Below are 72,089 nucleotides of genomic sequence, written 5' to 3' on the forward strand. Positions count from 1 at the left end.
AATGCACAAGTGTCCTCAATTTGAAACCTGCACACTGCCAGAAGTATCAATGTCCACTGTGTGGGAAGCTGAGGTGACTGTAATTGAATTGATGAGTGTTGTGTACATACTGTATGTGGAGCGGTGTATACGGTGGGGGCTCTGTGCACGATGTGGGGGATGTATGTGGGACTGATGACTTGAAGACTAATCTTTCAGAGTCAAATGGATGGCAATATACTGTTTTATTTATTCTTGGCTTTTTTGATGGTGGCAGATGGTATTATTTATCTATTTATTTATTTATTTTTTGCTGTTACATGCACATGTTGAAAATCAATAAAATTTGCTTAAAAAAAACATTTCATAGGAGTGAAAATTTTTGTTTCTCATATTCATGAGAAAATTACAAAATGCAATACACATACAAAAATCACTATCCAAGCAAAATTGGAGCAAAAATCTAATTGAAATGCATTACCCATAATTCCCTAATATTTTAAGGTTACGCCTGCATTATTTGACTCATAACTGTGGTCAAAAAAATGACCAGTTTGGCTTCGGCTTTCTTGTTTCTTTCCAATTCTACTCATAACAATGATGACTTAATAACTGTCACTGAAACCTTGAAATATAGGCCGTACAATGCTGTTTTACTTTTGTCAAAATCTGTTTGATAAAAGAACATGACACTTCTGTTTTAAACTTTTCATATATTCACAGAGACGCCGATGTGAAATTTCTTGCAAGAATCATAGTATGGCATCACATATAAAATACAAGTTGTGTGAAAATGACAGGTTGATTCATTCCAGAAAACATCACTGGTGTCTTCTTATGTCTCGTTAGATATTCTCGACAAAGGAGAACGGTGGCTTTGCTGCTTACTTTCTCTGATAGATGAAGTAACCTCCACCCACAAGAGCAGCAACAAGGACGATACAAGCGATGACTATTCCAGCAATGCAACCAGCACCACAGCCTGATGATCCTCCTGAAACTGCAAATATTAAAGCATTTAGCACATTTATCTTCACATTATATCATCAAAAGGAGAATTCAGAGGAAAGACTGAAGAATAAACAAACACCAGGAGGTCAACCACCATATATATGCATGTTACTGTAATATATTGCCACAGTACACATTTAGTCCATAAAGAGAACAACTTTTTCTCCCAAAATTATCCCTTTATTTTGCTTGTCAGCAGAAACTGCATTTCACAGAAAACATTAACAAACAACATTATCACTGGTGTCTGTATAATATCATGTGCTTCTCTCATGATAACAGATACTGAACATGGTCATTTTTAATAATAAATTGCCTCTCATTGCCTGACTGCTTGTATACATTATACAGCAGTATAAACTGAAGTTTACCCACAGCGGAGATTTAAACGAAACTGGTGCCTCCTCAAAGTTCTGTCTCTCGACTCTTCCTCTCATGCTTGACATGCCTTCTGTAAGTATGAGGCACACTCAGGTGTTGCTAGATTTGTTCAGTAAAATACGCAATACAGTTGAGCCACCGGGATGATAGGGGCATGCTTCAAGTCTCAGCTGGGTTTGGGAGCAGAAAAGCCCAAAACGGAACGGAAAAAAAAATAAAATAAAAAATCCCTCAACTTACGACTGCCAACATTGACAAGTGACTTTTCAAAATAAGAAGCTGATAACAAGCAGACCTGGCAACTATTGCTGCACTTTGACCTGGCTACAGTTACAACTGCGTATGAGCGTGAGCAGCAACACAGTAGCTGCAGTAGTTTGACATTAGCTCACGGAGGGGAGAGAGTTTTTCATCCGCCCAGACAGGCGCATACACCCTAATTCAAGAGAGCACGAGAGCCTCTCCCAGGAGCAGCCCTCCCCCTCCGGACGGCGCGGCGCTTCCAGTGTGCTTCTTTGACTTTAGGAGCAAGACACCAGTACTCCATTCCGCGGCACGGCGCTTTTGCGTCCAGTGGAATTTGGGGGTTAAACGATGGGCTGTAAAGTAGCTGTGTAAAATTAATAATAAAACTGAAAAACTACAGTGCATTAGGTCGTATTGTACTGTGCCGAGCGGACCGAATGGTTCAATATTTTGCCACATACCGTTGCATCCCTAATTAGCATTAAAGCAATTGGATGGATTTCTGAAAATGTATTTGGGAAAGAAAGAAATCTGAGAAGTGTTTTCTGTGAAGTGAAGGCTTTTGGCAAATATTAGCTTGAATGATTTCAGCTATCATACACTCAAAAAAGATGAGTCTTTGGAGGTGTCACTATGTGTGTATTATTGTGCAATTGATTTCACAGTGGCAGACTGTCCGGTGCCTCAGGAAGGGAAAGCAGGTCTCCACTAACACTGTTTACAGTGGAGGTGGGGAGCTGCTGACCTCAACTGGGGATATTATAGGACGGTGGAAGGAATACTTCAAGAACCTCCTCAATCCCGTCACCACGTCTTCCGTGGGGGAAGCAGAGGCTGAGGTCTCAGAGGTGCACTCGTCCATCACCCAAGCTGAAGTCACCGAGGTGGTTGGTAAACTCCTCGGGGGCAAGGCACCGGGGGTGGACGAGATTCGCCCTGAGTACCTTAAGTCTCTGGATGCGCAGGGACTGTCTTGGTTGACACGTCTCTGCAACATCGCGTAGTGGTCGGGGACGGTGCCTCTGGATTGGCAGATTGGGGTGGTGGTCCTCCTTTTTGAAAAATGGGTCCGGAAGATGTGCTCCAACTACAGGGGGATCACACTCCTCAGCCTCCCCGGGAAAGTCTATTCCAGGGTACTGGAGAGGAGGATTCGACTGATAGCCGAACCTCAGATCCAGGAGGAACAATGCAGTTTTCGTCCTGGCCACGGAACACTGGATCAGCTCTATACCCTCCATAGGGTGCTCGAGGGTTTGTGGGAGTTCGTCCGACCAGTCCACATGTGTTTTGTGGACTTGGAGAAGGCGTTCGACCGCGTCCCTAGTGGTGCCTTGTGGGGGTGCTCCGAGAATACGGAGTCCGGGGCCCTTTGTTAAGGGCCGTCCGGTCTTTGTCTGACCGGAGTAGGAGTCTGGTCCGTATTGCAAGTCGGACCTGTTCCCGGTGCATGTTGGACTCCAGCAGGGCTGCCTTTTGTCACCGGTTGTGTTCATAATCTTTATGGACAGAATTTCTAGGTGCAGCCAGGGGCCGGAGGGGGTCCGGTTTGGGGACCACAGGATTTCATCTTTGCTTCTTGCAGATGATGTTGTCCTGTTGGCTTCATCGAACCCGGACCTACAGCATGCACTGGGGTGGTTTGCAGCCAAGTGTGAAGCGGCAGGGATGAGGATCAGCACCTCCAAATCCGACGCCATGGTCCTCACCCGGAAGAAGGTGGCTTGCCCCCTCAAGGTTGGTGGAGAGACTCTGGCCCAAGTGGAGGAGTTTAAGTATCTTGGGGTCTTGTTCACGAGTGAGGGACGGATGGAGCGTGAGATTGACAGGCGGATCGGCACAGCAGCTGCAGTGGTGCGGTCATTGTATCAGTCCGTTGTGGTGAAGAAGGAGCTGAGCCGAAAGGCGAAGCTCTTGATTTACCGGTCAATCTACGTTCCCACCCTCATCTATGGTCATGAACTTTGGGTAATGACCGAAAGGACAAGATCCCGGATACAAGCGGCTGAAATGAGCTTCCTCCGTAGGGTGCCTGGGCGCTCCCTTAGAGATAGGGTGAGGACCTCAGTCACCAGGAAGGAGCTTGGAGTAGAACCACTACTACTCCACATCGAGAGGAGCCAGCCGAGGTGGCCCAGGCACCTTTTTAGGATGCCTCCTGGACGTCTCCCTGGGGAGGTGTTCCAGGCACGTACCACTGAGAGGAGACCCCGGGGAAGACCCAGGACACTCTGGAGAGACTATGTCTCTCGGCTGGCCTGGGAACACCTTGGGAGTCCCCCAGTAGAGCTGGAGGAAGTGTCTGGGGACAGGGAAGTCTGGGCATCCCTGCTGAGACTGGTGCCCCCGCAACCCGGTCCCGGATAAGTGGTAGAAAATGGATGGAAGGATGGATGATTTTACAGTACAGCCCAACTGAACTTGAACAAATTACCATATCTGGTAAAACCCTGAGTTATTCCCATTTTTTTAACCAACAATGATGACTTTATTAAAACCACCTATTGAAATAGATATTGCTGGTGTAATATTTAAATATTTGGAGATTGCATTTCAGTAATAAAAAATCATGTCATATAGATATTAAACCATCTATGTTTTGCTTCTGTTTTGGCAAGATATTTCTCAACTCAGTGTAACCGATTAGTGCCTTTGAAGAAGAATAAAAAATGAAATTATGAATTAATTATATCTAGAAAACCAGGTAAAATATGAAAGCTTTCTTCACAGTGCCCATAACACAAGTGACAACCACTGAGGAAATGTTCAGCAACCTGTTGCAAATATAACACATTATATTAGGGCAACAATGGTGAATAATATATTCAATATGTAGTGGTGCATCAGTTGATTTTCCTCAATAATTCAGATTAACACCTTGTTAATTATCTTCATTGTAACAGCTCACAGGTTTATATTGAAGTAACAGGTGGACATATAAACTTGAACTTCTGTCTCTGCCACATCAACTAAATACCACATTTCATCATTTAATACAGCGGTCATATTCTGTTTTTAAAATCATTTGCACTTACCCACATTGATGCTTGAAGGTTCAGATGTTTGATATCTCAAAGTTTCGGTGTTGAAGGCCTGACAGCTGTAGCTTCCGCTCTGATTCACTTGAACATTCATCAGTTTGAGCTCTGATCCAGTGTCTGGAAGCTGATGTCCATTTAGAAACCAGGTAAGCTGAGCAGGAGGTCTGGAATCAGCTGAACACATCATTGTGATGTTTGATCCTACCAAATACTCATTTTCTGGGGGTGCTATTTTGACATTTTCTGGCCCATCTGCAAGTAGAAGCAAATATTAAGAATCAGAAATAGTTAGTTCCTTGAAAAACATGATGTACAAATGGCATCACAAAGTCTCAATCAGGCTGGACAGTGAGGGAGCTGATCCAACTTTCTGGTAGATGCAGGAAAAGGCACAGTGGTTCTAAACTGGAGTGACAACCAGGATAATTTCCACACTCTTCTTAATGACACCTGCAACCATGAACTCTTGAAATGGCATCCATCTTGTGGCTATTGAAAAAGGTTCCAGAGTGCTGTTACCTATATCCAGAACAATCTGTTTGATTCCTACACACTAGGTCACCCAAAATTCACAACAATGGCGAAGAGCCTCAAACTGCTTGTCAGCAGTATCAACTCTGTTGCATCTAACATCAATAAACAAGCCACCAACATAATGACTCTCTTAGAGTTTCTTGGTGGACAAGTCCTTCCATCACATCAAAAACTCAATGGATTTTGTAAACAAGGTCCAGAGCTTGAAACTGGGTACAGCTGAAACCAAGGTGAATTTAACTAGACTGCTGCTGAAGTGTTCACAAAGAGTGACAACATGGCAAACCGATGTTTCTCCTCTGAGTTCACCTGGAGCCTGATGAACGTTATGGTATCAGGATTTTGAAATTTCAGAGGTGATTTGAATGCAGCATCCAAGCTGCCTGTAATATTTTCGACAGCAGGCTGACTTTGATGAAAAAGACACAAAGCCAGGAGAAGATGTCCTCATTGATAAATGATTTAAAAACAAATGGCGCAGGGCCTCAGGGGCGTTGACAGACTCCTTTTACTGGGGCACGCAATCTAGTATCTGGAGCAGACTGGGACTACCTGGAGTGAACCTGAGGAGGGGAAAAACTTCTTCAGCTTGGTGTTTCTGATGAGGTCATTTACTATTGACCTGTTCTGAGGTCACAGACAAGGCTACTGTGCTCCGAGCAGCAGGTGAAACACAAACAGACACACAGACACAGACACACACACACAAACACAAACACACACACACCAAGTCTGTAGATGGTCATGAGAGAACTTTTAGCCAGAAGCAGAGACAGAAGGTGTGAGGAGAAGGGAGGTGAAGTTAGATGATGATGATAGATTATCCTGAAGCAAGCGAAGTTATTTAACATATTTGACAAAGTTTAGTCAAAGACTGAACAGATAGAGCATTTGTTCACTGACTCAAATCTCGACTACCTCAGCTTGACAGAAACTTGGTTAACTCCGTCTATTCCTTCATCAGTTGTTAATGTGCCGGGATACACTTTGTACAGGCAGGACAGACAAAAGGGCAAAGGCGGTGGTGTGTTGACCTACATAAAAAATCACATCCAAAGTCAGAAACTGGACTTCAGTGACTGTAATCTGGAGTGTGTTGGTACTGCTATCACTCTGTCCCCTCAAATGACTTTTTGTATCATTGTAATATACCGACCTCCAAAAGCCACTAATGATTTTTTGGTTTTTCTTTGTAAATTACTTAAAGGTGCATTAAGGAGTTTTTCAACTTTAAAAATACTTATTTTCCACCAGAAATATGTTACACATTTTTAATGATGTGTACAATGTGCCCTGACATATTCATTGCAAGTACCGCTAACAGCGCTAAATTGTCACTTCAAAGTTGCAGTGCCGGTCCGGCACCAGAATTTTTTTTGGGAGAATTTGAGATGATGTGAGGTAATGCGTGCCCCCACTGACCTGATTTCTTTAAGTTTCGCTTTTTCCACCATTACTCTGCCAGATGCTTAGTGAGCAACAACTGAGCAGGATCTTCCAGAAAGAAAGAAAAGACTGGCTTCTAGCACTGCCACAGCTCCAGCACAGACCCCACCAGGTAAAAGAAACTTAAATTTTACTTGAGCGCTACTAAAAGAGCAAGGAAGGAGTTCCTCTCTTCTGTGCACGGAAGCCACAGGCACGAGTTTTTCACTAAGCTGCATTACGCCCAAGGCCTGCCGGGGGCGCTGTTTCGCATAAAACGTGCAAACTCCTTAATGCACCTTTAAACAGTGTGAGGGAAAGGAAGTTATTCTTTTGGGTGATTTTAATATAAATTGGTCTGAGAAATCATCCAGGAATAAACTTGAGGAAATAACAAAATCTTTTCAAATGACACAGATGTTAAAAAAACCAACACGTATAACAAAATCCTCACAAACTTTAATAGACTTAATTTTTACAAATAAACCCGAGAGAGTTACTAAAACTTATAACCTAATTACAGGTATGTCTGACCACAATTTAACCTTACTAGCTCGAAAACTGACCAAGGCAAGGAATAAATAGGAAGCTCAAATAAAAAGCAAAATATGTGTTACAATTATTCCAAAGAAACATTTAAACCAAATTGAAAATGATTTAAAACACACAAACTGGACAGATATTTTACAGAATAAACCTTGTGAAGAGGGTTGTCATGATTTAATGTTAACTGTTAATAGCGTCTTATCAAAATACACAAAAAATAGGCCAAGAAGGCCACATACAAAACAAAGTTTGCCATGGTTTAATAAAACTATCTGGGAAATGATGAAAAAGTGAGATATGGCATTAAAAGCTTTCTTGAAGTCTGGATTAACAACTGACCGCTTTAATTTTACAAGTCAGAGAAATAAAGTCACAGCAGTTCTTCGAAAAGCCAAAGCTGGGTTTTTCCTTGAAATTATCAAAAACGCACAAGGAAATAATAGAGTTATATGGATCACTGACAAATTGCTTGGAAAAGAAAAATCTAAAAATGAAGATATTCACCTTAAAATAAATGGAAATTTAATCAATGATTCTCTGGCAATAGCAACAAATTTCAATGACTATTTTTTAGATGCTGTTGAAAAACTGGCTCAAAATTTTAAATCCGCTCATGCTTATTCCATGCCTGTCATTAATGGCGATTCAAATTTGAACCTCTGTACGACAAATAAATTTAAAGTTGAAAAAATAATCACAGGACTGAATAGCAGCAAGGCAAAAGACATTCATGGCGTGGACACAACCTTTTTAAAACATTATAGGGACATTTTTTCTGATTCGTTGTCAATAATTATTAATCAGTCAATCAATGAGGGCATTTTTCCCGCCACTCTAAAACCTGCCATTATCACCCCTATTTTTAAGTCCGGTGACAAGCAAGACATGAGCTGTTACCGTCCGATAAGCATCCTTCTAGCTATGTCAAAAGTGCTTGAGAAAGTTGTTGCTGAGCAACTGACTAATCACTTTGACTCACAATCACTTGTAAATCCAATGCAATTTGGCTTTAGACAAAGATATTCCACTGACTCAGCCTGTTGCTACTTTTTGGAAGCAGTCAGGTCACACATAGATCAGGGAGGAGTGGTTGCAGCAGTCTTCCTTGATCTGCGTAAAGCCTTCGATACGGTCAACCATCAAATACTTTACAATAAACTAAATAATTTCCATCTTTCCAATCATACCCAAAAGTTGCTGCAATCTTACCTGAGTGATCGACATCAGTGTGTACAGGTGAATAACATTAAATCTAAATTTAAATCTGCCTCTATGGGAGTGCCACAGGGGTCTATTTTAGGACCCCTGCTTTTCAGCATTTACATAAATGACCTCCCTGGAGTGTGTCCTGATGTTGAGGTAATAATGTATGCCGACGACACGGTGATCTTTACTTCTGGAAAAAACGAGTTTGAAGTTGTGGAAAAACTAAGTAAAAAGAGATGCAAAAAGTAGCAACATGGCTCGAGATGTCCTGCCTCACTCTAAATCTAGATAAAACAGTTTCAATGCTTTTTTCGAATAAAAGAAAACTACTAAAAAATTGCGAAATGAAAGTAAATGGACAAAATATTAAAAATGTAGACGAAACTAAATACTTAGGTCTAACTATTGATTCAAACCTCAGTTTTAAAACTCATATTAAAAAACTTGGAAATAAACTGAAATTGAATCTAATGAACTACAAACATTAGAAACTCCTTAACAACAGAGGCCTCGTACATCTATCTGAACACAATGATCCTCCCAAATCTTTTATATTGCATGTCTAGTTGGTCTCAAGCTTGCAAAACATCACTGAAACCACTAGAATCACTGTACAGAAGAGCTCTAAAAATTCATGACAAAAAGCCTCGCCTATACCATCACTGTAACATTCTTAATAAATACATTTTTCTTAGCTTTGACAATCTGATCAAATTTAACCAAATCTCCTCGTTATTTAAAATAATTCATAACTTGGCTGCTCCCCCACTGAGAAAGTTCATTACCCTGAGTGCAGAACAAATCTCTCGGTCCACACGGTCAACAGTCAGAGGAGAGTGCGTCATTCCAAGGTGTAGAACTACTTTTGGTCAGCAGTCGTTTTCTTACAAAGCAGTGAGCCTTTAGAACACTCTTCCTAGCGAGATCATGGCGTGTACAGACTATAGCTTGTTTAGACGTCTTACTAGAACATGGTTATTGTCTCAGCAGGCTTGTACACACTGAGTGACTGAGGCAAACAGTAATTGTATGTGTGACTGTGACCATCGTGTACAAGTGAAATTGGTTTTAAAAATGATTGATTGCTGATGCTTAACTTGTGTAGATTTTAATAGTTTGTATTTGATAACATCAACCTGTCCAGGGACTACAGGTGGAAATTTGCATTTTTTGCTATAACCTGGCACATGCATATTTTCCTTTTGTGGATTAAAGTTTTATTGTGCATTGTCCCTGATCAAATAAATGAATAAACTATACTAAACTAAACTAAACCAAATTATCAATCACCTCTAATCATGACTCCCTTTGGAAGCATGATCTGAATTGATGTACCTTTTTTTTTTTTATTACCACTTGCCTTTATTGGACTGTGAAATGTTGTATGTATTAGGAAAGACAAGAGCTTCCACACTAAGGTGTATAGAAACCCACATATATGGATCAATACATGCTTTTTCACTCTCACCACTCTTTTGATGACGTGACCGAACAGATTAAATACATGAGCTGCCCAGAACTTAGTTAGACAAGTCAGCCTAGATATGGTGAGCAGCATAAACTGGATAAAGTTGGACACAATGTCGTTCTATTAGGTCCAGTTGATGTGATTCAATTTACGAAGATATAACATCCACAAGCAGGAGAGTTCAATCTCAATCTAGCAAAAAATTGCAATGCATCTCGTCTCCTCGTGCTGTCTGCTCCTGTTCTGCAGCATTTTACTCTCTGCATAGTTTTCTAATAACACAAAACATTTACTATTAAGAAGCACTTGAAAACAAGTACACATGGTGTCTCTGTGTATGAGGAGCATAAACCACTGATTAGATAAAGAAAGCAAGAGTGAGTATGCCTAAATCCTGCAGAGGCAGCTGGTGGTCAGCCAGCCGCCTCAGTTCTTTTCAGAGATCTCTAACAAATCTGTGGCTGGTTATGCGAGACGAGACGACTCAGCTTTAAACTTCAGGCTGCTTGACACACAGTAAAAAAGACTTATTAAAAGATTGATTTTAGGATATTATGAATCAATATCAAGCCATTCTAAGAAAAATCGATGCAAATCAACAAATCAGTTTTTTTTTTAATCAGTGTTCATCAATTCAGATGTTATGCGATAAAAACTGGGTGTGTTGCAAACTCACAGTAGACGGTCACAGTTGCAGGATCACTGGTGGCATTACTGACAGGATTGAACACTTCACATGTGTAGTTCCCCTGATCATCTCTGAGCACGATGTCGAAAGTGAGCAATCTGCCTGCTGAAGTGATCTCAGAGTCTTTATACCAGAGGAAAGTCAGCGAGGATCCAGAAGAGGAGCAGGACAGCCTCAGAGAATCGTTGAGCGCAACAAGGTTCACAGTTTCAGGATCGATTGTCACATTGGAGACTGGAGCTGTTGGAGGAAAACAAAGAGGTTTAATAGATGAAATGCTATAATTAAAACTAGAATGGCACTCAGAGAGCGCTTACCTCCGCCACAGCTCAAATCAGTGACCAAAAAGCATAGAACACCATATATAATGAAACCACATTGTGATTGGGGGTGTGATCAGAGCGGAGCGCTGCGGCGTACGGTGCCTCTGTCTGTCGCCCTCTCTCCCTCTCTCCCTGTGTGTGTGTGTGTGTTTATCTGAAAAGGAAAACCGAAAAGCAACATAATTTATGTTATTTTACTTCATTTTAATTTGAAAATTGACCGGATTATCTCGTATTTTCTGTTCCCGACTTCCTGTGTGGTGCGATCTGCTCTGTCCAGCTTTACAACTGGCAGTGCACGGCGCGCAGCTCGCGAGAAAATAGAGAGGGGCAGAGCGGCCACGGTCCACGGCGTGAGCTGCTACGCACGCGGCGCTGTCCCGCGCCTCCTGTAACCGTCAGATAGGTTAACAGGAGGAGCGGCGCGTCCTGTGTGAACCAGGCGTTTGTTCCCCCCTGTCGGCGGGCCTGCCCAACCATGTGAAAGACTCCCTATCTCTCAATGATAAAGAATCTAGGCCTGTCACGATAACAAATTTTGCTGGACGATTAATTGTCCCAGAATTTATTGCAATAAACAATAATATTGCAGTTTTTTTTGTTGCATTTTTTTAATTAATGCAACAATTAGGGACGCACCAAAATGAAAATTCTTGGCGAAACCGAAACCAAAAAATGAGGAAACTGTTTTTCTGAAGCAAATAAGGCCCTAACAATGACACACATATTACAAAGCATTTATACCTCCAAAGGCCAACAGCAGTCTCACAGACTGCTGATATATATATAAAAAAGACGCACTTCGCGGGGATTTTTTTCTGCGATTGATTTGTTTTATATGCGCGCATCTGAACAGGGAGCTAGCTCTGACAGCAGACAATCAGACAGACGGCCAAAAATATCAACCAAATCCCAAAAGAAAGACAATAAAAACAGGCATAATGAAGAGATACAAGGTGGAAGAAGCTTTAGCAATGAGGTCATTGAGGGGGAATCGGATGGCGGAGACGTGTCGGACATCAGCGATCTTGACTGGAGTGAAGAAGAGGAACGGTCTCTATCAGAGTCAGAACAGTCGCGGGACAAACAGCGGAAAAAATATAATTCTGCTGCCCCAAAAATACCCGACCGACCTCCAGCTGCTGTACAGTCCAGCAGAACCTGCAGTGGCGCATGAAGCGCTCACGCTCACCTCCAGGTATAAAGAATTACTGTACGCTGCTGTCAGTTTACAACTAAATAATAATAACATAAAATGGTGTAAAAAAAACCCCAAAAACGAATGTAATAAATTTCAACACAACAGTAGAACACGGTAGTTGACAGCAGGAGCACTGCAGCGTCTTGTGCCAATTACAGATTCAGGTAAAATATTATATCCTCCATCAAAGTACAGCAAACCATGTATTTTTCGTTTCCAAAAATTAATTTTAGAACGAACATATTTTCTGAATAAATACCTTTGTCCTGTCGAGCCTGCAGTCCCAGAATAAAATGAGCAGGGTGAGGATGGGACTGTGTGGGGAGGTGTCCGTCCTGGTGCGCAGCCGGGGAGACTTATTTTACTAATTTTAATATGTTCTTGATTATTATTGACTGTTAATGATACAAGTATTTTGTGTGTGTTGGTGTGTGTGTGTGTGTGTGTTTATCAAGGAAACGAGGGCGCGGAGTGTGAGAGGTGACGCTGCGCAAATGCGCGCTGTAAAAAATGAAATACATTTTAAAACCTGATTTAAGGCATTAATAAAGCAGACATGAGGCATTAAAAGGTTTGCTTTAGCATCACCGACACATCATCACCAATTATTTTCGGCCGTGTTGTTTCGGTGATTTTTTTCTTTCTGCCGAAAGTCAAAAATACACTTTTGAGACATTTTCGGCCGAAAAATTTCAGTGGCCGAATTTTCGGTGCATCACTCCTCATTACACTACAGAGCCGAAAGGAGTCAGTATGAGACGTTTCCAGTGTCTTTGGAAAATGTAAATTTATCGCGCCTGGAAAACTTACCGACCTCATTTTTTTTATCGTGCGATTAATTGATTTATTGACTATCGTGACAGGCCTAAAAGAATCCTTTAAAAAAATCCTGGATCCAGACAGTGATCCGGATCATCACCAAAATCTAATGGATTCTAAGCTAGCCCAAGGCCCACCTTTCCACAAAGTTTCATTGTAATCCGTCCATTACTTTTTCCGTGATCTTGCTAACAAACCAACCAACCAACCAACAAACCCAAGTGATTACATAACCTCCTGGGAGGTAATTATAATCCAAAGAGTGTGATATGGTCTCTAACATGTAATTGGTGCTATTTACAAATGCTATACATGGATGAATTAGAGTGTCCTGTGAAGTCTGTTTTTCTGGTCAGGGCTAGCTTTCTGCTGGAAAGAATTCCAATGTTTTTTTCTTTTTATGTTAATGGTGTTGGTGAAGTCATATGGCAATTTTAGCAGTGTTTTTGTCGCATAACATGTGCACACTTCTATTACCCCATACACACAAACACCCATGCAGAGAAGAGAAAATAAAGAGAGGGACATAAGACTGCTGGTTTTAGTCTTTGATGTGATGCTCCCAGAAGAGGGTCAGTTGAACTTGTTTGGAAAATGGAAGGAAATGAAAGGGTGGTCTCTTTTATTTCTTTGGAAAGCATTGAAACAAAAGAGTTGCCCCTTTACAACATCATGGTATGATTGGATCATGTTAGTATTTTTCAGCTTCTGATCAAAATCCCTAAAGAAGAAGAGTGACAAGACTCAAGGCAGGGACCATGACCATGAAATGATATATGTAGACACCCCGCTGAGGGTGGAGAGGCGTGCCTCAAGCGCCGCCATCTTACCGAGGTGGAGGAGCAGCATCTATGGAGGTAAGAGGCTTTCCTTCATCTTAAAGTGGAATTATTCACTGAATTTTCAACTGATTTCCAAACGGTTTGATGCTTGGATGTTTAAAAATACCAATTCCAATACAATATACCTAGAAAATATGCTAGATTTTTTTTTCTCTCCTGTGGGTGTTCTAATTAAATACTGTAGAATCACTTTTTTACTGGCAAAGTGTATATAAAGAATGAGATGGAGAGAGTTGCTTGTTAAATAGTGAAAAAAAAAGAAGAAAAAAAACCCCCAGATGGGGCAGGTTGAATTCCTTCACTCTGCCTCTGGGTTCTTCACAGAAAAAACAGCTCACTTCACATTATGAACATGTTACTGCTGCTTACAGCTGCTGACTAAATAGACTGAAATACAACCATCAGACTAAATCTGGATGAGAGACACTGATGCTGGACGCCATGGCCAGAACAAAACATCATCAATAAATGTGTATTTTATTGTGGAAGCGAGGTCCACCCCGGCAAGATGGCGGCCACACAGGCATGTTGGCTCCAATTCACAGCAGCGTGGATGGGGCGTCTACATGACGTCTTTGTTAATAAGAAATAAACCCAGGGTTTGGACACCAGAACGTATGGTTGTTCCTGGGTACAAAAAATAAATTATCAAAAATCAGTAACACTTCTGTAGAGTTGTAGTTATAAGTTACTCACTATGTACTCTCAGTGTGATGTTTCCAGACTGAGATCCAGGAAAAGCGAGGACCTCGTACTCCCCACTATCAGCAGCAGTCAGACTGCTGAGCTCCAGAGATCCAGTAGAAAGGGAGATTCTGGCCCTGCCTGTATAGTTTGCTTCAATGTTCTCTCCAGAAGAATTTGAGAGTCCTATAGTTCTCCCGTTAAAGGTCCAGGTCACTGCTGTAAACGGAGTTTCTGGTGGAGTCGTTAGGCTGAACACCACTGAGTCTCCTGTAGCTTTGTCCAGAGGACCGTCTGGTAAAATACCAGCTCCTTTACTAAAACCTGAAACAGACAGAAATAAAGCGAGCTGAGTGTGAAATACTGATGATTAAAGAAGAAATCATCCAGAAAAGCAGAGAAGAACCATTATCAAGATTTGTTTCCTTTTTTCAAAACACGAAACACAGTTTAAACATTATAGTTGGCATTGTGAAGGATGGTGTTATAGGTACAAGAAATGTCATTTGAAATCCTATAGGTGGCAGTGTTGCACTATAAATAATTTTATACAATTTGTTCATTTGTATATTGTATTTCTGAAAAAGAATGATAAATACTGTTTGTTTTGTATATTAACTTAAGTATTTTGCTTTGAATTTAAATTATATCTGTTTTTTTATTTATTGACATGTTGGAAAAAAAATCATATTTAATTGAGTGAGTTCTGGGTGAAGCCATTGCTAGTGGGAGGTTTCCACGTGTGAGCAACTTTTTTTTTTGATGATCATATTTTTCTTCATATATTAGTTGAACATATTGAGCAAATCCAACAAATACAACATAAGTAATAAAGACAATATCACAAAACTCGAAATAGTTAAAGTCACAGCATATAAATCAGCATAAAAGTGGATGTTAGCCTCAAATTAAGGTTATATGGCAAAAAGCAAAAACAGCAACAAAAAAAAGAAAAAAAAACTTGAGCATGTACATCATCATACAAAAAAGCAAACAGGGGAATCATAATAATTTGTTTTCTGATAATAGAAAACATAGCTTATTTGCTTGGGCACTGATGACCGTCTTTGAACTTTTTAATCACAAAGAGAGATAATTTTTCAAAACAGGACAAGCTGGAGACGATTTTGCCATATGGGATTTACGTATATGAGATCTAGTTACAATAATATTCATTCAATATTCAATTAATTCAAAATTCCTTTTTTTAATCTTTCAGGAAGACACCAACCTGTATGTTTTGGAATGTGAAGAAGTCTATGTTCACAGAGGTGGATGTCGACCACTGATGATCAGATCTCCAGAGGTTTTGGATTGTTGTACATTCCAAGAATACAGGCTCTGTTGTTTCCAAATGTTCTTGACATAGGTTACATTTTTCTAGATCACATTTGAATTGTTTTCAAATAAATTCATTTGAAAGATAAATTTCATTGAGAATTTTGAAGTGTACTTCTTTATATTTTGGAGGGATTGGAATTTAAATTTAGACAGAATAGTCACAATTTTATTTGGGGTACAGTCTTTGAAGTTTTGTATCTTCTTTTTTGTTCCAGGGTAAACTGAATTGACAAAATTATATCTGAGAAATGAATTATTACATCTTTTATGAGAAAAAACAAAAGAAAAAAAAAAACTATACAGTTGATATTTAAATGTGGTAGATTTGTCACTAGACTATTGTCTAAATTATTTAGAGTCAATTTAATAAACTCTTTTGGGATATTTTTTGTCACCTTCGTATATCCTCTAATAGTACAATTTGGATTATCTATCATTACATTTATCCAAATCGAGTACCGGTATGCCACCTCCTTCATCCAACAGATGCACAATTGACCAAATTCGTTGACCGTCATTTTTCCTCCATGATCGACACCTTCCTCTGAGTAAAATGACTCTATTGTTCCATAAAGGTACCTTGTGAGGGCTAAATTGTGTTTATATATCATTTTCCAGTATGACAAAACCTGTTGGTGAAAGACAGTTTAACAGGTAATTTAGATATTACAAAGTCACAATTCAATAACAAATCAATACAGGCTGAATGAAGGGTGAGAACAGTCATGAATACTCATATGTTCACATTTTTCCAGGTTTGTCTAGGATATATCAATGGTTTATAATGCCCAGGGAATTTGTTCATGTTTTTAATAAGAGTGATGTACCATCAGCAAGCTGACTTATGATCAGTTGATGTTCATTTATATTTCTACCTTCAATGATGGAATTTTTAACCAGAATTGTCAATAATTCAGTTGCTATAATGAATAATAATGGAGATACTACAACCTTGTCTTATGCCTCTTGCTATCCTAAATCTGGGGCTTGTGCCTTCAGGGAGAGAAGCACCAGTTTCAATGTCCTTATATAGCATCATAATTAAGTCCACGAATTTAAAACCAAATCCAAAATGTCTAAGTGTGTCAAAAATACATTCATGTTCAACTGAGTCAAAAGTCCTGCAGAAATCCAGAAAAAGTATAAAGCCATTAGATCAAATCATTGTAATCAATTAATATTGGATACACCGACTTTTAATCTTTGCTGCCAGTACAGATGTGAATATTTTATATTCTGTGTTGAGTGTGATCTGTCTCAAATGGCTTAATAATCATTTGTATTTTCCTTGTTTGAGTATTAATTTTATTATACCTTGTTTGAATGAATGAATGAATTTATTTCAAGCTATTGTAAGGTAACAATATTTTTCTGACAATAGTCAATTTACAGGAGTATATAATATGATTTTATGTTAGTCATGAGATATATAAGGCTCGAAAAGGAGTGGGAAGAAGAAAACTTATTTCATCCCACCCCTAGTACATCTAGTGCTTCAGTGCTATTGCTTCCAGTGCTGCCTCAATAATACAATTCCTTGTTTCATTGTTGTCATTAATTCTTTTTGATCAAGACTTGCCTGTATTGCCTCAAACAATAACACTTTAATTTCTTTCCAGAAATATTTGTAGAAATTTGGTGTTAATCCATCTGGGGAATCTGTAGATGGTCGGAGGATATTTTTTAATGATACAATCAAATTCTTCAATTCTTAAATCCTCCTCACAGACATTTCTAAAACTTTCATCAATTGTAGGAATCAGGCCTTTTAACTGATTAAAAAAAAATTCAGCATTTTGTTTGGAGTAGGAAGATGTCTGCAGGTTAGTATATAGAATTTCAAAATCTCTGTGAACATTTTGGTTCTGAGCTTAATATGAGAGAGTGAATTATATTTTTCTAAGTTCTAGAAATAGGACATGTTTCTTTCTTGATGTTCAATCCACTTGGCTCTGGATCTTACAAATGCTGCTCCAGTCTTTTCCGAAAATTTTTCCCCCTCAGTATTCCAATTTACTTTTTGATAATATAATAATAGTTCTTTAACTGGTTTGGTTTCCTGAGCTTTCCATTCTTCATTCCATTTTTTGCTGAAATTTATAGATTATTTGCTGATAAGAAATTTAAGATACTCCCATTTCTGAATAGGTGAAACTGATTTATTATCATTTGTAATGTCCAAAATAAATTTTTGATGTTATTACAGTATTCCAAATCTGATAATAAACTTGCATTAAATTTCCAGTAATCTTTGGACTTGTTACTTTCATGACTTTTGCTAATTTTAAGACTTATTCAACAGTGATCCCTTAAAGGACTGTTGGAAATAGAGCTTTCAGAGACATTTTATAATTGAATCTGAGACAAGCCAGTAATCAATTCTTGACTTGGCTGTTCCATTAGGTTTGAATCAAGTAAACTGTCTCTGATTCATGTTCATCTTCCTCCACACATCCATCATCAGGTTGTTCTTTTGGATAAATTCCCCTATTATTGGATTTGGGTGTTCTTGTGAGAATCTGGCTCGCCGCCTGTCAAAACAATCATCAGGAGTTAAATTGTAATCTCCTCCTTTCAGGTTATGATCAACTGTAAAGTGTGAGCGCAGTTCTTCAAGGAGTAATGTTTTACATATCTTCATTATAACCATAGATATAATAAACACATGCCACCCAATGGTTGTTCTTATCAGTTTTATCTTTGAGGATTTTTCCTAGACATCTGTTGAAACAAATAGCTAGTCCTGTCAATGTTCTTGGACTTTGACAGTGAAGTACTTTTTATGTTCATAATACCATCAATATGTGTAATATGTTTGTAATGCTGTTTTTATCATGCAATTTGTTCAGCATGTGAAGTTTTAACATGTCAAGTTTACATTAAAATAAGTGAAAGGTGCAGTTTAACATGTATTCATTTAACATGCAATTATGTGTGTTCACCAACTTTCAGCATTAATAATCATTGAAATCGAAAAATATTTTTCCATGTATGAAGTCAGCTCACCTGAGATTGCTCCAAAGATAAGGATGAATCCCAAAACTGTTTCCATTTTTAAATTTTGTCAAGTCTTCTGCAAAAAAGAAAAACACCTCTGCTGATTTCACCAACACGATTACACTGTGAAGAAAAACCGGAATGATATTATGAGATGCTAAAGTTAGGACAAGAAAGTGACCTTTAATCCTATAGGTTTAACTTCCTCCACAAGTTGATAATTAACATGCTTTTTTATAGTTTTATAGGTTTATGTAAACTAACACGGTAAAGAAAAACAAGGAAGCAAATCCAGTTTGGCTACTAAAAACACTGACGTGAACAAAAGGATAGATGTCATAGAAATTATGTTGAAGTGTCAGAATTGTTAAATACGCAAAACAAAGGGTTTGTTTATAACATTAGTACAGTATTTACTATGCAGTTTTCACAGGACAGAAATAAAGGGTATGCATACATAAAAATATACTGATGTCATGCCCGCTCCTCGGCCACTCTGGTCTGCTTTGCTGCTCTCTCTTTCTCCCCTCTGTCTGCAGGTGAGCTGGCTGTGTGGGCGGTTCAGTCAGCTCATTGAGTCACCTGTTTGGAGAGTGGCCTTATCTGCACCTGCTCCTCTGTCCAGCAAGTGGTTTACTTAAAGGGGCTGTATCATGCTTTTATATCGAGTCCAAACCCTAGAAATGGCATTAACATGGTAATAGTTTATTTTTGGCGCTAAGGAAAAGGCATTTTGTGTGAAATAAAAGATTTTCTGGGGCTAATTCTGAAACCCTGAAGAGAAAACGCTCTGTTTCACTGAAAATCCCGCCTCTCCCCCTGTGGACTTTGGACTTTCAAAACAAATACGCTGGTTAGCTTTAGCTCTTTAGCTCTAGCTTCTCTACATGCAAAGACACGCGAAAACGTCTTTTCCTGTTAGAAACTCACCAAGCGCAGACCCTTCAGACCCTTCAGACTCTTGTTCTTGCTTGACTGTTGCTTTCAGACGATGGTTAAAGTTTATCTCCGTAATCGGAGTTACAAAAAGCGGCCATGCTGATTGCCGAGGGCCGGCAGGAGTGGGGCTCAGGGGAGCCATCTTCACCGTGTGATGTCAAAGTGGGAAGCAGAGAGTTTTCACGTGTGTGGGAGGGGCTGCCTCTCTGAGCAGCACAACAAGAGGCAGGCACGAAGGAATAAAACGCTTTGGGGGTGTTTTTGGTGAGTACATAACTATATAACAAGGTTAAAACATACAAAAGTGCATTTTGCATGATACAGCCCCTTTAAAGGAATACTCTGAAGATTTTGGACCCACGCCCTTTCCCTATCATTGACAAAGTGGGACAAGCTCATAAATATCTGTTACGTGTCTCTGCGTCCAGTGGCTGGCTCCCAGCTGTTGGCATCAGAGTTAGCTTAGCTCAATTGCTGGAGGTCAATAGTCAATACTGCTGTGCTCCGGTATATCCCTCCGCGGAGCACTGCACATGCGTAGGTTTGTGTGTATCAAAATGTTATTTTAACGGGTTGAAAAGAAAATGCGTCTTTTAAAATGTTTTATAAACATTTGGATTTACTTCATGTGCTGCCACCCCATCCCCTGGACCACTGTAAGGAGTATTTTGTTCACATTCATCAGTCCGGCTCTGACTCCTATTGACCTCCAGAAATTCAGTTTTTACCACATATCGTGATGCCCCTTGCTGGTGATAATATCAAGTCAAACCTGACAGGATAGTGGAGTTCAAGAGCTTCATATAACAGCTGGTTCCATGATTATAAAATTTTTCATTGTCAAAATAGAAGCTTTGAAAAAAGCACCAAAGTCAAAGTTCAAAACTAAATTTCACCTATGTATATCAGTTTCATTTGAAAAAATAATCCTAAGGAGCATGTTCCTCATCACTCTAAACCCCTAAATGTACTTATTTTGTATAAGTCACTCTTGCATTTAGGGAAAAGGGGTATTTTGAAGATAGAACTTCAAGCTCCCAATAGTGGCATGATGCAAATCCATTGACCACGTCATGGATTTTGTAGTTCTTTCTGGGGTTTGAACATAGGTTTACGTTTATGAGTGCCAATAAACCATATGAACAGCTGAACATGTACTGGTCAAGTATAATGCGTGTCTTGTGATTTGAGTGTGAAGAAATACATCGTTCTGGATTTATTTCTGTTATTTGCCAGCGACCGTGTGACTGCTAGATGTTGAAATTCCCACAAGATCTTGTGTTCTCGCGATACCGACAATCCCGCTCTCCGAATCCATGGGTTTTTGTCCACTGACAGTCTATAAGATGATTTTGGCACAGGGTCCCAGGCAGATGTGGAAGCACAAATGATCTGGTACATACACCCGCCGAACGGATGTGTGCATATGAGACGCACACGGCGGGTTATTGTGCATATCGAAGCACCCGTGTTGTTTACACTACGATTCCCATAATGCCTTTGGGACCGGTCACATGAGCAAACAGCCCCTACTTGCTCGTAGCTAAGCTAGTCGGCTCAAACAGAACGGCAAGCATGAAGCTTCAGGCGCATTGTCCAACTCTAACCTGCCAGTCAGCATAATCACACAATTTGTCCTCCAGTCTCCCAACCGGGGAGCACGGCGCGCGGCTACACGGCGCGCAGCTGCCCGCCCGCCTGCTACATGGGGAGCAGCAGCGCAGCCAGCACGAAAAAACTGTGCAAATCGTGATAAAAGAGGCTTTGGGCCGAGTTGGTAAGCAGCTTACAGTCAAGCCGGCCCCGACCAACTCGGCTCCTTGAGAGCCCCTGTTGAGACTAAATTTAAAATGAAATAAAGTTGCTTGAAACTTCTAAGTGTCAGCACATTCTTTAATTCAATTAAGATGATCACACAGCGAAGAAGGTCTATGTTAATAAAACAAAAATACAGGACGCCCCGGACCATCAGCCCTGCGAGATCAGATCTCAGTCAGAACCCCAGGCTGAATGGCCCCGATTGATGGGAGAGGGACAAACTTATACTCGGTTTTTGCATAATTAGGGGTGACATCATGGCACTTTTCTTCTTCAGAAGTTAGGAATCAAGATTTGCGGTCCTGCAGACAGTTACAACACTCTTCCTGTTGGCTTGGGGCCTTTAACAACGGTCCAGCTCATCTGAGCAGGCCACATATGACCGTTACAACAGACTGACACATGGTTACACCATAGAAGGCAGCCTGAACTGGAGATGAACTCCCTCCTGGGCTTCTGACCAGCTGTCAGCTCCTCATTCTGGCTGGTTCAGACCCGATGTCCCTCAGGGCTGTGGTTTTACGTTATCACAAAGAGATCAAAGGTTTAACTACAGTAACCTTTCACCTACGCAGTCACAAGGCAATCACAAGACAAAGTAATAAAATCAAAGTTTAGCCATTTAAATGGAATATAAATATACAACACCCCTCGTGAGTTTGCATGGGGCCAACTTGGCTATGGGCCATCTTGGCTGTATCCCGGGGGCGGGACCGAGTTGGTCAGTGCCGACTTGGATTTGGGCCGACTTGGCTGTAGTCCCGCACAGAGACACAACAGATCAGTAGTTTCTTCAAACAATTTTATTCATTCATCCAATCCAGACCAATCCAAAAACACAGCAGAGCTTCCCAATAACAGAAATAGGACTCCAAGCCTAACAGACAAGCTGTTAACATAAACAAGGACTGAGTAGAAACCTAACCAGCCAAAATCAAACCAGGGCAGAAGGGAACCAAGGATCCAACAACTAAACTGGAAACCAACCATGACAACCCAGCGAGGGACAGAGCTCACTGAGGAGGAAGCATAAAGGAAGTGGGAGAGCGGATGCTCAGCCAGTGGAGAGATTGGATGGAAATGCTGGCGCAGCAGCCCAGAGGGGTGAGCTCTGAGGGACTTTTCCAGCAGAGCCGGAATGAAGCAGAGGAGGCGCGGGGCATCATCCAGGACTGGGTGCAACAGGGTGATTCCTGAGGGTCACAGAGGACGAGCTGGTTCGAGCAGATCGGAGCAGAGCAGAGCAGAGTGCATCAGAAAGAAGCAGCGCAACACCAGTTCAAATGACTGTCCAACAGTCCAACGCTGCACTGTGGTCTGAGACAGCTTTATGGGCTCTATGCGCAACTCAGCCACTTCCTGAACTTCAGGAGGCTCCTTGTTTCCTGTCTTTCATGATAGGACGAGCTGATTAATACAGGTGTGTCTGACCTCTGTAACACCTTCAGACACACCTGTATTAATCAGCTCATCCTATCATGAAAAACAGGAAACAAAGAGCCTCCTGAAGTTCAGGAAGTGGTTGAGTTGTGCATAGAGCCTATAGAGTGACAAATTGTTTGGTGAAGACTACGCCCCACTGCAGGTGAACGCACTTGGGTAATCAGCTGCTTCCCTGCTCCAGTCCACACCTCACTCACCAGAAGCACACACCCACCTGAAGAAAAGGAAAGGAGGGAAGAAAACAAAAGCGAGGCCTGCCACTAGCTGGAGCCAGAGGTAGGGGGCGTGACATGCTCATGTGGACTTGATGGGTTTTCTAAGCAAACGTGCCCTCCTTTTGTACACAAAATAAAGTACATTGACATGATTTATGGATGGGTTTATTCTTTCAAAGTTGTCATTCCCACCCACCATATATGCACACTCGTCACTTACGGTATGGAATATGGCATTATTTATTAGGAATTTATTCCTTTTCTGCTGAAGAAACTACAGTTACTCCCTATTCTTGTCAGATATCTTGCTTCATGCACCACACATCGTCAATGAATAAATGTCTGAAATACTGATACTATGAAGCTTCACTGTGGTTACAGTGTGTGTGTGTTACAGCAGGATTAAAAAACTTCATTTTCATCAGTGGATGCAGCAAGTGTAAATAGGGTGAACTTTTGTTGCATGGTTCAGAAATAGTTTAAGGTATAAAATGAAAAAGTGGGTGCAGTGATGTGAAATGTAAATATAATAAATATTTTACTTTATATACATTGGATAGGGGAATTTCTTCTTTGTTTTTCAGAAAGAGAATCATCGGCAAGCTGACTTATGTTCAACTGATGTTCATTTTTTACAGTGACATAAAGTGGACAGATGCTACATACTTTTGTTATGCCTCTTGCTACCTTTGATATGGGGTATACCTTCAGGGATGGAAACACAACTATTATGATAGCTTTTATTAAGAAATGCAGGTTAAAAAATAACTTATTGGCAAGCTGCACTTTTTACAATTTTAAACCGAAAAAAACCTAAAACAGAGTAAATAAAATATCTTAAAGCTCAAAATGTATCTGAATAAATAATGGGATGATTTCATGTCAGCTTTTAGAGCGATGATTTTCATGGTTTGTTACAAAACATGATCAGCAGGACTAAGTAATTCATGTGTTTAACGTATTTTAGCCTAAATAGGGTCTTAAATTAGTTATTTCACCAGTAAGCAGCTGTAAGCAGCAGTAACATGTTGAATAAAGTAAAGTCAGCTTATTTCAGTCACAGTATTTTCTGTGAAGAACCTTGAGACAGAGTAGAGGGATTCATTCTGTTCCATCTAGGTTTATTTCACTTCACTTTATTTAACAAGCAGCTCTTTCCAGCTCTTTCCATGTTATTCTTTATATACACTTTACTTCAGTGAAAAGTGAGTCCACAGTATCTGATTTAATAAGAACATCCACAAGAGGGCCAAAAAATCTGACATCTTTTCCAGATATATTGTGTTGGATTTTGTTTTGAAAACATCCAAGCATCCTGTGCCATAGCCACACGTGTGACGTTTTCAACAAATAAAACTGTGTGAAGAGCGAGTACACAGCTACCTGTATCTGTATCTGTATCTGTATCTGTTTACCCATCCAAATTATCTGTTTCGGTATCTGTACTTGGAGGGGGAGTGGCCTAAACAGCAAGTGGGCGTGGTCTAACTGTGAATGGGATGGGGCAGAAATTGGCACACTATTTTAAGTCTGAAATTGATATGGATTGGTCAGAAGTTGCTATATTTATTGTTTATCTGAACAATGATAGAATGTACAAGTTTTTTTTATTTTAGTCAGAACATGAATATTTTTAAAGTTATATAAATGATCATTTATTCACACAACAGACTTAGAACTAAGATTTGAGTATTTTTGGTCAAAATAGTAAAGAAACAATTTACAGAACAAGTATTTTTTATTGAGTCAGAACATGAATTTTTTTTCAAGTATATGAATGAATTTACACAACAACTTCTCTGTAGTTCTTTTCCGGACTCTAGCCAGAGTCCAGGTATGCATGGGTCTTCCTGGGTTGGAGCTGCCTCCCCCCACGATCCCCGCCGGAATCTCCCCGGCATCCCGGAAAATCTCACATACCCCCCTGCTGAGCTTCCTGGTCATGTACATGGCCGTGGCGCCGACCATAGTGGACCTCAGTCCAGTTATCATCTCTCTCCCACATGCTCACACCCTCCCGGTGGAGCACAAGCCCAAATTGTTATGAAAAAGGAGAGAAAAAAGGAAAAAAAAAAACATGCATAAATCATACTATCACAGGAGTAATGAGTAATGAGACAACCTGAACTCAATGGGTGCAATCAGTTCTAATTGACAATCAATCAAAAGAGCTTATCCATTGATTAATTGAGGTAACCCGAACCCAGTGGATGCAAGCGGTTTATTTAACCCCGGGCTCCTACCACGTGGAACCGGCTCCCAGTTCTGCTCCTTTCTGTTGTCTGTCCTATCTCCTTCTCTTTCTGTCCCCTCACCCCAACCAGAATAGCAGAAAGCCGCCACCTCTGAGCCTGGTTCTGCAAAGGTTTCTTCCTGTTAAAAGGGAGTTTTTTCCTTTCCACAGTCGCTTATGCTTGCACATGTGGATCTGTTGGGTTTTCTCTGTAAAAGTGTCTAGAAATGACTATGTTGTAATTGGCACTTCATAAATAAAGCTGAATTAATGAGTGTTGACAGACAGAGGCATCTCTAGGCTGTTAGGAGGGAGGGGCTCTCCTCCAGGAGGTGCACAGGATGTGAGCGAATGTGGCACACCAGCACAAAACTTCAACTCCAACTGGCAGGTCAGAGAGAATCCGCTGGTGCGGCCGAAATGGCCCACCAGAGTAACGGGCCTTAGAGGGGAATCTTGGGCTGGGATTCACTGCACCGGTAAGAGCAGTCAATTTCACGGTGACCTCGTCGGAGTGTGTGGAGCTGCGCAGCTGGCAGAGTCGTATGAAGATGGCTTTCTCCATCTCCTCCCCGTCGTGGTCAGCCCGGCAAGCACAAGGTGGTGTACCGAATCCAGCCTGCGGCGTGGAGAGAATCACCTCGGCGCGCTCCGCCTCCCGGAGCACTTCATCCAGGGTCTGGGGAGTAGCGAGACAGACGTATACAGTATTTGCAGTCACGTGACCTGGAAGTTGGCAACCACAGGACCGCCGCCATATTGGAGTGAAAACAACAAGAGATATGCAGTTTCATTCATATACAGCAGTACGCATTAGGTGTTCTTGAGGGTTGAAAATGTCGACTGATAAGGATAGTAGGGATATTGTTGTGTCGTCAGATCAAGTGAACAATCTTGACGTAACACAACGATACTGGGAGAAACTACGGATTTCAGGCTTGCAGCATGACCTGTACTTGATGCCAGCCGGCCTGTTTCAGCCATGCACTGCTGAGACTCAAGAACTCCCCGATCTGGAGTACGCCGACATTTACTGTTATCTCATCAACAGTTCTTCGGCATAAGCGATGAAGGCGTGCAAGAGCCTGGATTCCTAAGAGTTTTTAGTTTTTGACTTTGTGGGAGCACTGGGACAGTATCGAATCGGCAACACGGACAACGTTCTTGTAAAGTCTAAGGTGAGTAGATTTACTAAGTCAGTGCTAAACTCCAGGCCAAAATGGATTTGTTCATCATGGAAGTCATTTAACCTGTTTGGCCCGACGGACCCTGTACCGGGTCCAACAGCTCGATGCTCCACTTCAACGTGTGTAAAAAGTGATTAAAATGCTGTGAGGATGATTTCTTTCAATTATGTCCCAAACAAGAAGCCTTAATCTCACTAACTGAACGCTCCAGCTACACTTTGACAACCGAGTATTTGTTTTATAACGACTTTAAAATCCATATGCAACAATTCGATACGCCCCCTCACCTGCACCTCCCACACAAAACGCAACAGGACACAAGATCTGTTTGCTCCACCCCAACATATTGGGTTTCATATGAAACTATAAAATCTACACTTTAAGTTGACACCAGGCAGAATATTCTCTGAGCCGACCATCTCCCGTCAGCGGCAAAACAAACCGAAAACCGATCTTCACATTACACCGCCAACACCTCAGATTGCATGTTTCTCACACACTTCTTCACCAAATCTCAAAGCTATTCACAACAAACACAACATATTTTATTTCCTTACCATTTTGTGGTCATTTTCTACCTATCTACGCTCTCCTCTGACCAAAATGAGGGGCATAATCCTCTTTGACAGTGAAAGAGCGTCATGCGCCTGAATGAGATGTGCTGCCTCGTGTCGCCACCTTGTGGGCTTGCCGTTAATCTTGGAGTTCAAATAAAGTTTGTTGATGTTCTGTGTCTCGTGAACTATGTTTTCACTACTTTGATGCAGACTTTTCTCTCGAACACGCCAGACACACTATGCTGCTCCAGGTTTGTTTTCACTCCAACATGGCAGCAGCTGCCCGGCGTGCATTGTGAGGCCGGTGTGTGACGTCAGCTGCAAATACTCTATATTCAGTAGTTTTCGGTGTTGACTGCAAGTCCCCTCTTACAGCTGTTAACTTGAAATGTCATGACCATTTAAAGCTAGGGTTGGCGATCTTGGAAAACTAGCATGTAGCACGAATGTAGCATCTCCCAAGGCTCCGCCCAGCTCCCACCCCATTGGAGGAGCTCCGTTGGGCACTTCCGCGTCCAGTGCATCCCTGGCGTAACCTGTCCTCAGCGCTTCGTTTCTTCGTTTTTCTTTATTTGCACAACGCCAAGTTATGGTGCACTCACCGGTAAGTAAAGCCCCAAACATTCTTCTCCGTCATTCTGCAACGACGCTCCGTCCTTCTACGCGCGCACTGAACCAGGGTCAGTGCACGCCATTGACATGTACGCGCAGGGGGCAGGTTGAACGGCGAAGGGATTTGATTGGTTTAAAAAAGGTGTCCCGTCAAGACGATTGGTTGCTGTTTGTCCCGTTTTACTCCACGGATAGCGGATATTTTCCAAACTACTTTAAGAACACGCCATGATTTGCTTCCCATCGGGTCATAAAGATCATTTTAACCAGTATTTTAAAAAAATGTATCTCATTCAAATCGCCAACCCTAGCTTTAAACAAAAACAAAAGATAATCACAGAAGGCCCAACACTGAGGTTCACGCTGCTACATTCTGTTGGGAGCAAGGGAGAGAAGTGGAGCCTCTGGACCTGGGTGGGTCTTCCTTATATAAAAGATCCCATAAGCCTTCATCCAATCTGCCAGCAGCACCTGGACACCTGCTCCACATACACACAGCATGAGCAGCACCCTCTCCAGGCAGGGAGGGAAAAATATTTACAGAGAGGGGGCTACAGATACAAAAAAACCCTTTAAAATGACCGAGGGTCATAACTGTGAGTATTAGTCTACAATTTATAGATGTTTTGGCCGCAATTTCCTCAGTCACATTAAAGATACCAAGGACCCTGCAGGGTGTGGATATCTCCTGCAGGGGCCCACGTCTTTGGTTTTGTGTCATTGGAGTATTATACAATTGGGTAAAACAAGTTAATTTCTCAAACAAGCAATGAAAATGCATCATTTCAGCACAGCTTCTGATTTCATTTCCATGACACAGTTTATTCATGTTGTGATCTGTCCACACCACTCATCTTTACTATGCAATGTTTATATATAAGTTACTACAGTTTCCTCCATGGAGAAGTTTTGACCACCTGCAGCTGCTGCAGCTGTCTTGGTCCATGGTGATGGTGACATGAAATTGCGTTTCGCTCCACCCACGATGCATTTGAAGGTGAGGAGAGGAGTCGTGCTCGTTTGATCGGTGATGATGACGCTGAGCTGTGTTCAACCCAGTGTCACCTTCTTTCCTCCCTCTTTGCCATTTGTGCCGGTGGGAGGGACGGAGGCGTGGACGCATTTTGTTTTCAACTCTGTGACAATAAAAGAGTTCTGGAAAACTATAGACTCTGAGTTGCACAGTTGAGCTCACCAGCTCTGTGTCATTACAATGAAGACAAAAGGAAGTGATTTCTAAAACCAGCAGATTCTGTTACACTGTGTCAGTCTAATATTACAGAGTTCAGTGCAGACAGACTGTGAGACTCAGGACAGATCTTTAATAAGTGCTTTAGGAATTGAAGCCTCTCGATGGCTCCATCTTGGCATTGAATTCAGGGTGGTGACAGTCACCTCAAAAATATTGTTTATTTGGTTTTTCTCGAGACTCTTGGAGAAAGGTGTAGAAAACCACTTCACACAGGGAAAACAGGCAAACTTCACACAGTAGTGCTGCAAACCAGAGCCAGAAGCCAGAGTGCTGCACTCAGTGTACGGCCCAACTTAAAGCTCGTGTCCGGAGTTTTGAAAGAGAGAGGTTTTTTTTTAATCCAATGTCTCGAGGTTCCGCCCTCCCTCTGCTTTCATGAGCGACCAAGCCACGCCCCTTTAATTGTGCACGCGAATTATTTTTCGGGTGAAAATGAGTGCCTCCGAGTCCTACAGCATCCTCCATGTTTAGCTGTTTACGGTGGATGTTCAGCAGATAGTGGATATATCCGAGGTAAGCGGGCCGGCTGCTGCGTAGCTAAAGGCCTCAGTATACTCCCCCGTCGCCGCGACGGCGTTCCTACGACGGCGTAGCCCGTTCCTACGACGGGCTACGCAGGGGCTTGACGTGCGCCTCCCCTGGGCGAGCGGCCGTGCTCTCTGGCAGCATGCACACTTTGACAACACGAGAATGCGGAAGCTCGAAGTCTATTGGCTGACGCTGACCGGCGCTTTTTCGGATAACATGGGGGTCTATGAGAAGAAGGCGGGGCTCATAAATAAATTTTTAAATTACTTTATGCTAATATTATATTGTAGTATCGAACCAGACTAACACATTTAAGCTCTGTTGAAAAATGATACATACGTTGGAAACGAACGGAAACTCCGGACACAAGCTTTAAAGACAGAATTCAGAATTGTTCAAGATATTTTTCATGATTCACAAAGATTCAAAGTCAGTTGTGATCACACTCATACAGGTTCTACCAGCCTCTGTTACTCATGGTTGGTGATAAATTGCATAATTAACATACAAACATTTCATAGAATTAAAAATATCAATATCTTTTTTTCATATCCATGAGGAAATTACAAAATGCAATACACATACAAAAATCACCATCCAAGCAAAAATGGAGCAAAAATCTAATTAAAATGCATTACCCATAATTCCCTAACATTTTGAGGTTATAGCTGAATTACTTGACTCATAACTGCTCAACAAAATGACCAGTTTGGCTTCGGCTTTCTTGTTTCTTTCCAATTCTTCTATATAAATTGTACAACACTGTTTTACTTTTGTCAAAATCTGTTTCATTAAAGCACATGACACCTGTGTTTTAAACTTTACATATATTCACAGAGACACTGATGTGAAATTTCTTGCAAGAATCATAGTATGGCATCACATGTAAAATACAGGTCGTATAAAAATGACAGGTTGATTCATTCCAGAAAACATCACTGGTGTCTTCTTTCGTCTCGTTACAAAGTCTCTGATCATCTGCAAAGTGAGAAATCATCACATGATGAGTGGAGGTCATGTCTTTTCCATCAAATACATTTTTTTGGTGGGGGCAAAACATTAGATACCTTGAAAATAAAGAAATGCTGGAAACTTACCTGAATGGATGAAAGTTAAGTTTATAAAGTTTTATCATAAAGTGCAGAAATGTTTTCATACTGATTTTCTTGTTCTAAACAAACAAAGCAGCAAAAAGTTTAATAGATTCATCAAGTCTTTCGTTTAAAACAACACAAAGACAAAAAACAAAAAAGATGAAAATCTAAAGTCTAAAGCTATGAATCACAGTTATGTTTTCTCTTTATATTGTCATACTCACGTTCATCAGCAGCATTTGGTTTCGGTTCAGTGTTGACTCTAAATATTGGAAATAAAACAAAGTGTCAGTAAAACAAGTATAAAGTGAATAAAGTACAATGGCACAAATGTAAACTGAGTGAGGTGTTAGCTGAGCTTTTATAAGTGAATTCTCTCAAGAAAGTGTTACAACAAAATATTTAAGATATTCTTGACAAAGGATAAAGGTGGGTTTGTTGCTTACTTTCTCTGATAGATGAAGTAACCTCCACCCACAAGAGCAGCAACAAGGACGATACAAGCGATGACTATTCCAGCAATGCAACCGGCACCACAGCCTGATGATTCATCTGAAACTACAAATATTAAAACTCATTTATCTTGACATCATATCATCAAAATGAGAATTCAGAAGAAAGACTGAAGAATACTGTCAAACACCAGGAGGTTAACCACCATATATACGCATGTTACTGTAATATACAATGAAAAATCAACATTTACCATTACCACCACTGGTCACAGACAGCCGGTGCTCAGCAGATCCAGATTTCCCAGTAATTTCATTCGTCGCTCTGCAGGTGTACGCTCCACTGTCAGAAATGTTAGCGTTGTCTTTAATGAGCTCAGAAGATGAGTTTAATATCTGAGTCTCATTGAATAACCAGGTGAATTCAGCCAATGGCTCTGAGTCAGCGGTGCAGCTCAGTTCTATGGTGCTTCCCACTTTTATCTGATTTTCACCACTGATTTCAACATTTTCTGGTCCATCTGAAAAAGAAATTTATAAAATATCCTAAAGTTGGTAATGTGATTTCATCCTGACTGGACAGAAACAGTTGATAATATCAATCAATCCATCCATCCATCCATCCATTTTCTGCCACTTATCATTAAGAAAAAAATGTGAAAATATCTTCTGCATTTTAAAATATTTGATAGGGAAAATATAAGATACAAATAATCCATACATTTTTTATCATTGAACTATAAATATCAATTGCACATCACAGTACTTACAGTTTACAGTCAAGGAGAAATTAGCTACCCTACTGCCGAAGCTGCTGGTAATATTACAGACATATTCTCCGTTGTCATTTCTGCTCACAGTGGTGAAGGACAGCACTCTGTTATTGTCATGAAGCTTCATGTTGTCAGTCAGGATCAGATCGGAGTCGTCCTTCATCCACTTTCTGCTCAACCCTGAGCCAGAAGCCTCACAGGTTAAGTTGAGACTGGTCCCTTCAACTGGAGGATTTGTTGGTTTGACAGAAGCATCTGATATTTCCTCTGTTGTTCAAAAGACAAAAGGACTTTGTTAGAAGAATTTCACCAATGGCATGTGAGCACTGCTAAGGCAACAGGCCTCGATGGTCTAAATTCAGTTTAAATCTCCCAACACCTGTGCGTCACTCTCCGAAGGGGAGGAGGGGGCAAGTACGTTATGTGAATGTATTATTAATTATTAAACCTTTTAGTTTGGTCCTAATTTATTCTCCTTTTATTTTTCAAATATGCAAAAAAACAAAAAAACAAAAATAAAAAAAAAACATTGCAATGTAAAAAATTGTAAATTTCATATCAATGTAAAGTAGGGACACATGATGTTCAAACTTGAACTTATGTCTGAGCCACAACAACTCAGTAGAATGCCAAAGCATATTTTTGTGTATGTAGTCATCAATTGGACATACCCAGAATATTGATGACTGCAGGTTCAGATATTTGAAATCTCAGAGTTTCGGTGTTGAAAGCCTGACAGCTGTAGCTTCCACTCTGAGTTTTATTAACATCCACCAGTTTGAGCTCTGATCCAGTGTCCTGAAGCTGAGATCCATTTAGGTACCAGGTAAACTGAGCAGGAGGACTGGAATCAGCTGAACAGACCATCGTGATGTCTGATCCTGCTGCATGGTTCGTTTCTGCTGGTGGAGTCAACTTGATGTTTTCTGGCCCGTCTGAGTGGAGAACAAAACAGTGTGAATATTGTTATTTATTTGAAAAGCTTGTTATACAAACAAAATCGATGTGTCATTCACGCCACATAAGGTCACACAGGATTTGAAGGAGCTCACTATGATCTAACATTACCTTTTGAAACTGGATTGGATATGATCAATGAGCATGAAAACATTTATCCTGATGCTGCTTCCATCATTCTTAGACACCTCAACTGCTGCAATCTTCACAAAAGACTAAACTGCACAAATTTAGAACCTTTACCATCAGATGAATTTATACACTTTATTGCTTCTTTCTTTTCAAGTAGAAAACAACAGTAGGAACATTAAAATAGATCATGAGGAAAATTATATGACTTGGATTTTTGCTTCATATTTGCCTCCATACCAAAACGCCCCTCATCCATATACAGTGTCACAGAAGTGTGTACATATATTAATGAATGGAAAGAATTCTTTAGATATAGTAGACGCCGGATTACACAGGGTAATCCTTATCCATTAACGTGGTCAAGGAAAAGCAAAATCTGTTTTAACCAAAGTAATGATAAAAAAAAATAAATTGTGGCAGTAGAGTGTAATTAGGGGCAAAATTTATTCTTCTGAAGAGAATGCAGTTTCGTTGTCTCTGAATGTAATTTTGTGGAGACAGGGTTGCTCCAAGATGAGGATCTGTTGTGAAAATAAATGACACTTAGATTAAACTCAGCTTGTTAGTGCAGCTGATACAGAACAATTTACTGCACAGAAAGTTATCCAAAAAATATCAGTCTAAGGTGTTTCAGGGTAGCAACTATAACTAGATTTACTTGACATTGTACTGTTTTCTAAAATAATTAATGAATCCTATGTGTTTCCAAAATAATAATTATAAAGTTCATTGATTGGTCAGTGTTGATATTAAGAGATAAAATATTTAGTATGTTCCAAACTCACAGTAGACGGTAACAGTTGCAGGATCGCTGGTGGCAGTACTGACAGGATTGGACACTTTACATGTGTAGCTCCCCTGATCATCTCTTCTCACGTTGACAATAGAGAGCAATCTGCCTCCATCAGTGATCTGAACTCTGTCGCTGGCTGTGATCTCAGAGCCGTCTTTAATCCAGAGGAAAGACAGTGGGGATCCAGAAGAGTTGCAGGACAGCCTGAGAGACTTGTTGAACTCAACAAGGTTCAGAGTTTCAGGATCTATTGTTACATCAGAGACTGGAGCTGTTGGAGGAAAACAAGGAGGATTAATGAGTGACAAAAAGATGAATGATACACTGTAAAATAAATACTCGTTTTTAATCAAACCTGAATACAGCCCTTAAAACAGCTGCTTTACAATACTGGCTGAACTAAAATAACTTCAAGCCAATTTATTAATGTCATGTCAAACATGGACAACTTCTGCTTGAATCAATAATCTATAAAAAAAATAATCTTTAGTTTGTTTGTTTTTGCTCTTAAACTAATATTTGTCCACAAATACCCTTCTGTGCATTAAATAACAACTTCTGTTTTGATTTTTCAAATAAAATTCCTTTTATTTGCTTTTGATTCAGTAGTGTATACTGCTGGAACAATTTTGTTCCTCTCCTGTTGTAAATCAATCAATAAATTTATCAATATGTCTGTCTGTCTGCATTTATATATTATATCACAAAATAAGCATCAGACCATTTGAAATGTTTGAATTATACTCCTGAATATGTCGAAGAGCACAGCAGTAGAAGCCATAGACTTAAGCTGCTGTGCTCCGGTATATCCTTCCGTGGAGCACTATGCTTGTGCAGATCTGTGTGTATCAAAACGTTATTTTAACAGATTGAAAAGAAAACACGTCTTTTAAAATGTTTTATAACCATTCGGATTTACTTCACATGCTAATACGCCGTCCCCTGGACCACTGGAAGGAGTATTTTGTCCACTTTCATCAGTCCGGCTCTGATTCCTATTGACTTCCAGCAATTGAGCTAAGCTAACTACGATGCTAACAGCTGGGAACCAGCCACTGACGCACAAAAATGGTATTTATGAGCTTGTCTAACTTTGTCAATGACAGGGAAAGGGCATGGGTCCAAAATCTTTGGAGTATTCCTTTAACCATCTGAGGCCTAGCAGCCTGTTGTGACCTCTGAGTTCTTTTGCTCTCATTTGACCTCTACAGCAGATACAGACCTGAAGCTTGAACTGTGATGCCTCTTGAAACTGTAAAATCAGAATCTGGTGGAAATATTCCATAAGCTCCACCCAAACAGGAAGTAGCTTCAAGAAGGAGGCAGGGCTTCCAAATTCTACATATGAAATTCTGGCAGAGGTGTGAACACATCCCACAAATCTTCCTCTTATTTGAAGCAAATTTGACCAAATGATGGTGCTGAATTGATTGTCTTAACTGAACATTGCGGTACACTGTATGGGCAGCAGAAAGGACTTAGGCTGTTTTCACATATATTTGGATCGAGCCAAAGGCAGCTGCACCAGTAAAAAAGATACAGTGTTTCAATTTTCAACTAATATGGTCCCTTTTCACACATGCTTTTCATGACTGCACAGAGCAGCCACTCTAAACAAGGGAAATATGGGGTATCCATGACAACCAGGCGGAAGTTGGCGTCAAACTAGAACAGCAGTCTTGCTAATGGTAAACACTGCAGGGCTCACAAGTCTCATGCATTGAGCGTGATAGTCACGCATTTCGGGCTTCTGTCATGCACTCACCCCACACATTATATTTCTCACGCTGAAAAAAAAAATACCTGTAAATTTGTCTGGTGCACCGCTGCACCGCAAAGAATCAAACACATGTGCAAGCCTGCCACTTACCTGTCAATCAAAAGAGGAAAGGGGCGGGCTAAAATCGGCGCAACAACCAGTGGGGAAAAAAAGCATTGTTATCACGCGAGTCTGCCAGAGAGTGAGTGGCAGACACTTTCTTGTTTCTGCCATTTTGACATGTGATCATTTTTCCCGGGATTCAGCCGATTACGGGTGCCTGTGTGGTTCATAAAGGCACAGTATCTAGACTTTGGGTCAAGCTAAAGCCGGTGGGCTTTCACACATCTGCCACGCCGCATCCCAGGTCAACCCAAGCCGCTCTGAGACCACCCCGTTCAGCCGCTCTCGGTGCAGGCGAGTTAGAGCGACAACTAGAGCGAGTGGCGCTTTCACACCAATCCAGTCGCGCCGTGCTCGGTCCAAAAACTCTGTTTGGTCGAGCTAAAGTGGGTAGGTGTGAAAACACCCTTAGTGGGGTCAAACCACCACAGATGTGATCCTGAGGAAAGACAGAACAACATACTAACATTTCAGGTTTCTTGGTTGAAATGAAGCAATTTTGTTCCCTGATGACATTGAGGGCAATCAGGGTCTGTGACCTTTATACCCTCAGAGCCTTTGTGAGCAGTCTGGAGGGTCAAATCCAGGTTCTGATGTAAAATGTCCCCTTTAGGAAATTGATATTTTAGGACGGAAGTTCAAAAGAACACTTAACCCAGCCAGGCTTTGAGGATCTGTTCATTGAGGTTGGTTAGTGGTTTGTGGACTGAACAGAAATATTAGGAAGCAATTCATGTTAAAATGTACCCCATGTTTGTAATTTCATTCAAATCAAATAAAATCAAACTTTTTTTCTATCGCACTTGTCACATTCAGAAAAAACAACACAAAGTGCTAAACAGTAAAAAATCAGGTATTAATTAACAACCACTGTGCTCGTTTTCTGGAGGACAGTCTCTGACCATGTTTTAATAGTTTTGAACTGGTAAAATGTATGTTATTTGCTGATTACGTAAACATTTTTTTACAGCAGTGACAGTTTTGATGAACTCATTGACAATGTAAATAATGAATTGAGAAAATTAAAAAAAGTTGATGATTGTAATAAATTATCTGTAAATTTAGATAAAACTAAAGTAATATTTGGAAATCTCAAATCGAAGCCACAAAAACAGGTTGAGCTAGATGGTTGACCAGATGGTGTGCAACTTGAAAATATATTAGAAATAATTAGAAAGACCATAACTAATGTTGGAAATCAAACATTCAACACATAAAAACAAAAATTTCTCAGAGTGATTAGCAATACAGTTAAACATGTCCTTGATCACAATGCACTCCATACCTTATATTGTTCCCTAATTCTTCTATACTTAAAGGTATAATACAGGATTTTCTCGAAAAGACGAAGTCAAACGTCTGTTACTCACTTTTTTAACAACGCACATGCGCCAGACCATCTGCCCAGCTCTCTTGCTTCTCCCAGGAAACGCGGAAGCGTGCGAGCGCGATCTCCTCTTCTCCGGGCGTGCACGGCTCTGTTTACAGTTTCTGTGATCGGCGTCGCTCAAACATAAAGCTTGTTTTCCGAAACAGTTACAGTTTCATTATGTCAGACTCGCCATCGGTAAGTACGAGCTCAGAAGCTCACCGGCTACATAAACACTGAATGCGCATGCACAAAAGGGAGAAGCTTATTGAGCACAGGCACGTAGAACCGCCTTACGAAACCAGCTCGTCAGAATGATTGACAAACAGACCCACCAATTATTTAGGTGATCCACCCGGAAATCAAAATCCTGTATTACACCTTTAACTTATTGTGCAGAAGTTTGGGGCAATAACTACAAGAATTCAGTTCAGTTGCTGTTTCACCTAGACAAAGGGCGATAGGAATTTTAAGTAAAGCAGGGTTATCTTGGTCACACTAATCCTCTATTAAAAATGCAGAGTCTTGTAAAATGATATACTGTACTGGTGATGTTAAAAGAATGTCACAAGTCGTTACCTATCAAGATTCAAAACTTTTTTTTTTTTTTTTCAAATAGAGGTAAGTCAAATAAATTGGGAGGATTTAGGAACTTTGATTTTCCAATGACAAGAACCAGCAAGAGGCGTTTTTCTTTGTATGTGGGATGATGTTATGGAGCAGTCTGGGGCTCCGATTAAAGCATTATCAAAACATTCACCACTTCCGAGATCTGTTGTAGAGTTGTGCCATATCATAGTGTCTTGGTCAGCACTCTGTCCTCACAGTGGCCCTCATTTATCAATCCATCTTTCAAACGAGTGTATATCTGAGCAGAGAGCTCATCGTACGACGGGGCTTGCGCGGCATTACAGAAACTACCTCGCTGATCTCAGCGTTTCAGTGATCGGGTGTTGATAAATACAGCGACTGAATTTGATCGTCATTAACATGTTACGCCCTGAAATATTCATAGTTCCAGAGCCCCGCCCACTGAGGTCAAACACGGAAAAGGAGCGATTTTGGCGAAAAAAGAAACTTTTGGGAGCTGGAAATGGATCCTCTCAGGTCTGAGGTGAAGGTAAATCAGGAGGAGCTCCTTTGAGGAATAAAAACTGAAATTAAAGGAGAATAGAAAAACGCTGTCTGGAGGACGCTGTTCATGGCAGCGGTGAGCAGCGTCACCTGGACGAACGGACACCGGCTGAGGTCTGAACAGATTATAATCCGTTAATTTAATTTAACCCTGATATTACAAATAATGAGGCTGATTCATGTTGTACAGCTCAGAGTTTCATTGTTTTGTTAAATTATGTCTCAAAGTCAGCAGCGGCACCGCCGCCAGGTCTCCCACAGCGGTGACGGTCCCACCAAGACACACACACCCAGCACCGGACCCGGTGCCGAGCAGGACCCCGGACCGAATGGAACACAGGATCGAATAGGACCCGGGACTCAGGCCATCGAGGGCGGCGCGTGCCACCCGCTGCCGGATCTGCTTCAATGAAAGACAATTTACAGAAATCTTAATAAATTGTTTGACCAAACATCCTCTGTCTGTATTTAATCTCCCTTTAGTTCAAGTTATTTTCTAGGCTACTATCATCACATCACTGATTAAATAAATCATTTGCTAAACTTTAGAGTTTATTTGCATTTCAGTCGCGGTTCTTCAGGTCCTGTCTACTCCTCCAGACCAAGTCGAGGCTCTGCTGGTTCCCACATCAGCTCCTCTCGTGGCGCAAACGCATCAAAAGTAAGGGCCAATCCCAATTCTACCCCTTACCCCTATCCCTTACCCCTACCCCTATGATATGCGCGTTCATGAGGCTTAAGGGCTATCCCAATTCTCCTTTTTGAATAGGGGTAGGGGTAAGGGGAAGGGCTATTTCACCCCTTTCAGCGAAGTCTGCATCGATGCTCCCTATTCTCAATATGGGTAGGCGGAGTTTCACATTGGCCAGAAAAAAACAACATGGCGCCCACCACGGAGTCGCACAAATGTAAGATTGCTTTCTGTATACTATTTAAAAAGCTATAAAAAGTGTATTTGCTTCACTGAATTTATAGATAAACTCGCGTGACAGTGTCCCAGTCATGGATTAACGTTTTAGCGCTGCGCAGCACTGTTTCCAATCGTGAATTTGTAACTTCTTTAGAGCACTAATCACTGAATTAACGTCATCCTTTATCATGTTTTTAACATAATATGTTAGATACAGGGACCCCCGATGAAACCCGACTGCTGATTCAGTTTAGAGCCGGGTTCCTCAATTAGCGGACCGCGGTCCACGACCGGACCGCGGCACACCTTGCTGCGGACCCAGGGCAAATGTATGGAAAAAAAAAAAAAATCTTTCTTTAAACGCTCCATGTTCCGTGTGAGCACCGTTCTGCACCGCGCCGCTCTGCGCATGGTGTAATCCAGCGCACTCCGTCGCACCGCACTGCTCGGCAGTCCTCGGTATCGCTGCCCCCACTCGCCCACAGGGCGCTGAAGTCCGGACCCATGCTTGTATATAAAAAGCAAATGTGGACCTTCGAGATTTGTATTTGAGGACCCCTGGTTTAGAGGTTAAAAAGGAAGAAAAGTTTTTGAAATCAAAATACAGCGCCAAAACACATTGGGAGTAAATTATATTATTCGTCTAAGCTATAATATGTCAGTAATAAAACGTGTTTATATAAATATATATGTATTACTTTGAGAAATTCATAAAAGAAAATGGCTTGGAAGGGGAAGTTACTGCCCAGCAAGCTTCAAAAAAGTGGGAGAACCTCAAAAAGAAATATAAGGTAAATAATAATACCATTATTAAAAAATAAAAGTAATTTCTAATGTAATTTCTATCATTTCTAATATCCATAATTTTTTGTTGTTATAGGAGCGCGGCGGGGCTTAAAGGGCCAAGGGGTATCCCAATTCATAGTGCTGCAAAGATAGCCCTAGCCCTCAGCCCTATTCTAAAAGGGGTAGGAGAGTGATAGGGGTAGGGCTAAGGGCTAAGGGGTAGGGGTAAGGGGTAGAATTGGGATTGGCCCTAACTCTATCGGCCAATGCAATATAAAACTGCCTAAATAAAGTCACACACCTTTTCGGGGATGAACAGGAACAGCAGCGGTTCCCCCGCTGGATCTGAGCGTCTGAAGCAGCTCTGCAGCAGCGTGTGCCTCTTTGCGCACTGTTAAAACTGCTCCTCTCCATGGCAGGATGGACCAGCGGACTTATTGAAAGTTAAAAATCCTTTATTATTCCCACAAAGAAGAATTTTATTAGCTATTCCGTAAGGGCATCATTTTATGTTTTATTTATTTATTTTTAATCTGTCCTGAATGTGTGCTGCTTGTGCTTTATGGCGTGTTTTTCACGCTCCGCCACGTTTTTCTGCACTGCACCGCAAGTCTGCACCGACTGAAACTTGCGTACAAGATGTCAGACCTGTCGTGAGATTTCATCTTTCTAACGATCACGACCAAATTGATAAATAACTAACCCGTCTTTCATATGGACGTACGACGGGTGTACGCCCATATACCGCCGTACGACCGTTTGATAAATGAGGGCCAGTGACTCTGACTCTGGTTTGGGGCCTGACTCTGTGGAGTTTGCATGTTTTCTCTGTGTGAAAATCGGTTTTCCACATTTCTCCCAGTCAAAAAATAAATAATCTTTTTTTTTTGAGGATACCGCCCACCATGCTGAATTAAATACAAAATATGGATGAATAGATTTAATCGAGTTAGATTTTCCCTCTGCAGTGGTGTAAAAACAGTTCCATGTATTTTAACGTATTATTTACGTGCTCTCTTTTCAATGTAATGTTTCATAACTCCGTGTCATTAACAATTGTTTCTCTTGTAGCCTATGTACTCTCTATTCATACATGTAATGTATTTAGATAGAAGAAATTGTCTGTTCTATGTCCTTCTCCTTCTGTCCCCTCACCCCAACCGGGGTGCAGAAAGCCGCCACCTCTGAGCCTGGTTCTGCAAAGTTTTCTTCCTGTTAAAAGGGAGTTTGTCCTTTCCACAGTCGCTTATGCTTGCCGTTGTGGATCTGTTAGGTCTGCTCTGTAAAAGTGTCTAGAGCCCCTGGATTTAAGATCTGGCTATAGAAAGGGGAATTGATTGGTCTGAATATTTTTGTCTATAGAAATAAATCCTTCCTGTCCATACATCTCTACACCTTCATGGTCTTTGGAGCTCACATCAGCTGATGAGGTTCAATCACTCACTCATATTTTATTAGAGTGCAGCACAATTTCTATTCTCACTTCATTCTCACTATCTCACAAGAGGCAAGTGTTTGTATTTTTAAATTAATATTTAAAAAAAAATGATAGAACATTATCAATACCTGTGGACAGTTGTATTTAACAGTTGCTCACCATGTACTCTCAGTGTGATGGTTCCAGACTCTTGACCACCAGTTGAAGGGATAATGCTGACTCCATAATCCCCACTATCAGCAGCAGTCAGTCTGCTGAGCTCCAGAGATCCAGTAGAATGGGTGATTCTGGCCCTGCCTGTATAGTTTACCCCAATGTTCTCTCCAGAAGGAGTTGAGATTCCTATATTGTTTGCACCAAAGCTCCAGGTCACTACTAAAAATGGAGTTTCTGGAGGAGTCTTTGTTGTTTCGAGTAACACTGAACCTCCTATGGCTGCATCCAGAGGACCATCTGGTAAAATACCAGCTCCTTTAGTGAAACCTGAAACAGACAGAAATGAAATGAACTTAGTGTAAAAAAACTGATGATTAAAGAAGAAGAAATTGTTTAGAAAAGCAGAATAGTTTCACCACATATGTTGGACGAGTCCTGAACTGAATATTAGAAAGAGGTTCTTGAGACTCTGAACTCTGTGTGAAATGGATATATCATTTACTTTTGGAAAATTATTATTTAGTTTGGAAATGTTATCAATTTGGAACAGAGAAGTGACAAAAAACTGTTGCAGGCCCTTTTGGCAGCAAGCAAGAAGAATATCATTAAAAAGTGTCTGGCTTCAGCTCCACCTTCTTTGAATGGTTGGATTGGCAGTATTCTTGAAATCTCTAAAACGTAAAAGCCAACCTACATAATAGATATGAGAAAAAAAATATTCTGTTGAATTTGAAACAAAAGGATAAATTAAATTCCCCCAACCAGAGAAGATTTTTTAAAATGATTTCTCTGAATAAATGTTTTCTGAAATATGAAGTTTTTTCCCTCCTTCCTTACCGTAGGCTCCCCATAATTGTAAATAGTTTGGAAGGTGAGATTCTCTGTGTTCTGACTCTCAGTTCATGTTTTTTGTCACTTGTGGCTTTTGTCCACAAGGGCTGCTGGTGAGCAAAGAGAACTGACTAAAGGTTTTTCCGGGGGAAAGAAGTTAAACGGAAATTAATGGTAATGGAGGCGATGCTGAAGTGTGAAGTCAGTCTACCCCAGGGCAGCTGTGGGTACAATAGTAGCTTACCACCACCCAGTATGGTGTGAATGGGTTAATGTGATATTGCAGTGTGAAGCGCTTTGGGCTCTGTCAGTGCAGGGTGAAAAGCGCTATACAAGTGTAGTCAAGTCAAGACTCCACATTTCAAATTGTTTTTGGAAAGTGTGGTCGTCGTGTCCTCCGGACCAAAGAGGAAAAGAACCAGCTGGACTGTTAGTCAAAAGCCAGCATCTGTGATGGTATGGGGGTGTATTAGTGCCCAAGGCATGGGTAATGTACACATCTGGGAAGGCACCGTTAATCCTGAAAGGTACATACAGGTTTTGGAGCAGCATATGCTGCCATCCAAGCAACGTCTTTTCATGGACGCCCTTGCTTATTTCAGCAAGCCAATGCCAAGCCACATTATTCACGTGTTACAACATCGTGGCTTCATTAGTAAAAGAGTGCAGGTACTAGACTGGCCTGTCTGTAGTCCAGACCTGTCCCCCATTGAAAATGTGTGGCGCATTATGAAGCGTAAAATACAACGGAGACCCTGTACTATTGAACAACTTAAGCTGTACATCAAGCAATAATGGGAAAGAATTCCACCCAAAAAGCTTCAAAAATTGATCTCCTCAGTTCCCAGATGTTTACTGAGTGTTGTTTAAAAGAAAGGCGATGTAACACAGTGGTAAAAATGCCCCTGTGCCAACGTTATTGCAATATGTTGCTGCCATTAAAGTAAATTCTAAGTTGATGATTATTTGCAAAAGAAAATAAAGTTTCTCAGTTCAAACGTTAAGTATCTTGTGTTTGCAGTGTATTCAACTGAATATAAGTTGAAAAGGATTTGCAAATCATTGTATTCTGTTTTTATTCACAATTTACACAGCGTGCCAACTTCACTGGTTTTGGGTTTTGTATGTTAATTTTCATTTTCAGATAATGGTTTAAAAATGGCACTGTTCATATTTTGTCAGCAAATGCCTGAAATGTGTAGTGTTGAACACTGTCTCACAGCATTTGTTAAAAGTGATAGCTGTCTCTTCATCTAACTACTGGACAACCATATTGATAGAAAGTAGAAGCTACAGTTTGACACTACAATGCAAGTTGGAACTATTTTTTCTCATATTTAATATAGCAATACTTTAGCATGTGGCATTTGGCCACAATTGGGACATTGTAATTGTTCACCCCCTCTTTTCAGGAGCCATCCAAAAACATTTGGAGACATTGGCAAGCAAGGTGATACTGCTGGAGATGGACATTACTCTCCTCTGCAACAAGTAAAAACAAGAGTTTAATATAAAACTAGGAATAAAAGACTTTCAGTTCCACACACAGGAATGGCAGGAGAGGCCAGACTGGCAAGAGGTCCAGTTGACCAATCATCAACCATCAATATTTTGATCAAAAGCATCGTATTTAACCATGAAAAACCCTGACACAAGAAAAAATATACTTTTATCTTGACTAAATTATTGACAGTTTCACATGGCCTTTTTTCACAGCAAGCTTGTTGGAGTGTCAACTATGTAGTAAACTTAGGTGTGATTAATTCTTATAATGGCAGTGTTCTGTTTTCGATTTAGCTGAGTCAGGGTGCTGATATGGTGCATAGTGCTCTGGCATGGCTGTGACACACTAAATAACATTTGACCAGAATTGATTTGAAAAAACACACCTGTGCTTACCTTACTAAAGCACACAACTGGGAATCAAATTGCTGACCCTTCAGTCATGAAATGACCTGCTCCAACTTCCGAGCTACAACCGTGTGATGTCGATCCCTAGGTGTGTGAGGTGGGGATTGATTGATTTCAAAATGTCTTTTGTGAAATGCAAATGTATTGACTGAAGTACAGCACAATTTTTCTTTAGAAGTGAACAAAATGATCTCAGACTTTTTGTTGAAAAGGAAGTGTTTGTCATATTTCCAACAGGATTTAGTTTAATTTACCAACTGGCCAGTTGTGTTAAGGGGCATTTTAATGAGATGCTGAATCTAAAGGTGCTATCCTAAATAAATTGAAATAGAAATAAAGTGGCGGCCCACGTTGACACAGCCCCTCATCGTAGGCAATCAACAAAACAACCTACCAACTTTGCTTAAGACAAACCTAACCTGAGGCACCCTGGCTATAAATGGCAAACGATTTTCTTTTTTTATGGTGAGAGAAAGATCTAACGAGCTGGGATTATAAGTTTATTAGGGTGTGATTTGGGAAAAGGCGTCAACACCTTGATAAATGCTGCCGGCAATACATGAGTATACTTAAAACTGAAACTGTCTTTGCTTATTAACAGGTGTTATAAATCTTGAGAAAGGCTCAAAGACCAAGAGACAACAATGAACCGTCATGTGAGCACTCTTCTGAGGAAACTAACCGATTTTGAATGTTCATCATAGCTTTTTTGCTGCAGTAGTTTTTAGGTTCAGATTTGAGTTCTTTTTTTTGTACTTTTTTTATAAGACGACTCTGCCCTATAAGTTTTTTTGTACAATGTTGTTGTGTGTGAATTTTAGAACGTTTTGAGACTGAGTGACCTTGATAGCCGACCTTGCCATGTAGACCTCATTCCCATTCTCCTACTGTTATTGAGACACAACTTGGTGGTTGAACCGCAAGTACAATTTCTCTTTTAAGATGGATTTGGAAAGTTTATGACGAGGAAGTTGAATCATGCATTCTGCATGACTTCCACAATATGCATTGTACATTTACAATAAATAATTTGATAAGTTTTGGATGACTTTCACAGTACACACCATACAGGGCCTTGTTGTAAAGATGTACAGCAAAAGGTTGTAACTCCCCAGTAATGTACTATAATATCACAGTGTTTGCTTTGACAGTTGTGACACTGTGAAGTTACATTATACAGTTGTGCTTTTACAACAATGCATTGTAACATCACAGATGTGACATTGCATTACAAGATTAAGTTGTATTCAACAACACAATTCAAGCATATTGATATAAAATTGACTTTAGAACATGTAGACATTACCAGTTGAACGAAATGTATTGAAATTTGACTGTTTTCACCAAATATTTCTGTAGAACATCATTATCAGGATTCAAAAAAATAAAACTACCCATATTTGTAAAATGTAAATGTTGAAATAAAATCATCTGCTTTAAATAAATGTATTTTGACAAGATTCAATTACTGTCTTATAAAATCCAAGCTGAAAACTTACAGTATATAGAAGTAACTGAAAGTATCAGTCTTCAGTATGTAAGTCTATTAACTTAATCCTTATTGTTACTTAAGTTAATCATTAAAGTGGCAAATATCTGTCCTCATCTGTATGAAGTGAGCTCACCTGAGATTGCTCCAAAGATGATGATTGATCCTAAAACGGTTTCCATTTTTTAAATTGACATCCAGTCGACTACAAAAAAGATGAATACACTTCTTCACTGGGCAACCTTGTTCTTGCTGAAGTCAATAATGGGAACTGTAATGAAAGTCACTTTGGTATGAAAATGTTGGTACAAGGAAGTAACCTTTTAACATGAGCTTAACTTCCTCTGGTAGTTGATCATTGACATGTCTTTATAGTTTTTTTTTTTAACTCTTAGTGAAGAAAAACAATGAAACAAATCCAGTTTGGTTACTAAAAACACTGATGTGGCCAAAAGGATTAATTTGGTGAGAATTTGCTTGAGGTGTCAGAATTGTAAAAAAAAAATACACAAAAGAATGAGTTGTGTATCACAGAAGTACTGGTGCGAGTCAGAGTCTCAGGCACAGGAAGCAAACCAAGGACAGCAATTTACAAGGTGTAAAAGATTTAATTAAAAAAAAAAGTCCTCAAAGACAACAAAACTTAGTCCAAGCTGCAGAAAACAGAACGCCGCAAAGTCTGTAAATCTGGTGACGTCCCTCTGGGGCTGAGTTCCAGGTTGGAGCAGACCGTGTGGGCAGCTGGACGGCCAGATCTGGAATGCAGGGCAGGTTGGAAATGCTGGCAGCCCAGGTCACCAGACTGGAGGCAGAGAATACAGGTGCTGTGGAATTTTTGGTGAATCAGAGCCAAAGATGACGAGTCAAGGTGTTGACGCTGCACAAGGAGGATTTATTGAGGATTGCAGAGGAAGCACACACAAATCAGCCGATTGAGAGCAAGGCTGTTGCTCCGGGGAGAATCCAACCTGACTCTGGCATGACTTCCGGCCACGCCATCTCATATAGCTAGATCTCACGAGACTAGCAGACGCTGTTTCCAAGTGACTTCAGACAAAACAGAGTGGCCTTCACACTGTGTTCCTGAGAACTTGGAAACAAAGCATTAATCCATATCAACAGGTGAGCAGAAAGTAACAAATCTGAGGACAGAGTCACCCCTCGCACACTGACTTAGGCAAATAAAGGTTCACAATCCCGTGCGGGGTGAGATCCGAGGGCCAGTTAAATAGAGCCACAGCTCATCAGGTGAACAAACCTCACCCAGCACCCCAGGTGACATGAATCACAGCAATCGGCAAACACAGCCCAGCAATGGCCACCTGAAACCAGGGGGGTATTGCACAAAACCAGGATGAATACATCCAGTATAAATGCGCAGGCACGGCTTGAATAAGCCTAGTCGGCGCTTTCTCGGATTGCACGGTTTCACGTTTGCCGAGCCAGGATGAAAAGATGCGGCTTAGTCAAGCCGAGTGTGGATCATCTGGATAAGTGCGCGTTCACGGCATTCTTAAGAAGACTCCGAGATTGATCCCAGAATCACAGATTGAAACTGGAACAACACGTGCATCTTTCTTCACGCAGGATGAGCAGGCAATGCTTCTTCAGCTATATTAAGAAGTAAAACATATAATCAGCAAGAAAGGCAACACAAGTGTTGCAAAAAAAGAAGAGGGCCTGGCCTTTAAAATCAGACCAGCTTAATGTGTATAAGTAGCGCCAACATGTGCAATTAACAACCTGTACTCCACAAACACTGTCAGAATTACAGTTCAAGGATGGAGCTGATGATTTTTCAAGTCCACTAATAAATACTTGTGTTTTTCTTTAATGTGGCCCATAGAAGTGCATGTTACTCAGGTTATGTGAAGTATAATTAAGTTCAAAGAAAGTTTTAACTCTGTATTCCGTGTCATCTATCGAAACTATTGTTCTCATGTTGTGTTGTGTTTCATCCCTCCTCTGTCATGAAGAACAAACCTGTCCGGCCAGAAAAGAACCTGGCAGCAGGTGAAAACCAAAGATAAAATATTATATATTCACATTAATATTATATCTGTTACAGGACCTAGAAACTACACCACCTCAGAATCAAGGCGGTAACATTCTAAGTATAGTCCAGGCTGAAGTAAATCTATGTGATACACACATCCTGTTGTGCTAACTGATAATTCTTCTGCTGAATTCACAAACTATCCGGGTGCTCTATGCCAAACACCTGCAGAAACAGGTAGAGCTGGTAGAAGTGAAAATTCAAAGGAAGAAGAGGAATCTGGAGATGATTGATCTGGACATCGAAGCTTAGGAAGCTTAGGATATTGGACTTAGAGATCGATAAACTGGAACGGGAGGTGAGTATAGCAGTGCACACTGTAACCATATCTGTAACTGAGTGTGTTAATCATTTTTACTTTTTCTCTCTCAACTCCAGAATGAAAGCTGAAAAATGGCTAAATAAAGAAAAATAAAATTTGGATTTTTTTTTTTCTCTCTCTCATTGTGAATGTGGGCTATACAATTGATTTGGAGATGTGGAATTTAGAAATTGACTACACAGTGTACTACCAGTGCTCGACAAAATGCACATACACAGCAAAAAGTACCACACAAGTGTGGGACTATGGACCTCTTTTATTGTGTTTTTATGTTTGTTTTATTTGCATGCTTGTGCTGTGATTTTATTGGTTGCTGTGGACATTTTTTTTAAAGTGAGGCCATTCCCACGACCTGCAGTCTTCAGAGGCGAACATGAGCGCACCTGAAGCCAATCGGACTAATCAGGGCTGCAGTGTGGGAGGAAGAGATCCCAACATTTAAGCAGGGCAGGTGTGGAGCAGGAGAGGGCACAGCAGAGGGGACGAGGCCAGTCCACGCTGCACAGGAGGAGCGAGGCAGTGAGTGGAACAACACCGAGAGGGCCGACAACACGACCCGCCGGAGGCCGCCAGCACCCAGCACACAGCTCCAACAGCGGCAGGGTCTGATCCCTGCCTTGCCTGTGAGTAGCTGCTGTTGAGAGGGGGGGTGCTGCAGGGGCGGTGCAGCCTTGGCTGTGGGGGATCGACAGCCGTGGGCTCTTTTCTGGCCGTGTTGCGTCTGCCTGCAGGGGGTCGCCGCTGATGCGACAGGACCGTCCGCAGGGGAAGCGGGAGTAGGAGCCACTGGCCGACGATCCAGGGTGGGCTCAAACCAACGTCCCGGGCGGAGGTCCACACGAAGTTTAACCAGCGCAACGATCAGAGGACCTGGAGCAGGTTCCTCAGGGATTGACGACAGCTGTGGTTTTTTTATTTTTTGGAGGACTAATCCTATTTTTAATCGAACTTCATTTGTAAACGGTCTTTTTTTGTAATAAATTACACTGCAATTTTAAGCTTGTTGTTATTGCACTGCTCACCCCTGGGTCAGAGCCTTGGTTAAACGGGTCCTAGTCCCTCCACTAGGTGGCGTTGTCGGAACAACTTTAAATTAACTTATTTGTAACCCCCTCGGCCACACAAGATCATTTAATCAAAATTCAGCACTTAAGGCTATGAAAAAAAAATTGGCAATATATTGCTCTCTGGCTATTCGGCCAGCAATGTGAGGCGAGCTCAGGGAGGACAGAAACCTCCCGGGAACATGGGAGCATTTTCCAATTTCAGTAAGGTCTGGGTTTTTTTTTTTTTTTTCTGTTTTATGCATTTGAAACCTTTTCTTGTAGCACTTGTATTACAGTTTTTTTCCATTGCTAAAAAACAAAATTAGGCACAATTTTCACAACCTTTACTTCTGTCCCCAATCACTTGACTCAATTTGTTACTACTTTAGATTTCCTTATCAGATTATTATTTCCTTATTAGATTACCTTATTATTAGATCTCTAACTTTCCTTCTTTACACTCTGGTGTCAATTTCACATCACGTTGTTGTCAAAACACAACACACAAGTTTTCAGGTTTGCACACACTTCTCACATAAAATGTCAAAGCATCAATCCACAACACACAAATATGCAAATCTCTGAACTTTCGTTCCACTGCTTCAATCAATGGAGAAGGCTAGTGGAGATGTGGCATTTGAGGCCGAGCTGGCCCTGGCTTGTTATGCACCCCATACAAGCCTGAGACGGGAGCGGGGGGGGGGGACTACAAGTACTTCCACTGATCGCGACACATATGAATGTGATATCACATGCAGTGGGAGGGGTGGGGTGGCACTAGCTACCCCTGCCTGCCTGCCCCTGCCCCCCCCCCCGTAACGCCCCCAGTGTGAGCCCCTCTTTCTGTCTCCTCTCCCACTGAATTGGGAGGGGGGGGGCAGAGGCGGTTTTTAGCACAGGCCAACTAGGCGGCCGCCGGGGGCGGCAAACTCAAGGGGGTGGCATGATGAAGGGGAAAAAAAAAACATTAAATACAATTCCCTTCACAAGCTTTCGGAACACCAACAAATCATATTGTAGCGTTAAGACACTGAAGCAAAAACTGTGAACTACTTTTTCTTTTGAAATCACTACGCCCAGACGCCATATTTAGTAAGTAGTTCCGTCTTAGCAATCTTCGCATAAGCAACTCAATCTCGTAATTTTGCATTAATATTTCACAGCGTGGTGAATGTGCGGATTATAACGTGTCCACCAAAGTGTTTTGGGGTTGTTGGATTGTGTGTTTGATGAGTTTGACGAGGGGAACCAAAAATACCGTTCACCTCCATTGTGTCCGTCCCGAAAACCTTCCCCGACTCACCTCTGAATAAACAGCAGCTCGCCCTCACAAAAAAAGTAAGTATGCTGTTCGAAATGACTAAGGAATTGCGCTAAATGGGCCAATTAGCCAAAATGTTGAATTATCGCTTTAAGGTGAGCTGGGGAGCTGCAGCATGATGAACGGCATGTCCATCAGGAGGAGCAGTAGGAGGAGCAGCGTCTAAACCTGCAGTTCCTTGAAGATGAAGCAGGGCAGTGAGGCTGAATGAGGCTGATTTGGCCTCTCAGCCAGCGCAGCAGAACCAGGCCTTCAGACGTTCCTCCAAGGAGTTTCTCTGCTTGTTCAGACCCCGAGAGCCCAGCGTTACAGACCGGGACTTAACGGTGTCAACAGGGTTCAGAAACTTTCTCACCTATGATTTTCAATGACTTTTCCATGATCTCATAATTTGTTACCAAATTTCCATGACAGAAACAGCCTCATGCTTCACTGAAATTTAATTTTGTTCGAGTATTGAAACATTAAGAGCTGAGCAGAGCTCCTCCACTCCTCCGTTTGATTTCTCGTTTTGCCAATTCTGGCGCGTTTGCCAGTGCGTAATGACGTCACTTCCTGTGGCCATTCATCACCCCGCCTACATTACAACAGGAATCCTGCGGCATGAAAACGCAACACTGATTTGTGCCTGGTACGTTTTTAACTGACCTGACCCGAACCAACTCGAACCGTACCGACACCAGCTGCGCAGTGGAAACGAGGCTAATTTGACATTTTCTGGCCCATCTGCAAATAGAAGAAAGCAATTACAATCAATTGTTAGTTACTCAATAAAGGTGATACACAAATGTCATCACAAAGTTTCAATCAGGCTGGACAGTGAGGGATCTCACCAAACTCCCTGGTAGATACAGGAAGAGATACTGTGGTTCTAAATAAGATAAATAAGATAAGGTAAATGTCTCGAAGCTGATGTCCATTTAGAAACCAGGTAAACTGAGCAGGAGGACTGGAATCAGCTGAACACATCATTGTGATGTCTGATCCTACCAAATACTCATTTCCTGGGGGTGTTATTTTGACATTTTCTGGCCCATCTGCAAGTAGAAGCAAACATTAAGAATCAGAAATAGTTAGTTCCTTGAAAAACATGATGTACAAATGGCATCACAAAGTTTCAATCAGGCTGGACAGTGAGGGATCTCACCAAACTCCCTGGTCGATACAGGAAGAGATACTGTGGTTCTGAATAAGACTGACTGCAAGGATCATTATCACACCCTCCTGAATGACGGCTGCAACCATGAGCATTTGAAATGGAATCTATTCCCAGATCAGATCTGCCAACTACTTGAACTCTACCTCAACATATTTTCATCAGAAAGAAATAATGAACAGTTTGCATATATGCATGTAAACATAGTGAAACTTAATACACTCAATACATTAGACCTCAAATACAAAACTGAAAAATGTTTTGTCTCACCAAGTGTTAATTTCTTATCATGGATTTATGTAAGTTCATGTTTAATATGTTGGTGTCGTGTGCTTTTTATTTTTAGTTGAAGTCACTCTTGTCTAATCTTGTCATGCATTTCCTGTTTTCTTTTGGACTCACCTTTTCCTTCTTGTTTCAGACCCTGACTTTCTCCCTTTTTGTGAATTTCCCTCCACTATCCTTGTCTGCTCCGACTCTGACTGGTTCCTCCTTTTCTCCCCTTTCTAATCTATAAATAGTCATTTTCTGACTTTCTTTTAACGGCGCAGTGCAGGGTGGTGAGAGTCATGCAGTGGTTATTTCAACAGGCAAAAGTCGCAAAATGCCAGGATTGGTATTTTTGTTGACCGGTCAACTCTGATTGTGCCAAGATGGGTGTGGCCGCCCTCCAGGGGGAGGTGTCGACAGATTCAGTTTTGAGCAGTGACAATTTTGTGCCAAAAAAGTATGCTGAAAGCTCATCACCTCCAATCACGTCTATTCTCTGCGCAGGCCGTCCGCAGCGGTCTCGTGGTAATTTGACTGACAGAAGTGCAGTGTACCACCAAAACCTCACAGGCAGGTTGGCAGAGTGTCACTGTTTTCTTTGTCTCATGTTACACAATCTAGCCTAACACTTTGTACACCACGTTCACGTCACAGAGGAGACGTTAGGACTTATGATGGAGAGAGGCTGAACTGCATCTAAACATTAAATATAAATCTATCTTCTCCTACAGAACAAACAAAAGGTAACTGAAAGAAAACAAGCTAAGATTTCTAAGACAAAAAACAGGAGAAAAGGTTCACAAAGGAAAAAGGAAGACTCACCCCTACCAGAAAACAAGTGGACTGTTTAACAGAAAAATCTTCTAGAAACAAAAGAAAATCACAGAAGGACCAACACTGAGGTTCACGCTGCTACATTCAGTTGGGAGCAAGGGAGAGAAGAGGGTGGGTCTTACTTATATAGGCGGTCCCATAAGCCTTCATCCAATCCAGGTGCTGCTGACTGCTCCTTACACTCAAGATGAGCAGCACCCTCTCCAGGCAGGGAGGGGAAAATACATATTAACAGAGAGGGCGGTGCAGATACACAAAAACCCTTTAAAATGATCGAGGTTCATAACAGTGAGTATCAACCTACAAGTTATACATGTTTTGGCCGCAACTTCCTCAGTCACATTAAAGATACAGAAGATCACCCATGAAACCAATGTATCTTATTTAAACATGTCTCCTTCCTCTTCCTCCTTGCGTGTGCTTGGACGGCTGGTTTTGAGGTGGGATCCTGCAGGGGGTGGATATCTCCTGCAGGGGCCCACGTCTTTGGTTTTGTGTCATCAGGAGGTACATGCCAAAATGATCATGATTCAATTAAGTAAAACAAGTTAATCTCTCAAGCAAGCAATGAAAATGCAGCATTTCAGCACAGCTTCAGATTTCATTTCCGTGACACAGTTTATTCATGTTGTGATCTGTTCACATCACTCATCATCAAGATTCACACTCATTCTTATTCTTTATTTGCACATTTCATCAGTTTTTGCACCCCCATGTGTGTTCTAGCCTCTGTAACTTTAAATTTCTCCATGGTGAGATAAAGTCGATCCTGTTGTATTCTATTCTGTTCTGTTCTATTTATCAATATGATGGTATGGAAAGATGAAATCAGGTCTGACATCGTGTACGAGGGCGTACCCAAAACTTCCCAGAATTTGATTGTAACTTTTTATTTCTGACATTTCAAAATAAAACACCACCGTCGCCTTCAAAATAATCTCCATCCGCATTAATGCAGCGCTCCAGCCGTGTCTCCCACTTCACGAATGTGTCGTGACACCAGTGCGTAATTGTGCCATTCTGAGCCGGCGTTTTTTCTTGCACCTCCTCCACATCTGCAAACCGCTGTCCCTTCAGCTCCTTCTTCAACCTGGGGAACAAGAAAAAGTCACTCGAGGCTTCATCTGGCGAATAAGGCGGGTGGGGGAGGAGAGTCATCTCATTCTTCGCCAGAAACTGCGTGACGCGCAGTGCCGTGTCCGTGGCTCCACTCCGCCACTACGGGGGCCGCTTCCTCCTCACATCCTCATGGAACCGTCTGAGGACTTCGATGTAGGAGTCCTGATTTACAGTTTGACCTGGAGGGACAGACTCGCCGTGGACGATACCCTGGACAGCGAAAAAGCAGCTCAGCATTGTTTTCATGGCTGAGCGGACCTGACGCGCGGACATCTGGCCTTTCTCAAACCGCCCGAACCACTCATGGACCTGAGTCTTCCCCAGAGCATCATCCTTGTAGGCTTGCTGCAACAAGGTGAGTGTTTCTGCTGCTGTTTTTTCCCAGCAAAAAGCAGAATTTAATGTTTGCGCGCTGCTCTGGCTTCCCAGTCAATGTCGCCATTTTGGAAAAAGCGCAGACCGCAGCGGCACTCTGTTACTATAAATAGCGCCTGACAGGCGTCAGTGTAATTCTGGGAGCTCGGCTTTTTCAGAGATGTGCACGAGGCTTACCTGTAGCACATCTGACGGCCAGAAGTCAAAACTCATTACTATTAGTATTTTATGACCAAATTCCGGGAACTTTTGGGTACCCCCTCGTACACAAGTTTGAGTCAGTTTGGATTTGCGTGCAGCACAAAAAAACCTGGTGGAGCATGAAAATAATGATAAAGCAAACCTCAAACATGTCATAAAACACAAGCAGCACATTCAGTACAGATTCAAAAGTGAAATAATAAAAAAACAAATGTTGTTACAGAATATCTAATAAAATTTCCTCTTGTGGGATTATTAAAGGATTTCTAACTTTCAATAACTCTGATGGTCCATCCTGCCACGGAGAGGAGCGCAGTTTTAACAGCGAGCAAAGACGCACACGCGCTACTGCAGTGCGCATTTCAGACACAGATCCAGTGAGGAAAACGCTGTTGTTTAGCCCCGAAATGGTGTGTGACTTTATTTTGTCCTGTGCGGTTTTAGACAGTAGTGCACTGGCTGATGGAGTCACTTCAGATGCGCTGCAGCGCTGGTGCCACGAGAGGACCTGATGTGGGAACCAGGAGAGCTGTAGCGGAGCCAGAGTGGGGGCAAGGGGGCGGTCGCCCCAGGACCCACAAGGTCATAGGGCCCCATTTCATGTGATGTGTTCACATTTAGTCGGAAATAAATTATTATAATAAAATGTGCAGTGTGTGCCAGAAGGTATATAGGCATATGAGTGTGGGCTCCAATTTGCCAATTCTTACATTAAGACTGTCCATGAATGCATCAGAGCTGTAAGCCAGCACTGATTGGCTGTGCGGCATTGTCAAGCTTTTTCTTTGCACTTGATCTGAACTCTTTGGAGGGAAGTTAAACAGTATGCTAAACACTATGCTAGCTGCTAGCGGTACTACCCAAAACCTAACATCGGAGCCACTGGTGAGTCAGTGAAACCTTCAAAAATATTATCTTTATCAGAATGCCATGGTCTTAAACACCTGGCTATTTGAATGTGCCTTGTGTTGCTTTTAACTACAAGAGACAGCCGAGTTTATTTTTTGCTAATGTAAGTGAATTCCAAAAGATGTAGATAGCTGTGTCTATATCCATCTGAATAGATTGTGTAATTTTAGACCAGCTGTGTTCATTTTATATTTGAGCTGTATCAAAGATGATACGGATGTAGCCCGTGACTTTTTATCTGAGCTTTCAGCACCATGGACAGCGGACACTCTGTGATTGACAGCTGTCAGGCTGCATTTGTGTGTGTGCTTGTGTGTGCGTGCATATGTGTCTTTGTTCTTCAGAACAAGTTTGTGAACTGGTTTGTGACTTTATTCTGCTTTTTTTGGTAGACAGGTTTGATGACTTAAAAACTCTCACTGAGACCTTGAAATATAAATTGCACAACACTGTTTTACTTTTGTCAAAATCTGTTTCATTAAAGCACATGACACTTGTGTTTTAAACTTTACATATATTCACAGAGACACTGATGTGACATTTCTTGCAAGTATTATAGTATGGCATCACATGTAAAATACAGGTTGTATAAAAATGACAGGTTGATTCGCTCCAGAAAACATCACTGATGTCTTCATATGTCTTGTTACAAAATCTCTGATCATCTGCAAAGTGAGAAATCATCACTTGACAAGTGGAAGTCATGGCTATTCCGTCAAATACATTTTTTTGGGAGGGGGGCTTGAAAACTGTGTCTTGAAAAAAAGTGTCTTGAAAATAAAGAAATGCTGAAAACTTACCTGAATTGATGAAATTTAAGTTTATAAAGTTTTATCATAAAGTGCAGAAATGTTTTCATAGTGATGTTCTTGTTCTAAACAAACAAAGCAGCAAAAAGTTCAATAGACTCATCAATCCAAAGCTATGAATAACAATTTCACTTTCTCTTTATATTCTCATACTCACGTTCATCAGCAGCATTTCGTTTCGGTTCAGTGTTGACTCTAAATATTGGAAATAAAAGAAAGTGGCAGTAAAACAAGTACAAAGTCAAAGTACAATGGCAAAAATGTAAACTGAGTGAGGTGTTAGCTGAGTTTTTACAAGTGAATTCTCTCAAAAAAGTACACTCTACACTCTATTTTCTTTGTCAGCAGTAATCACAGTGAGTTCTGTCTGATGAGCACAGCTTCTCTTCAAGCAGCCACATCGGCAAAGTGATTCTTTTTCAGTGCAGCTTCTTTAAATGTGCATTCACATTTACATTACAGTTTACATTTCCCACAGACAGCTTTCACAAAGTTCAAAGCTCTTTTTGAAAGCTGTTTGCCTGCTCACTTACTTTTTCTGAACGCAGTAGCACCCTACGAAGATGGCGACAGCGACCACCACAACACAAGCCACTACGATCCCAACAATGCAGCCAGTATCACAGTCTGATCCTGGTGGTGTGGCGAGAGAAAACAGACAAACAAAAAAAGTAGAAGAGTCAACAAATTTTACACCACATATGAGCAAATCATTCCATTAACTGAAGACCATTAGATAAATAGTTTTGTGGTCATGATGTGTTTCTTCCTACAGTGAATTTTCAGTAGAACGCTCGGTTTGGCAAAGTGATGGATGAACTGTGTTGTTTGTGTCTTTCCACAGTTTGTGTCTTTCCACACATGGCGAGACCGTGGCAAGGTCGTGGCTTGATGAGACAAGGCGAGAAAAGGCAAAACAAGGCAAGATGAGACAAAAACCTCTTCTCTACTTGGCAGAGCAGCCAAATCCCTCTGCAGCAGCAAAGAAGTCTCAAAAGAGTAACGACCCAGCAAGGAGCAGGTGGCAGGGGGAGGTTTATATAGGCAGGCAGAGATAGAGTCCCCAGGTGAATGCAATCAGCAATCAGCAGGACCCAGGGAGACTGAGGCCCTGTCCCAATACCCACACTACGCCCTACGGTCCTCAGTGGAGTGTGCACTTAGTTGAAGTGCGCGTAAGGGTTCGAGTGCGTAGGTTACAAGGGTGCAAAAATTGAAGAATTGGGACGGTGATGGTTACGTCATCGCTTTGCGTCACTGCATCAGATCTGCGACACCAATCATGGCGGGAGTTGGCGTTGTCTTCGGAATTTTGCTTTTGAAAATGATTGCAAAACTGCACCAGTGCTATATAAAACCAATGCATTATTATTATTATTATTATTATCATTATTACCAGTTGATGATTTTACGGAGAAAGAAGAGCCAGAAACGAATGTGGTTAATTCGCCAGGCACTCGCCGCTGCGCCGGACTTTCGTCAACCGGTAATTTTAATCTATTGTCTTTTGTTTCATTTTAGCTGATGTGAAGCATCCCCTTGAAAACGAGATGGTGAATCTCAAGGGGGCTTACCTCCATACACAAAATAAATAAATGGCAAATATAAATATAAATATACTAAACGTGTGCAAATTTCACTTTTGCTTTTACACTTTTATTTCAGTCATTCCACTCCACGTTATGGTTAATTCAGTATCCGTAAATACAAAACGGTGCATTTATCAGTGAAATAATAATTCACATTCGATGTATCTTTCTAAGTAACAGTGCTAACTTCAATTCACCCACAGGTACATCATAATAAAAAATCAAATATCGTAATACTGGGGACTTCCGGGAGAGGTTGCACAAGATGGCTGCTTAAATTTCAGCTCCTCAACCCATCGCTTACAATTATGTTTATTATGACCGTTTGAGTGATTTTTTTTCGGACAGCTAGTTATTTTTTGTGTCAAGTTGCTAATCTCGACGTTTTTACACGAGGTAGACCTCGCCTGATGGTAATTTTGAGGTCCGGGAAGGGCGCGATGGCTGACGTGGAAGCTAAAATGGACACGGTGCTAGCGAAGCTAACCAGCGTAGACAGCGTGCTGGGAAAAATAGACTATCGTGTTGCCAGTATGGATACTCGTTTGGCTGGCTTTGATGCACGCCTCGACACTCTTCAAAGTGAAGTGTCTGGTATTCGTGCGGACTTTACGTTGCAAAGGAAGGAAATCGGGGAAATCAGGAACGAGGTGTGCGCACTGCAAGCTAACGTGGGGGCTAACACCAGCAAGCTAGCGGAGCATAACACGGGTCTGGAGGCAATGCGTGTTAAGCTGGCAGACATGGAGGACCGGTGCAGACGCTGTAACGTGAGGATCAATGGACTACCGGAGGGGAAGGAGGGATCTAACGCCATCCAGTTTCTTACTCAAAACCTACCAAAATGGTTTCCCTCTCTGAATAACCTCCAGGGCGAGATCATGAGGGCACACCGCATCTACAGCACTGGAGCTGCAAACGTAACGAGTCGCACTCTGATTTTCTGCTGTCTCCGGTACACAGTCAGACAGGACATTCTCGCTGCTGCAAGAAAAAATCCCCCTGTTGTCGACGGTCGCAAACTACGATTTTCACCGGATTACAGCGCTCACACACTGAGACGTCGTTTGGCCTTCTCCTCGGTCATGGATCAAGCCAGGGCCGGTGGCATCGAGTTCTTCCTGATCTACCCAGCCACACTGAAGATCAAATCCAAAGCGGGCGCAACTGAGTCCTTCCAATGTCCAAGGAAGGCTGAAGAATATGTTGCGTCGCTGCTGCGAGGACGCCCCGGAGCGGAGGACGGCGATGCAGTTAACTAACTGGTAACAGTACTCACAGCCAGCCTTTTAAAGGCTGCACATCGCTGCGTATTTACACTTTGGGCTAGGCAAATATTAGCCATTATCAATCATCAGTCATGTCATCAATCTTTAAGTTAACCTTTACTGCTAAACGTTGACTGGTTTATGGTTCTCTGTTCTTAAACTTTTAGTCTCACTCGAACCATTGGACACCTTTTTTTTGTTTGTTTGTTTGTTTTTTGTTTTCTTCTCCTTTTTTTCTCCCCTTATTCCCTGTGTGACTGATCCACTTACTGGGCTGCTTCCTTTCAAGACTAGAACAGATTGGTAGTCCACTGCATAGATTGTACATTTTTGTTCTTCTACATGGATAAGAGACTGGGATGCTCTTTCTCCTTTGTCTCTGTTTTTTTGATATGGATGATAACCTGGATTATATCTTTCCTTTTTTTTTGAGTCTGAGACAGTGGGATGATGATGATGCCCCCCTCCTTTTGTTTTTTTTTTGTTTGTTTTTTTATTCTATTCTAGTTGTCAGACTGAGACTGAAATGCCCTCCCCTTCTGCTTTTATTCATTTTGTTAAGCTATTGTCTGAGGGCTGATCTGATTTGTTGGACTTAAATAAGGAGAACTATTTCTGTTTTTGGATGTTTTACTATTGGTTTATGCCATTTACTTAACGGTTCGCGGTTTCAGCTAAGTATTGGGTTGGGTCTTGCTGTTTTGTAGCCCTATGTTCATACCACTCACGGATCAACATAAAAGCATTTGTTTTCTTTTTTTTATATGTGTCAATATTATGTTGCGAGTTGTTTCTGTCTTGTCATGGGGTTTTTTGTGCCACCTTGGGGTTTTTAGTAACATTGTGAGGGATGCCTTTGTTTTATTTTTTATTTTTATTGTATTTTTTTGCTCTGGGGAACTTGCACAGGATCTGAGGCTGTTTAATATGGGGAAATCATATCTTAGCTTGGTACTTACCATTATGTTTAGAACAGGGAGTGATATTTGGAGTATTCTACAGATCAATGGGTGATTTATCAATTCTAGTATGGAATTGTGATGGTTTGAATATACCCCACAAACGCACTAGCGTTCTAACTCTGCTGAAACGGAGGAGGATAGATCTAGCTTTACTTCAAGAAACACACCTCTTAAAGAAGGATTCAGCTCGCATGGCCAATAAATTCTATCACACCATAGCATCATCTTCTGCAAATTCAAAAAGCAAAGGCGTGGCCATTGTTTGTAGGCGTAATTTGAAGATTAAAATTTTGGACACATGGTCAGATAATAATGGAAGGATTACGATTGCTAAAGTAGAATTGTACGGGAGGAAGATAGCAATTATCTCTGCCTATGGCCCCAACAAATTTGATAAAGAATTTTACAGTACCCTCACCCAAGAAATGTTACAACTGACTGAATATTCATTTATTGTTGGTGCAGACATGAATGCTGTCTGGCAGGCATCTGAAAGATCGAGTGCAGTTGCTAATAAGGACCAGGAGATGGCAACAGCAGCTTTACAAGCCTGGGTGAAGAGTTTAGGATTGTCTGACATCTGGCGTGTTTTTAACCCTATTTTGATAGATTACAGTTTCTTCTCAACCAGACATAAAACTTCTTCTAGGATAGATTTTCTTTTCTCTTCACCTCAGCTATTTCAGAATATCCATAATGCCACTCTTCTTCCCATGGCACTTTCGGATCATAAAGGGGTTTTTGGTAACGTGTTAATTAGTGGTCTATCTAAAAAAGCAACTCGATGGCGCTTCAACTCATCTTTATTGGGGAATGAAGCTTATAAAATGCAATTTAGCGCTAAGTTACAGGACTTTCTGGATATTAATACAGGCTCAGTGGATGATCCCCGAATTCTATGGAATGCGGTAAAGGGATTCATCAGGAGTAATGCGATACTTTTTTCTTCAAACATGCGCAAAGCTAGAGCTGCTACATTACAAAATTTAGAAGCAGACTTTACTAGATTAGATTCAATATTGCAAAAAAATTATTCTAAACAGGTTGAAACGCAGCGTAATATTGTCAAGAGGGAAGTAAATAATATTCTTAAACAACAGTCAGAGTTCTTGATACATAGAACTAGACAAAAGTACTATTTCCATGGCTCAAGGCCTAGTCATCTTTTGGCTTCCAGAATTAGAACCAATGAGTCCTTTGCAGACATTCCATCCATTAGGTCACATACGGGTAATATTACAACTGATCCTAAAGAAATAAATGAAACTTTCAGAACCTTTTACTCTAAGCTATATCAGTCAGAGATCCTCGCAGATAGTGATAGGTGCAATAGCTTCCTTGATCAAATAGACCTTCCTAAGCTCTCAGAAGATGATGCCACAAATTTGGATGCTCCAATTTCTTTGGATGAGCTGAAGGATGCAGCAGTTGCTATGCAAAGGAATAAATCTCCAGGCTTTGATGGAATACCTCCTGAGCTTTATATGACTTTTTGGGACAAACTTGGCCCATTAATGCTAGATATGGTGAGAACATCAATAGACAAGGGAGGTTTTTCTAGGGACGTTAACCTTGCATTAATCTCTCTTCTTTTGAAGAAAGACAAGGACCCAGTTGACTGCGCCAGCTACCGACCTGTCAGTCTGTTAAATGCTGACCTTAAGATCTATGCAAAAGTACTCGCTAGACGCATCCAAGATCATATGCCCGAGCAAGTTCATTGCGACCAGACAGGATTTATTAAGGGCAGGATGGCTACTGATAATGTTAGACGCCTCTTACATGTAGTAGATTCCGCAGCAGGTAAGAACACACCATGTGCAGTTCTTTCCTTGGATGCTATGAAAGCCTTTGATAGGCTTGAATGGCCTTTTCTGTGGGCTGTGTTAGAAAAAATGGGGTTTGGTGGAAATTTTATACATATGCTTAAGGTTCTCTATTGTAAGCCTTCTGCCCTGGTTCTTACTGGTCAATTGTCATCTACATTGTTTTCTATCTCCAGGTCCTCCCGGCAAGGTTGCCCCCTGAGTCCAGCACTATTTGCACTTTCTCTAGAACCCTTAGCACAGATGATTTGCCAGTCTGCTAATATGCTTCCCATCTCAGTTGGTCGTACCTCTCATCATCTGGCTTTATACGCTGATGATGTGCTTGTATTTATGGAGAACCCGGTCCAAAGTCTTAACAATCTGCTTAACATCTGCAATGAGTTTGGTGGTCTATCAGGTTTCAAAATTAATTGGGATAAGTCTGCCTTATTACCCCTTAATGACTCAGCTAAAGCACTGCAGTTTCCGGCTTATATTCCGGTAGTACAACAGTTTAAATACCTTGGAGTTCATATTTTCCCAACCCTGAACCGCATTGTCTCCCATAACTATTTAGGAATTTGGAATGCAGTTGAATCAGATCTGAACAGATGGTCCAACCTTCCTAACTCTCTTCAAGCCCGTATTTCCATTGTGAAAATGAATATTTTACCGAGAATTAATTTTGTGTGTTCTATGATTCCCCTAGCACCACCTGCCAATTACTGGAAAAAAATTCATTCTAGTGTTTCACAATTTATTTGGAATAAGAAGCGGCCTCGTTTAAAGCTGACAACATTGCAGAGGGGTAGACAGCATGGGGGTCTGGCTGTACCTGATTTTAAGTTGTATTTCTATTCCTTTGTTCTTAGACCTCTTTACGTATGGGTGAATGCTGGAGCATCTGTCTCTTGGCGTGAACTAGAGGACGACATAGTTCAACCATTAACATTGCAAGGGGTGCTCTTTTGTAATATGTCTAATCTGCAGTGCAAACTTCGTTTTGGCCCAATAATCTCTTTTCTTATTCAGACCTGGCGTGAGGTTGAATCACTATCCAGGATTTCCTGTAAATGGCACACGCTCTCTCCAATTTTCCACAACAAGAGCCTGATGATCGGAGGTAGACCCATTACTGCATCTCCTTGGGGTAACAGAATTCGACATCTTGGTGACATTTTTAATGATTCAGGTTTATGCTCTTTTCAGGATCTGAGAGTCACTTTTGCCTTACCACCCTCCTCATTTTTCTTTTATCTACAACTTAGACATGCTCTTAATTCACATGGTATCCCACTGCAGCAAACCTTATCAATTCATCCTCTCTATAATTTGATTGCTACGCAAAGAAATAATAATGGCTTAGTTTCCAAACTATATTCTTTTTTCCAGAAATCTTCTTACCCTGAGTTAACGCTAGACACCCTGATCACCCTGCTCTCAATCCTGAGTTTGAGTGGCAACAGGTCTGGAGAAATATCAGTGAGGCTTCCCGCAACCCAGATCACCAGCAGATTCACTTTAATTATATTCACAGAACCTATCTCACTCCACGTAAACTTCATGCTATGAAATTGATCAATAATCCATGTTGCACCCTATGCAATTCAAATTCTCCTGGTTCTTTCATTCACATGATGTGGGAGTGTCCTCCGGTTGAGCAGTTCTGGACCCATGTGGCCTCTCAACTTTCAAATTTAACATCTATGACTATTCCAGCAACTATAACAGTTTTGCTACTGAATGATTTATCTGGGCTGGATATGTCAAGGGCTATGAGGCGATTAATACTGGCTGGTATCACGGCTGCTAAAAAGTTGGTTGCATTGCGTTGGAAACCCCCGCACTCTCTCGCCCTCAAACACTGGATTTTTACTTTTTTAGATGTTATTTTTCTGGAGATTTCAACGGGTAGAATTAATGGTGCAAAGGAATCCACACTGAACAATTGGCGAATGGCGGCCGACTCATTAAAGGTCTTATTACAATGATGGTTATTCTGAACCTGTCCAGCTATTTCTGTCCCCTGTGCAAATGAATATGTGCTTAATGCTGATTCCCTCTATATACCTGAGTGTCATGGTGGGAGTGCCGTTCGACCCAGGCGCAGAGACAGAGGCAAGATGAGGTGTGCAAAGGTTTATTCAGAGCAAAGAGTCACTAGGACTGCAGCCTGGCTGCAGTGCCGCAGGTTGGCTTAAGGCGAGGTTGTGGCAAGGTCGTGGGGTGGCGTGGTCGAGACGTGGCGTGGCGAGGTCGATGTGTGGCGTGGCGAGGTCGAGGCGTGGCGTGGCGAGGTCGAGGCGTGGCGAGGTCGAGGCGTGGCGTGGCCGAGGCGTGGCCGAGGCAAGATCGAGGCAAAATCCCTCACTGAAATGTGCTGGGCAGGAGAGCGCTTCTGCAGCAGCACGGCAGACCAGAGAAGATAACGATCCGGCACGGACCAGGTGGCTGGGAGAGGCTTAAATAGGCAGGCAGGGTGGCGGTCCCCAGCTGACTGTAATGAGTAATCAGCAGGACCCAGGGAGACTGGGACCGCCCCCTAGCCTGCCAGAGCAGAATCCTGACACTGAGTGTACAATATTTGGGACTTGGGTGGGTGGGAGGGAGGGAAGGTGGCACACATGTTTTGTTTGTGTTTTTTTTTTTTTTTTTTTTTTCTTTTTCTTGTTTTTTGTTTGTGCTTAAGCTTTTACTTTTGTTTGTGTTTTTGGTTAATTCAGCAGCTCTTGTGATCTGAGAAATTTTGCAGGTCAGAGATTTTGTGTAATGTACGCTTGAGATGGACACTACTTTAAATTGTAGCTTCGATTTAGATCTTGAAAGGAGCTGAGGGATTTGCTGAGGCTGGTCCTGGCAACCCTACATACTCTAGCAAATATGTACTTATTTTTACCATATGTTGATATACTGCTGAATATATATTATGTGGGTTCTCTGTCTTTCATATCTTTGTAATGTAAAATATGTGTTGTATCTTGTTTACTTTGAATCATTCAATTAATAAAAATTTGATCACAAAAAAAAAAAATATCGTAATACTTACACTTGAAAATACATTTTTTTGGCGCAGGAGCGTCGCTGACCACCGGCATGTTTTTCTGTCTTGTCGGCCGTTAGGAACTGTGGGTAATCTCCTTCGGCTGAGTCCGCTCCGATGCGGGCTTCGCTGGAGTGTGGATCAAGGGCGCAAAGGGGGCGGGGCCAAAGAGCACTCTGGAGGATTGGGACACCCTACGCACTCACAACCCTCAGCGGGAACGCGCAATTGAGGGGCACAAGGGTGGGAGTGCGAGTATTGGGACAGGGCCTGAGACTGCCTGCCTGACCAGTGTCCTGACAATTTCATTAATGTGCATAATGATTTAAACTGGCTGTCTCAAATTTGCGGCCTGTAGGCCAAAGCCAGCCAGAGCTCAAACCAGCCCACGAGGTGACCTTTAAGTGTGGAAATCACAATGTCCACATTAATGCAATGTCTCAGTAAAAGTAAATTGTTTCTGATTTAACTTCTAGCAAACTGGAAAGCTGTACAGAAACAGTGGATCAGTGATACCTGGTGAGTTATGAAATGTCATCAGCATTAAAGCCAAAGCAATTGGATGGATTTCTGAAAATGTATTTGGGAAATAAAGAAATCTGAGAAGTGTTTTCTGAGAAGTGAAGGTTTTTAGCAAATATCAGCTTGAATGATTTCAGCTATCATATATTCGAAAAACATGAGTCTTTGGAGGTGTCACTATGTGTGTTTTATTGTGCAGTTGATTTAACAGTACGGCCAAACTGAACATGAACAAATTACCAGATCTTGTAAAACCCTGAGTTATTCCCATTTTTTTAACCAATAATGATGAGTTTATTAAAATCACCCACTGAAATAAATACTGCTGGTGTAATACTTAAACATATGGAAATTGCTTCCAGTAATAAATAAACATGTCGTATTAACATGAAACCATCTACAATCTTTCTGAATTTAGTGCAACAGAACAAGTGATTAGTGCCTTTGAAGAAGAATAAAAAAATAAAATTGTGAGTTATATCTAGAAAACCAGGCAAAGCATGAAAGATTTCTTCACAGTGCCCATAACAAGTGACAACCACTGAGGAAATGTTCAGCAAACTGTTGCAAATATAACACATTATATTTTAGGACAACAATAGTGAATAGTATATTCAATATGTAGTGGTGCATCAGTTGATAAGCCTTAATAATTCAGATTAACACCTTGTTAATTATCTTCATTGTAACAGCTCACAGGTTTGTATTGAAGTAACAGGTGGACAAATAAACTTGAACTTGTGTCTCTGCCACATCAACTAAATACCACATTTCATCATTTAATACAGCTGTCATATTCTGTTTTTAAAATCATTTGCACTTACCCACAACTTTGATGCTTGAAGGTTCAGATGTTTGATATCTCAGAGTTTCGGTGTTGAAGGCCTGACAGCTGTAGCTTCCGCTCTGATTTACATTAACATTCACCAGTTTGAGCTCTGATCCAGTGCCCAGCTGCTGAGATCCACTTAGAAACCAGGTAAGCTGAGCAGGAGGTCTGGAATCAGCTGAACACATCATTGTGATGTCTGATCCTTCCAAATACTCATTTCCTGGGGGTGTTATTTTGACATTTTCTGGCCCATCTGCAAGTAGAAGCAAACATTAAGAATCAGAAATAGTTAGTTCCTTGAAAAACATGATGTACAAATGGCATCACAAAGTCTCAATCAGGCTGGACAGTGAGGGAGCTGATCCAACCTCCTGGTCGATACAGGAAAAGGCACAGTGGTTCTAAACTGGAGTGACAACCAGGATAATTTCCACACTCTTCTGAATGACACCTGCAACCATGAACCCTTGAAATGGCATCCATCTTGTGGACATTGAAAAAGGTTCCAGAGTGGATTCAAAATATCTAAAACAATGGAACCACTAAATGTCAACGTTACCGATATCCAGAAGAATCTGTTTGATTCCTACACACTAGGTCACCCAAAATTCACAACGGCGAAGAGCCTCAAACTGCTTGTCAGCAGTATCAACTCTGTTGAATCCAACATCAATAAACAGGCCACCAAAATAATGACTCTCTTAGAGTTTCTTGGTGGACAAGTCCTTCCATCACATCCAAAACTCAGTGGATTTTGCAAACAAGGTCCAGAGCTTGAAACTGGTTACAGCTGAAACCAAGATGAATTTAACTAGACTGCTGCTGAAGTGTTCACAAAGAGTGACAACATGGGAAACCGATGTTTCTCCTCTGAGTTAACCTGTAGCCTGATGAACGTTATGGTATCAGGATTTTAAAATTTCGGAGGTGTTTTGAACGCAGCAACCAAGCTGCCTGTAATATTTTCGACAACAAACTGACTTTGATGAAGAAAACGCAAAGTCAGGAGAAGATGTCCTCATTGATAAATGATTTAAAAACAAATGGCGCAGGGCCTCAGGGGCGTTGACAGACTCCTTTTACTGGGGCACGCAGCCCAGTATCTACAGCAGACTGGGACTACCTGGAGTGAACCTGAGGAGGGGAAAAACTTCTTCAGCTTGGTGTTTCCCACTAGGTCATTTATTATTGACCTGTTCTGACATGATGGACAAATATTTTTTTTTGTCTCCAGATTGGATGGTTTAGACCAGAATAAAAACATGTGCAGCTTTGATTAGGAAAAGTGTCATTCCAAGTCCTCAGAAAGTTTTTTCTTTTTTTTTTCCATTCTTACATGAATTGTTATTAATGGAGGTGAATTAAAACCTTGGGATTATTGCAGGAGTGGCAGAGATGCAGATGAATGTATTAGATCGGGGTTTGGGTCTGAATGACAGAAAAAGAGTTCATCCAGGAGCGATGTGGATGGGAGATGCTTACTACTCCATGTTAGTGGATGACAGATGCTAAGAACTACATGTTAGTGGATGACAGATGCTAACAGCTACTTGTTAGTGGATGGGACATGCTAACAAGTCCACTATTGCAGATGCTAACAGCTACATGTTAGTGGATGGGACATGCTAACAACTCTATGTTAGTGGATGACGGATGCTAACAATTCCATGTTATGGATGGGAGATGCTAACGACTCCATGTTAGTGGATGACAGACGCTAAATGCTCCATATTAGTGAATGGGACATGCTAACAACTCCAAGTTAGTGGATGACAGATGCTAACAGCTCAATGTTCGTGAATGACACATGCTAACAACTCTGTGTTAATGGAAGACAGATGCTAACAGCTTCATGTTAGTGGGTGGACGTCTCAGTCGCTGGCCGGCGGGGAGGCTCGGTCCCGACCAATGCCGCTTGCGGCTTTAATTAATTATTGCACCTTTTAGTTTGGTCCTAATTTATTCTCTTTTTTTTTAATATGCAAAAAAAATAGCAAAGTTAACATTTAAAATTTCACATCAATATAAAACAGGGACACACAATGTTGAAACTTGAACTTATGTCTGAGCAACAACAACTAAGTAGAATTCCAAAGCATATTTCTGTACATGTAATCATTGATCAAACTTACCCAGAATATTGATGACTGCAGGTTCAGATATTTGAAATCTCAGCGTTTTGGTGTTGAAGGCCTGGCAGCTGTAGCTTCCACTCTGAGTTTTATTAACATCCACCAGTTTGAGCTCTGGTCCAGTGTCTCGAAGCTGAGATCCATTAAGGAACCAGGTAAACTGAGCAGGAGGACTGGAATCAGCTGAACAGACCATTGTGATGTCTGATCCTACTGCATGGTTCGTTTCTGCTGGTGGAGTCAACTTGATGTTTTCTGGCCCGTCTGAGCGGAGAACAAAACAGTGTGAATATTGTTATTTATTTAAAAGCTTGTTATGCAAAATCATTGTCATTCGTGCCACATAATGTCACACAAGGTTTGAAGGAGCTCACTATGATCTAACATTACCTTTTGAAATTGGATTGGATATGATCAATGAGCATGAAAACATTTATCCTGATGCTGCTTCCATTACTCTTGTAGACATTTTAACTGCTGCAATCCTCACAAAAGACTATACCGCACACATTTATAACCTTTCTCATCAGGGGAATTAAAACACTAAATCAGTGCTACAGCAACATCAAAACTTTATTTTGGTAAATCTGACCACTTGCCAATTTGGTTCAAGCCTGTTGACACCAAAAGGCTCAATGTGAAACCAGTTACAGTCAGACCTGTTAACATGTGGACTGACAGTGAACGCCGAGAGGCCACAGGCTTCAAGAGGGGCTCCAGATCACATCCACACTGAAAGAGCCAGTCATAACAAGTTGAAAGTAAAGATGAGCTTGTAGACCACTGCAATACACATATATTTTTATCACAAATACACAACAGGTGAGTGTAATGATTTTAAAGCAAACTTCCTGCTGAAATATAGAAACCCAGTGTCTCCCAGGTTGCAGATCGTGGTCATCGCTGTTCTATTCAAGCAAATCACAACAGTAGAATCGTTCAAATAGATCATGAGGAAAATATTGTCACTTGGATTTTTGTTTCATATTCGTTTCCATACCAAAACACCCCTCATCAATATACAGTGTCACAGATGTGTGTGCATATATGGGAGAATACATTGAAAAGAACCTCAATGAATCCACAAACGTGACTGTAAAAAAACATATAATAAAGAATTTATGCAAAAGATCATGTGTTTTTATGAGAACAAAATGTCTTCTAGACGAATATGCAGGGTGATTCTCCTCCATTAACATGGTTAAGGAAAAGCAAAATCCCTTTAATGACTAATGAAACACATTTGTAGCAGATGAGCGTAATTAGGCACAAAATTTTTTGTTCTGAAGAGAATGCAGTTTATTTTCTCTCTAAATGTAATTTTGTGGAGACAGGGTTATTCTGAGATGAGACTCTGTTGTGAAATAAATGACACATTAAACTCTGCTTCTTAGTGCAGCTGACAGAACAAATTTACTGCACAGAAAGTTATCCAAAAAATATCAATCCAAGGTGTTACAGAGTAGTGACTATAACTGGATTTACTTGACAATGTTTTGGGGTTTTTTTAATAGAAAATGAATGGTATTTGTTTCCAGAATGATGATATAAATTTTATTGATTGGTCAGTGTAGACATTATGAGAAAAAGTATTTAGCATGTCCCAAACTTACAGTAGACGGTGACAGTTGCAGGATCACTGGTAACAGTTGCAGGACCACCGGTAACAATTGCAGGATCACCGGTAACAATTGCAGGATCACCGGTGACAATTGCAGGATCACCGGTAACAATTGCAGGATCACCGGTGACAATTGCAGCATCACCGGTGACAATTGCAGGATCACCGGTGACAATTGCAGAACCACTGGTGGTGCTATTGTGGATCTTAGGCTCTATTGTTACATTGGAGACTGGAACTGTTGGAGGAAAGTAAAGAGGATTAATGGGTGACATGCAACAAAAAAATAATGATAAAGTGTGTTGGGGATGCATTAATGGAAATATTAATGTGAAGGACCCAGGCCTTTTCAGCAGGCCACAGGCCCTTCAAGACATAACCCAGAGTCATGTTGTCTGCGAATACTGTCCCCCTTCATGAAAGAGGCATGACCCCTGCTGTGACAGAGACACAGCAGACTTTGAAGCTCTCTAGAACAAAGGAGAGAAACTTCTTCCCCCAGCAGGAGGCCACCGCCATCTTGTCCCACAGAACCTGAAATGGCTGCCCTCTTTCACCATGTGCTCAGGCTCACAGAACAAAGAAACCAGATAAGGGTGCAATACCACCGCCCACCTCACGAGGGCGCTCGTGAGGCTCCTCCCCAGAGCAGAGAAGGGAGGACCCAGATCACTGTCTGATTGGCCAAGAAGACCCTGAGGGCGGGAGCTCCACTCGCAGGTCAAACAGAGTCGCCATCTTTAGTTCAACTTAAAGGGACTTAAGGCAAGATTTGTGAAAAACTTCACATGCATTTCCAGTTTATTCAATGCTAATGGGTCGTGAAGCATTAAAAGCCTAAAATAACAGGCCAATCCGCGTATCTGTCTGTTGCCTTATGCAGGCTGTGTGCCAAATAATTTGTTGCTGTTCGGGGTCCGAATTTCCCGCGCAATCGTGGGGACGTGACGTAAATTGACGCTGTATGCGCGTTGCCGAACAGGAAGAACATGGCCGCCGTGGACGCGGACTCAAACACTGCTGGGATCAGGGGCGGGCAGTGTTGCCAACTTGGTGACTATCTCGCTAAATCTGGCGACTTTCCAAAGCCGCTTGGCGACTTTTTTTTTGTCAAAAGTAACTAGCGACAAATTTAGCGACTTTTTCTGGTGCTATGGAGACGTGACAGGATGTCTCCGCTGTCCTCAACTAGCAGCGGGTGCTGCTGTGATCCCCTCCCCCGTCCCAAAGCACTCACAGGCGGCCAGTCTCACGCAGCGCTCCCTGCTGCAGTCAGAGCAGAGAGGAGACCCACACCACTCCGTCCACACGTCAAATGAATCGCGCATGCGCAAATATGCCGCTGCTCACTTGCTGACAAACCAAGAATCAACATAAGAAAGTTAATTTGTAGTTCTATTTTGTCCGCTCTCCCGGTATATTATATAGCTGCTCCCGGTCTGTGAATCCAAGCACGAGCCGAGCCCCCCCCCCCCCCCCCACCCCCCCCCCCCCCCCCCCCCCACCCCCTTCATACAATCGGATAACTGCATCCACTCAAAGCCCACAAAAAACACCACGAAGAAAAAAAAAGGACTTTATCAGCGTTATCTCGCCAGTCAGAAAAAAACAAAACAAAAAAGACCGAAGCCGCAGGCACCTGAATAAATATTGAATATGCGTTTGATTCATGGAGGGAACTTCAGCTGCATTTGGGAGTGAAAACGGATGCTGACAAAAATCACATAATATGCACTGTGGTCCTGCAGTAATCCGCGACGTAGTAAACAGCATGAGCATCCCTGGTGCAGCGCTGTGAAGCCGGATATTCTGTAAAATGTTTGTGCGCGCTCCCGTGCCGCCTTGGCTGGTGGCTGCAGTTACCCACAGCACCTATCGCGGCAGCACTGAGGTAAATTTTGAAAAGTTGCCTTAAGTCACTTTAAGTTTCTGTCTAGGTAGGACGTGCACAGCGCATCTCACCCACGGACTAAACCCGGTACCGAACTGACCCGCTGGTCAGGACGTTTTGGTTTCGGGACCATCTCCCCTCCTTCACCAGTGAAGCCCCTTTTTCCAGGGGAGCAGAACGGCAGGGCCTCCCCCGGAGTGGACCGAAGACACCAGCAGGACCACACCGCTACAGCTCCGCTCCTCCTGCGTGAGCAACGGCTCAGAGCTCCTCCGTTCTCCTCCCCCTGCAGCCAACCAAGAACCAACTGAGGGCCCGGACCGGAGAACCGGACGCCTCCTTTCCTCCATGTGGACCCCTCCAAGGGCCCGAGGTTCTGTTGG

The 72,089-nt window shown here is 41.5% G+C and overlaps 1 protein-coding gene across 1 annotated transcript; it reads right to left on the reverse strand.

The window, feature by feature from the left end:
• Positions 1-25,684: 25,684 nt before the first annotated feature.
• LOC115396450 (carcinoembryonic antigen-related cell adhesion molecule 5-like) lies at positions 25,685-50,748 on the reverse strand. The gene is made up of 9 exons (XM_030102324.1): positions 50,724-50,748; positions 48,623-48,871; positions 41,396-41,719; positions 33,710-33,988; positions 32,507-32,770; positions 31,833-32,102; positions 31,317-31,583; positions 28,802-28,872; positions 25,685-26,059 (listed from the first exon to the last, which is right to left on the reverse strand). Exons 1-9 carry the CDS (start codon positions 50,746-50,748, stop codon positions 25,685-25,687), a joined length of 2,124 nt encoding a protein of 707 aa, XP_029958184.1.
• Positions 50,749-72,089: the final 21,341 nt, after the last annotated feature.

Source organism: Salarias fasciatus, chromosome 11 (genome assembly GCF_902148845.1).
Source record: "Salarias fasciatus chromosome 11, fSalaFa1.1, whole genome shotgun sequence".
Lineage (NCBI taxonomy): Eukaryota > Metazoa > Chordata > Actinopteri > Blenniiformes > Blenniidae > Salarias > Salarias fasciatus.

Excerpts from the sequence above, each read along its gene's own strand:
- LOC115396450 (XM_030102324.1), bottom strand. The coding sequence starts at position 50,748 with ATGGAAAAGTCATTGAAAATCATAG. Across the intron at positions 33,989-41,395 it reads CATCACACTGAGAGTACATG|CTCCAGTCTCTGATGTAACA; the intron begins GTGAGCAACTGT and ends TTCCTCCAACAG. Across the intron at positions 32,103-32,506 it reads TGCAGTCATCAATATTCTGG|AGGAAATATCAGATGCTTCT; the intron begins GTATGTCCAATT and ends TTTGAACAACAG.